Source organism: Thalassophryne amazonica, chromosome 9 (genome assembly GCF_902500255.1).
Source record: "Thalassophryne amazonica chromosome 9, fThaAma1.1, whole genome shotgun sequence".
NCBI lineage: Eukaryota > Metazoa > Chordata > Actinopteri > Batrachoidiformes > Batrachoididae > Thalassophryne > Thalassophryne amazonica.
The window spans coordinates 83,977,772-84,049,860 of NC_047111.1; the positions used below are offsets into that span (position 1 = coordinate 83,977,772).

At 40.5% G+C, this 72,089-nt stretch overlaps 1 long non-coding RNA gene across 1 annotated transcript; it reads right to left on the reverse strand.

The window, feature by feature from the left end:
* Positions 1-33,180: 33,180 nt before the first annotated feature.
* LOC117517542 lies at positions 33,181-46,369 on the reverse strand. The gene is made up of 3 exons (XR_004562754.1): positions 45,435-46,369; positions 35,473-35,483; positions 33,181-33,191 (listed from the first exon to the last, which is right to left on the reverse strand). It is a non-coding gene; the product is annotated as an uncharacterized LOC117517542 (long non-coding RNA).
* Between the last annotated feature and the right edge of the window lie 25,720 nt (positions 46,370-72,089).

Here is a 72,089-nt window from a genome sequence, read left to right on the forward strand (position 1 = left end):
GTGTTTCCCTTTGCTGTGCATCAATAATGTTTAGCACACACAAGCACCATGAGTACTAGTTCTGTGCACCCCTGTGTGTGTGTGTGTGTGTGTGTGTGTGTGTGTGTGTGTGTGTGTGTATACCACCGACAGCTGTCTGAACGCCATCTCAAAGCCGTCCTGTGAGACCAAAACGGAGGTGTTCCTTTGTCTCGCTCCATCAGGAAATCGGTCGTGACGCATGAAGCCTCTGCTTGGCTTTCCATGACAAAATCTCTTGTTAAAAGTGAAATCTGCTGGAAAATGGTTGATGTCCAGCTCTTGTGATAACCAGAGAAAGTGTACACGATGGTCCCAGCTCCACAGAGCCATCCATTTAGAAATGATCCGGTGGTTTGTGGCTCTCGATGGCGGCACGGTGCGCGCCGCGCCGAGTGTCCTTAAAGCCGTCCTTAAAGCTGTAGTAACAATCCTTATTCTCTGTGAAGCCCGTAAAATTTTCACCAAAAGCCAGATAAATTTTTCGAATGGTTTCCAGCTGCCAGTCTCTAACAGTTTCTGAAAAAATTCTGATGGAAAAAAAGCCCAAATCATTCCGCCATTTCCTGACAATGAAAATCCGCCGAGGGGGCTGGACCACTCCTCACTCAAAGCCTTCTCACAGGCGAATGACGCACCCGACAGGCGTGGAAAAACTCATGCATGTGCACGAGGGTTCAAGCTTGTCTGACGCAATCACACGATTCAAATCCATATGGTTTTTGAAAAAAAATAAGGTCAGATACTTTTCTAATAGACCTCATATATATATATATATATATATATATATATATATATATATATATATATATATATATATATATATCATGTTCAATGTTAATAAAAAGAACAAAATTCATACCAGATTATATAGTAGGTACAACCCCAATTCCAATGAAGATGGGACATTGTGTGAGATAAATTTTCCTTTTTTCCTTACCACTGTTGCTCTGGGGGTTGGTAAGGTTAGACCTTACCTGTGTGAAGCGCCTTGAGGCAACTCTGTTGTGATTTGGCACTATATAAAGGAAATAAAATTGATAAATAAAATACATAAATAAAAACAGAATACAATGAATTGCAAATCCTCTTCAACCTATATTCAATTGAATACACCACAAAGACAAGATATTTTTTGTTTAAACTGATGAACTTTGTTTTTGTGCAAATATTTGCTCATTTTTAAATGGATGCCTGCAACATGTTTCAAAAAAGCTGGGACAGTGGTAAGTTTACCACTGTGTTACATCACCTTTCCTTCTAACAACACTCTATAAGCGTTTGGGAACTGAGGGCACTAATTGTTGAAGCTTTGTAGGTGGAATTCTTTCCCATTCTTGCTTGATGTATGACTTCAGTTGTTCAACAGTCCGGGGTCTCCGTTGTCGTATTTTGTGCTTCATAATGCGCCACACATTTTTAGTGGGCAACAGGTCTGGACTGCAGGCAGGCCAGTGTAGTACCCGCACTCGTTTACTATGAACCCACGCTGTTGTAACACATGCAGAATGTGGCTTGGCATTGTCTTGCTGGTATAAGCAGGGACGTCCCCTGAAAAATACATTGATAGGATGGCAGCATGTGTTGCTCCAACACCTGGATGTACCTTTCAGCATTGATGTGCCATCACAGATGTGTAAGTTGCCCATGCCGTGGGCACTAACACACCCCCATACCATCACAGATGATGGCTTTTGAACTTTGCGCTGGTAACAATCTGGATGGTCTTTTCCTTTTTTGTCCAGAGGACACGACGTCCATGAGTTCCAAAAACAGTTTGAAATGTGGACTCATCAGACCACAGCACACTTTTCCACTTTGTGTCTGTCCATTTCAAATGAGCTCGGGCCCAGAGAAGGCAGCAGCATTTCTGGATGTTGCTGATGTATTGCTTTTGCTTTGCATGGTAGAGTTTTAACTTGCACTTGATATGTAGCAACGAACTGTGTTAATTGACAATGGTTTTCTGAAGTGTTCCTGAGCCAACGCGGTAAGATCCTTTACACAATGATGCCAGCTTTTAATGCAGTGCCGCCTGAGGGATCGAAGGTCACGGGCATTCAGTGTTGGTTTTCGGCCTTGCCGCTTACGTGTAGAAAGTTCTCCAAATTATCTGAAACTTCTGATTATATTATGGACTGTAGATGATGGAATCCCTAAATTCCTTGCAATTGAACGTTGAGAAACATTGTTCTTAAACTGTTGGATTATTTTTCGCACAGGTTATATGATAAGTATTGAACATGTCACCATTTTTATCAAAAAACATATTTCCAAAGGTGTTATTGACTTGAGATTTTTACCAGATGTTGGTAACAACCTACGTAATCCACACATACAAAGAAATCAAACCATACATGTCCACAAATTAAGTTATGTGTAATAATCTGAAATGACACAGTAACAAAATGACAAAAGTATTGAATATCTGATGAAAGGGTGGTGCCGGAATCTAAAACATCAGCTAAAATCTAATCTAGTCAGTAATTAGAAAGCAATCCTGTCCCTTGTCAGTGCAAATTAATATCAGATGTTTCAATCCCAACTGATGGCCTATTAAAAGGTGGCTTATTACCAAGGTGTCATACAAGAAACATCTCATGATGGGTAAAACCAAAGCGCTCTCTCAAGACCTTTGCAACCTTATTCTTGCAAAACAAACTGATGACATTGATTACAGAAGGATTTCTAAACTTCTGAATGTTCCAGTGAGTACCTGAAGAAGAAAAAAATTTGATGCAAAGATGCACTCGCATCGTGCACGTTTGTATCTAGATACTAATTCATATCAATTAATCTCCACATACCTAGCATATATGTACAAATCATTCTTATTTAATGCTTTCAGATGTGCTTCTTTTTTTTTTTTATAAAGATTTGGATTTGGTTCAATTGTATTGGTCAGATTTCATAGCCTTGGTGAAGGCATGCACTCTCCAACTGTCCTCATATAGTTTCTTCTTGTTTGATTATGTCATACACTGATAAACCATAAGTCATCATAAATTTCAGAAGTACACACACACCCATGCAGAGCCCAGCTAGCATACTAACTGTGCACTAATGTTGATGTTTTCTGACACTACAGTGATAGGTGACATGATGAAAAGCTTCAGCACAGCTTTTGTCGATTCAGCCCAAACAGTTATGGTGCTGTTGCTTACTGTGAACTAGTGCGACAGCGCATTAACAGCCACCGTGCATTCTGTCTGTGTCCCCTGAGACGCCAGAGAGGGCATATTAACATTCTCCACACAAGGGCCACAGGATCTGCCTTCAATGCCGTCTGACTCCAAACAAAAGACTGTGTGTGTGTTTGTGTGTGTGTGACAAAGAGAGAGAGAGAGAGAGAGAGAGAGAGAGAGAGAGAGAGAGAGAGAGAGAGAGGAATGGTGTGTAAGATGAGGAGGAAAAAGTTATTCCCTGTGCTGAGAACAGTGTCGGGCTTGGACACTGTAAAAATTATCTGCGTGATTCAATTTAAAATTTAAGTTCCATTGCTCCAGTAGAAGGTGAGTTGTATAAGTTGCCAACGTATAGCTTATGCCGATATCGGACTTGATCTTCCCCTTCTGACAAACTTAAGGACGCCCCTATTATTGTGATGACGCTAAAGATAATCTTATCAGGTATTCCTGTCATGTGTGGTGTGTTAAGAGCACTCTCGTCTGCACAGAAGGATGTTGGGACCGCTCAGACCTCAAATCGGGGATATTCAACATGTTGATTGTCTTGGCCCAATATCGCAGTGTGGGGTGTGTTACAGTTAGGGGTCCAGAAGGGATCGGACTGGTACTTGGCGATGGACAGAATATGAGCGAAAGGAGATTTAACACTAAACAATGACATAACGGTGGCCTGCTGAGGTGACAGTCAGCCCGCTCATAGCGGTGGAAATCTGGGTGCCGCAGTAATCCGAGCCAGTCTTGAAGGAGAATGTCAACTAATGGTTCAAGGACCAGGACCAGGTGGAACGCTCGCCTCCAAAACCAGGAACTATGGGGAATAAAAACACACAGGGTGAGTGAATGCACTCGTAATGCTGGAGCCTCAAAACAGTCACAGTTCATAAAAGGGTTAACACAGGTTATTTCAGAGTTCATGAAATAAAGTTGTCTTCTTAAGAAAAACAGTTCACTGTTCAGCAATTGTTCATAGTCCATAAGCTGTATCTAAAGGTCAAAGGTCAAGTGCTGCGCGTTGAAGCGCAGCGCCAGTTAAGCAGGACGTGATACAGCTGGGCTGGGTTCTTCAGTTGTTTGATATCAGAGTTCATGCAGTTCTTAAACAGAGTTCTTGGAATAGTTCTTTATCATAGCACAGTCACAAACGGGGACAAGTGAGAACGGGATCCCACTGAGACGAAGGAGAACTTAACTAGCGTTTACTCGAGATGCATTCCACGCCGGGAGCCGAGGAGTTCCCAAAGTGACGTTGCGGTGCAGGTAGTTAGTACCAGGGTCCAGCGTGCTTGGGAACCATACGGGAATCATCTGGAACATCAGGAAAAGACAGTTCGCTCTAATGTGGGAATTAGAGGAGGAGGCCAGCATTACCTGAGCTAAACTGCGGAAAGCTTCGGCATCTTGAGCGCACAGCTGGAAGACGCGGTCAAGGTCACAAGACAATCAGGTTTGGTCCTCCTGATATCTGTCTGGATCATAGATGAGGCTTTGGAAGCTGGCGAGGTAAAAGAGGAAAGCACAGCAACAGACAGCAAAAGTCATGCAACATGCAAGTATCTGGCTTGGCTCCTGGAAGAATCCGGCAATTAAAGAACAGAAAGTCTGGGTTTAAATAGTTAAATAAATCAGTCACTCATCTGATCCAGGTGTGAAACAAACCTGAGGGCGCCATCTGGTGAAGTAACTAACATGACACTGGTAAAAACAAACAGTTAAAACCAGGATCTGGGGAAAATCCTGACAGGGTGTCCCCTGACAAACGAGCACGCAGCCTGCTGAATGTGACGTGTAGCCAATCAGGAAGCGAGGTGACGGACACATGGAGCGGAATCTAAAATCAAAACGGCTGTTATGGCTTACCAGAAAGTCTGGTGGTCTCACTGTCTCCACTCCTTTAACCCACGCCTTTACTTTTTCTTTTTGTATCATTTTTTCTCCATTAGAAATAGTCCACAAACTTATCTCCATTGCGTCTTCCTCATCCACCATGTTTGTTTACTCTGAAGTCACGTTTAATCTTGAGAGATTTTGCGAGATTTCCCTTCTGACCTGGGAATGTTTGTGTGTGAAATCTGTTTGCGAGTGGTGTGTTGTTTTTACCGTGTGGCTGCAAACCACCCACTGTACAACCAAAACTGTTAGATCTATGATTTTTTTTTATCTCCATGTGTGTGGTCTCTCAGGTATTGGAAACCTAAAGACAATTTGAAAATCTAGCTGTGTGAACCAGGCTTAACCTTTCTGAGCTGAATAAATGTTTTTCTTGAAGTTGAGTTTACTTATGTTTCTAAGGCAGCAATTGCACTTAAGTTCTTAAGCTGAATCACCCTGATAATTTTTACAGTGCAGCAAAAATATAGATTAGTGAGTTAGTCCGTCCCAGCTAATTTGCGAAGACAATCAATAAAAAAAAAAAAAACATGCTATCATTTTAATTACTTCATTTTGATTACTTAATTGAAAGTAGTACACAATGAGGATGAACTGATTAATTTGTTGTGAAATTTCATGCACCAGATCAATCCCAAAAGTAAATTCTGTATGACTACATAATATCTCAATAACATGTTTTCTCTGACTCTAACAGCAGCAGCATCTTATGACCATAGTTAACCCAGCAACCAGTACATGGGCATACAGTAGTGTTCAGAATAATAGTGCTATGTGACTAAAAAGATTAATCCAGGTTTTGAGTATATTTCTTATTGTTACATGGGAAACAAGGTACCAGTAGATTCAGTAGATTCTCACAAATCCAACAAGACCAAGCATTCATGATATGTGCACTCTTAAGGCTATGAAATTGGGCTATTAGTAAAAAAAAAGTAAAAAAGGGGGTGTTCACAATAATAGTAGCATCTGCTGTTGACGCTACAAACTCAAAACTATTATGTTCAAACTGCTTTTTTAGCAATCCTGTGAATCACTAAACTAGTATTTAATTGTATAACCACAGTTTTTTATGATTTCTTCACATCTGTGAGGCATTAATTTTGTTGGTTTGAAACCAAGATTTTGCTGGTTTACTAGTGTGCTTGGGTTCATTGTCTTCTTGAAACACCCATTTCAAAGGCATGTCCTCTTCAGCATAAGGCAACATGACCTCTTCAAGTATTTTGACATGTCCAAACTGATCCGTGATACCTGGTATGCGATATATAGGCCCAACACCATAGTAGGAGAAACATGCCCATATCATGATGCTTGCACCACCATGCTTCACTGTCTTCACTGTGAACTGTGGCTTGAATTCAGAGTTTGGGTGTCGTCTCACAAACTGTCTGTGGCCCTTGGACCCAAAAAGAACAATTTTACTCTTATCAGTCCACAAAATATTCCTCCATTTCTCTTTAGGCCAGTTGATGTGTTCTTTGGCAAATTGTAACCTCTTCTGCATGTCTTTTATTTAACAGAGGGACCTTGCGGGGGATTCTTGCAAATTAATTAGCTTCACACAGGCGTCTTCTAACTGTCACAGCACTTACAGGTAACTCCAGACTGTCTTTGATCATCCTGGAGCTGATCAATGAGTGAACCTTTGCCATTCTGGTTATTCTTCTATCCATTTTGATGGTTGCTTTCTGTTTTCTTTCACGCATCTCTGGTTTTTTGTCCATTTTAAAGCAGTGGAGATCATTGTAGATGAACAGCCTATAATTTTTTGAACCTGCGTATAAGTTTTCCCCTCTCCAATCAACTTTTTAATCAAACTACGCTGTTCTTCTGAACAATGTCTTGAACGTCCCATTTTCCTCAGGCTTTCAAAGAGAAAAGCATGTTCAACAGGTGCTGGCTTCATCCTTAAAGTGGATATGACACCTAAAAAATTAGGTTAAACTGATATAAATATCAAAATATACATACAGTATGGTAAGTTGAAAGTGGTTTTAATTATTATCACTGAGAAATAAAGTTTGTAAAGTTTCTCAAAAGTGTGTTTCTTGGAAAGCGCGATGGTAGCGTTCCATCAGCGGTCGTGTGATGCCGTGATGTCACAGCGTGTAGAGTCCCGTCTTTGTCTGTTAGATTAACAACAGGAACAGATAGACCTCAGCATGGACAGTGACGAGCTCAAGAACTTTTCTGATTACTCTTCAAGTGTGGATTATTTCTGACTCAGATCCTGAGGATGTTACAGCAGTGATTAGACTCTACAGATTGGAGCCGTATCTTTCAGACGAACATTCAAACCAGGAGCATTATGGCAGAGAAAATAATGCCGGTGGTGCTTATGGCGGAGCCAAAGCAGAGGCAAGAGATGTGCCAATTCCGATGGATTTTGAAAGGCTGCAGAATATGGAATGGTAAGGGAGGCTTTGATTTTTGTTGCTGCTGTTTATAACACTCTAATTACTGTATAGCATTTTCGATTCGAGCGTCTGTTTACTGCCTTTGTTATTGTTCCGGAGCCGCCACAGTGTAGCTATTACTTGCGGACCACTGTCATTACCTTCGGGTTTTTGCCATGTTCGAGTGCCTGGCATTGCATTCATCCATGTTTAGTTACATTATTTTCACGAACGAATAGGAAATAAACGGCGAAAGTTTCGAAAAAGATCGCCGAAAACAATAGTGAACATGCCGCCGGCGTGTTTACGTGCCGCCGCCGTGTTTACTACGTAAGTTCCTTGACCATTTCAAGATTATTGTGAACATATTATTTGGGGTTGACATTTTATGTGTTCCTGTGAGCAGTGAGAACATGGAGACGGTAAAGTGTCTGCTGTTAGGAGCAAATGCGTGTGTGCGAGCGGAGGGAGCAGCAGCCTGACATTTCGTGCATCGCACAACAGCGCGGCTTTTGATCAATCTGCCTGGACTTGAAAAGGCTAAAACCTTTCACCTTGTGTTTGTGCAATATGCTGCGACACATTGGTCAGGCATATCGACAAACAAGTCTCCGAGAGCTGTGTTTAATCAAAGTTTCTGCCACTAAACAAAGTGTAAACAACGGCCGCCAGGCGCGCAAGCCGATACGGTCTACACGTAGTGACGTATTTTAGGCTTGGTGCTCAGCAGGAAGCTGATCACGGGGCGTGCACATTTTTCAGTGGCAGGACGTTCAAATGTTATATATAACGGGAGAACCGCGTCCATTTTCCCAAAACGCTTAGGTTGACCGAATTATATAACCTTTGTTATATGTAATAAGACTATGTTGTCTTTAAGTGTCGTATCCACTTTAAATAGTGGATTCACTATTCACCTGATTCACACCTGTTTGTTCCACAAAATTGACAAACTCACTGACTGAATGTCACACTACTATTATTGTGAACACCCCCTTTTCTACTTTTTTTTTACTAATAGCCCAATTTCATAGCCTTAAGAGTGTGCATATCATGAATGCTTGGTCTTGTTGGATTTGTGAGAATCTACTGAATCTACTGGTACCTTGTTTCCCATGTAACAATAAGAAATATACTCAATCAATCAATCAACTTTTTTCTTATATAGCGCCAATTCACAACAAACAGTTGCCCCAAGGCGCTCCACATTGCAAGGCAAGGCCATACAATAATTATGAAAAACCCAACGGTCAAAACGACCCCCTATGAGCAAGCACTTGGCCACAGTGGGAAGGAAAAAACTCCCTTTTAACAGGAAGAAACCTCCAGCAGAACCAGGCTCAGGGAGGGGCAGTCTTCTGCTGAGACTGGTTGGGGCTGAGGGAAAGAACCAGGAAAAAGAGATCGATCACTAATGATTAAATGCAGAGTGATGCATACGGAGCAAAAAGAGAAAGAAACAGTGCATCATGGGAACCCCCTCACAGTCTACGTCTAAAGCAACATAACCAAGGGATGGTCCAGGGTCACCCGATCCAGCCCTAACTATAAGCCTTAGCGAAAAGGAAAGTTTTAAGCCTAATCTTAAAAGTAGAGAGGGTATCTGTCTCCCTGATCTGAATTGGGAGCTGGTTCCACAGGAGAGGAGCCTGAAAGCTGAAGGCTCTGCCTCCCATTCTACTCTTACAAACCCTAGGAACTACAAGTAAGCCCGCAGTCTGAGAGCGAAGCGCTCTAATGGGGTAATATGGTACTACGAGGTCCCTAAGATTATCAGTATCAAAAGCAGCACTGAGGTCCAACAGAACAAGCACAGAGATAAGTCCACTGTCCGAAGCCATAAGAAGATCATTTGTAACCTTCACTAATGCTGTTTCTGTACTATGATGAATTCTAAAACCTGACTGAAACTCTTCAAATAGACCATTCCTCTGCAGGTGATCAGTTAGCTGTTTTACAACTACCCTCTCAAGAATCTTTGAGAGAAAAGGAAGGTTGGAGATTGGCCTATAATTATACTCAACAAAAATATAAACGCAACACTTTTGGTTTTGCTCCCATTTTGTATGCGATGAACTCAAAGATCTAAAACTTTTTCCACATACACAATATCACCATTTCTCTCAAATAATGTTCACAAACCAGTCTAAATCTGTGATAGTGAGCACTTCTCCTTTGCTGAGATAATCCATCCCACCTCACAGGTGTGCCATATCAAGATGCTGATTAGACACCATGATTAGTGCACAGGTGTGCCTTAGACTGCCCACAATAAAAGGCCACTCTGAAAGGTGCAGTTTTGTTTCATGAGGGGGGGATACCAGTCAGTATCTGGTGTGACCACCATTTGCCTCATGCAGTGCAACACATCTCCTTCGCATCATCCGTGAAGAGAACACCTCTCCAACGTGCCAAACACCAGCGAATGTGAGCATTTGCCCACTCAAGTCGGTTACGACGATGAACTGGAGTCAGGTCGAGACCCCGATGAGGACGACGAGCATGCAGATGAGCTTCCCTGAGACAGTTTCTGACAGTTTGTGCAGAAATTCTTTGGTTATCCAAACCGATTGTTTCAGCAGCTGTCCGAGTGGCTGGTCTCAGATGATCTTGGAGGTGAACATGCTGGATGTGGAGGTCCTGGGCTGGTGTGGTTACACGTGGTCTGCGTTTGTGAGGCTGGTTGGATGTACTGCCAAATTCTCTGAAACGCCTTTGGAGACGGCTTATGGTAGAGAAATGAACATTCAATACACGAGCAACAGCTCTGGTTGACATTCCTGCTGTCAGCATGCCAATTGCACGCTCCCTCAAATCTTGCGACATCTGTGGCATTGTGCTGTGTGATAAAACTGCAGCTTTCAGAGTGGCCTTTTATTGTGGGCAGTCTAAGGCACACCTGTGCACTAATCATGGTGTCTAATCAGCATCTTGGTATGGCACACCTGTGAGGTGGGATGGATTATCTCAGCAAAGGAGAAGTGCTCACTATCACAGATTTAGACTGGTTTGTGCACAATATTTAAGGGAAATGGTGATATTGTGTATGTGGAAAAAGTTTTAGATCTTTGAGTTCATCTCATCCAAAATGGGAGCAAAACCAAAAGTGTTGCGTTTATATTTTTGTTGAGTATAGCTAAGATAGCTGGGTCAAGTGATGGCTTTTTAAGTAATGGTTTAATTACTGCCACCTTAAAGGCCTGTGGTACATAACCAACTAACAAAGATAGATTGATCATATTTAAGATTGAAGCATTAAATAATGGTAGGACTTCCTTGAGCAGCCTGGCAGGAATGGGGTCTAATAAGCATGTTGATGGTTTGGATGAAGTAACTAATGAAAATAACTCAGACAGAACAATCGGAGAGAAAGAGTCTAACCAAATACCGGCATCACTGAAAGCAGCCAAAGATAACGATACATCTTTGGGATGGTTACGAGTAATTTTTTCTCTAATAGTCAAAATTTTGTTAGCAAAGAAAGTCATGAAGTCATTACTAGTTAAAGTTAATGGAATACTCAGCTCAATAGAGCTCTGACTCTTTGTCAGCCTGGCTACAGTGCTGAAAAGAAACCTGGGGTTGTTCTTATTTTCTTCAATTAGTGATGAGTAGAAAGATGCCCTAGCTTCACGAAGGGCTTTCTTATAGAGCAACAAACTCTTTTTCCAGGCTAAGTGAAGATCTTCTAAATTAGTGAGACGCCATTTCCTCTCCAATTTACGGGTTATCTGCTTTAAGCTACGAGTTTGTGAGTTATACCACGGAGTCAGACACTTCTGATTTAAAGCTCTCTTTTTCAGAGGAGCTACAGCATCCAAAGTTGTCTTCAATGAGGATGTAAAACTATTGACAAGATACTCTAACTCCCTTACAGAGTTTAGGTAGCTACTCTGCTCTGTGTTGGTATATGACATTAGAGAACATAAAGAAGGAATCATATCCTTAAACCTAGTTACAGCGCTTTCTGAAAGACTTCTAGTGTAATGAAACTTATTCCCCACTGCAGGGTAGTCCATCAGGGTAAATGTAAATGTTATTAAAAAATGATCAGACAAAAGGGAGTTTTCAGGGAATACTGTTAAGTCTTCTATTTCCATACCATAAGTCAGAACAAGATCTAAAATATGATTAAAGTGGTGGGTGGACTCATTTACTTTTTGAGCAAAGCCGATAGAGTCTAATAATAGATTAAATGCAGTGTTGAGGCTGTCATTCTCAGCATCTGTGTGGATGTTAAAATCGCCCACTATAATTATCTTATCTGAGCTAAGCACTAAGTCAGACAAAAGGTCTGAAAATTCACAGAGAAACTCACAGTAACGACCAGGTGGACGATAGATAATAACAAATAAAACTGGTTTTTGGGACTTCCAATTTGGATGGACAAGACTAAGAGACAAGCTTTCAAATGAATTAAAGCTCTGTCTAGGTTTTTGATTAATTAATAAGCTGGAATGGAAGATTGCTGCTAATCCTCCGCCCCGGCCCGTGCTACGAGCATTCTGACAGTTAGTGTGACTCGGGGGTGTTGACTCATTTAAACTAACATATTCATCCTGCTGTAACCAAGTTTCTGTTAGGCAGAATAAATCAATACGTTGATCAATTATTATATCATTTACCAACAGGGACTTAGAAGAAAGAGACCTAATGTTTAATAGACCACATTTAACTGTTTTAGTCTGTGGTGCAATTGAAGGTGCTATATTATTTTTTCTTTTTGAATTTTTATGCTTAAATAGATTTTTGCTAGTTATTGGTGGTCTGGGAGCAGGCACCGTCTCTACGGGGATGGGGTAATAAGGGGATGGCAGGGGGAGAGAAGCTGCAGAGAGGTGTGTAAGACCACAGCTCTGCCTCCTGGTCCCAACGCTAGACAGTCACAGTTTGGAGGATCCCAAAAAATTGGCCAGATTTCTAGAAATGAGAGCTGCTCCCTCTAAAGTGGGATGGATGCCGTCTCTCCTAACAAGACCAGGTTTTCCCCAGAAGCTTTGCCAATTATCAATGAAGCCCACCTCATTTTTTGGACACCACTCAGACAGCCAGCAATTCAAGGAGAACATGCGGCTAAACATGTCACTCCCGGTCTGATTGGGGAGGGGCCCAGAGAAAACTACAGAGTCCGACATTGTTTTTGCAAAGTTACACACCGATTCAATGTTAATTTTAGTGACCTCCGATTGGCATAACCGAGTGTCATTACTGCCGACGTGAATTACAATCTTACCAAATTTACGCTTAGCCTTAGCCAGCAATTTCAAATGTCCTTCGATGTCGCCTGCTCTGGCCCCTGGAAGACAATTGACAATGGTTGCTGGTGTCGCTAACTTCACATTTCTCAAAACAGAGTCGCCAATAACTAGAGTTTGATCCTCGGCGAGTGTATCGTCGAGTGGGGAAAAACGGTTAGAGATGTGAACGGGTTGACGGTGTACACGGGGCTTCTGTTTAGGGCTACGCTTCCTCCTCACAGTCACCCAGTCAGCCTGCCTTCCCGACTGCACGGGGTCTGCCAGGGGGGAACTAACGGCGGCTAAGCTACCTTGGTCCGCACCGACTACAGGGGCCTGGCTAGCTGTAGAATTTTCCACGGTGCGGAGCCGAGCCTCCAATACCAAATACTCAAAACCTGGATTAATCTTTTTAGTCACATAGCACTACTATTATTTTGAACACTACTGTATATACGAGGTCTGTCAAAGTGTAGGTCCTTTTTATTTTTTCAAAAACTATATGGATTTCATTCATATGTTTTTACATCAGACATGCTTGAACCCTCATGCGCATGCGTGAGTTTTTCCACGCCTGTCGGTGACGTCATTCGCCTGTGAGCACTCCTTGTGGGAGGAGTCGTCCAGCCCCTCGTCAGAATTCCTTTGTCTGAGAAGTTGCTGAGAGACTGGCGCTTTGTTTGATCAAACTTTTCTAAACCTGTGAGACACATCGAAGTGGACACGGTTCGAAAAATTAAGCTGGTTTTCGGTGAAAATTTTAACAGCTGATGAGAGATTTTGAGGTGATACTGTCGCTTTAAGGACTTCCCACGGAGCGAGACGTCGTGCAGCGGTCCCAGGCGCCGTCGTCAGCCTGTTTCAAGCTGAAAACCTCCACATTTCAGGCTCTATTGATCCAGGATGTCGTGAGAGAACAGAGAAGTTTCAGAAGAAGTCGGTTTCAGCATTTTATCCGGATATTCCACTGTTAAAGGAGATTTTTTTAATGAAAGACGTGCGGGCGGATTGCAGCGTCGGCTCGCAGCCGCCGCGACGCTCTGCCACAGGAAAAACACCTCCGTTGGAAGCCTTAAGGACAAGTTGGAACATGTCCAGCTGTTAAACAATTTCTCATATACTCACTCCACTGAAAGCCATCAAAAGCCGCCTGGATTTTACAAATGGTTATCAACACGGAGGTGTTTTTCCTGTGCCGCCGCACCGTGCCGGCTGCGTCCCGACGCGCGGACCCATCCGCACGTCTTTCATTAAAAAAATCTCCTTTAACAGTGGAATATCCGGATAAAATGCTGAAACCGACTTCTTCTGAAACTTCTGTTCTCTCACGACGTCCTGGATCAATAGAGCCTGAAATGTGGAGGTTTTCAGCTTGAAACAGGCTGACGACGGCGCCTGAGAGCGCTGCGTGACGTCTCGCACCGTGGGAAGTCCTTAAAGCGACAGTATCACCTCAAAATCTCTCATCAGCCGTTAAAATTTTCACTTAAAACCAGCTTAATTTTTCGAACCGTGTCCACTTCGATGTGTCTCACAGGTTTAGAAAAAATTTTGATCAAACAAAGCGCCAGTCTCTCAGCAACTTCTCAGACAAAGGAATTCTGATGAGGGGCTGGACGACTCCTCCCACAAGGAGTGCTCACAGGCGAATGACGTCACTGACAGGCGTGGAAAAACTCACGCATGCGCACGAGGGTTCAAGCATGTCTGACGTAAAAACATATGAATGAAATCCATATAGTTTTTGAAAAAAATAAAAAGGACCTATACTTTATTGACAGCCCTCGTATGAAACAAAAAGTCAACAGAATGTGAAAGTAAAACTGGAATTACATACGAGACAGTGGGATGTGTGGATGAGAATGGTGCCAAATCCTTTCTTCGGCACTACAAACTACTCATGGCTAACTCGAAACACTGCTTCAAAACTTGTGAAAACCTACAAAAGACCCATTGTTCTGAAGTCTGCGTGAAAATCAGTACATCATATTATGAACCAAAACATAAAAGTATGTTTATGATCGATTTAACATCTTGTGATAATTGCAGTGGTGTCAAAAGTACACACATTTGTTACTTAAGTAGAAGTATAGATACTGCAGTTTAAAAACACTCTGGTAAAAGTTGAAGTATCAACTTGACCTCTTTACTCAAGTAAAAGTGAAAAAGTATGTGCTCGAAAACCTACTTAAAGTATAAAAGTATAAAGTAACCTTAAAAAAAAAAAAAAAAAAAAAAAGGTAGATGCCACTATATGAATTGAAAGCTTAATTTAAAAACTGATTCGTTCTACATGCGGCCCAAGACCCCAAACCCAAAATTACCCCCCACCACCACCTGCACGAAAATGTTTCAATTCTAGAAGCTCTGAAATGCAATCTGGGACTATTCCAGACAATAAACTGCAGTGAGTGCAGCATCCATTTAGTGAAGGAAAAAAAACTTTCGTTATTCAGATTCATTCCAGCAGTATTCTGCTGTTACTAGGATGCAGCAGTTTTCTAGTTTGGCAGAAAGTTCTGGAGGAAATCACTGAAGAAATTAACACATTGACAATATGGTTTGACTGAAACAAACTGTCATTAAACTTAAATAAAACAGGGATGAAATGGAGGTGTAAGAGTCACTAGGTGTTCACAGGAAACACTTATTTCTGTATGTATGTATGTTCATTGTTAGTTGCTTTTATATTTTATTTTCTGTTGTGTTTCTATTCAGGTTCTTTTTGTCTCTTTCTCTGAAATTGTATATAATAATTATCATTAGATTATTAATATATAAACAAAAATAAATTTAAGAAATATTACAATTTGAAAACAAATGCAACCGAACGTGAAGACAGCTGGAACTGCTTCATGCTAACTTTTAACATTGAAAATGCCATAGACATGCTAACGCGTTAGCGTCGCTCCCGTTTTTAAGTTATAAAATACATCTATCAACTGTTTCAGAAGACCATAACAGGTCGGTTTAACATAGAAAAGGTAAATAATACTCACAGAAGTATGCTCTTTAGGGTTTTAGCGGGGGAAAATTAAGCGAAAGAAAGAAAGAATAAACGAAACAATAGGTCGAAGCATTGCTTCAATCTGCGAACCACTGCTTCGATTGGTTCAAAATCCATTCCTTTATCTTCATTGATCCATGTTTTTGATATAACAATTATGTTAATTTTTTTTTAAATTGACTTAAATATTCTTTAATGTTGTTAAAGTTTGCATACAGACTTCTGCTGTTGAAATGGATTATTGATAATTTGTTATCCGTTTTAATGATCCGATTAAACTGTTCATCTGTATAATAGCAACAACTGTCATTAATATTTGAGAAGAAATTATTGTCCGGGTCTATATCGTGCTCCAAGTCCAGTACATTGTGGTCTGTGTATTTAAATGTTCTCAGTTCTAGTTTTCCATGATCAGCAATCCTGTGAGTTATATCCTTCTTGTCTCCAGATGTAGATGATGTAGTAGATGAATAGGTTCCTCTGGTCTGTGTCATGGTGTTGTGATGTGTTTGTGTCCTCATACCTTATTGGTCGTATTTGTCCAGTTCCTCGATGTTCCTGATTACCATAACCTTCGCTTGTTCTGGTGTTCTGTTCAGTTTGATGAATGTTTTGCAGTTGGATGTCCATGTCTGTTGAATTTTTTTATGTGCTAATAGCCTCAATTTTCCATGGTGCTGTTTTTCAAAAATACTTCGAGTCTGGTGCTGTGGTTTAAACTGTGCAAAAAAAGTGTCCACAAACACATTATTTACAGACCAATTCAGTGGCATCAAAATAAAAAAAATGATCAAAGTGTGATTAATCAACATTCAAAAAATGAATGCATTATAAGTGCTGTAATTAATCTAAATTAATGCATTATTTTGACAGCCCACATTCAGTTCACTTTAGATTGAGGTACTATTTTATTCCATTTTAGAGTCGGCTGACTTAAGATTCATTGATCATAAATTAAGTTAGGGATAGATTAGATTCAGTTATAAAGAATGTACTAGTGTTTGATTTTTTTTTTTTTTTTTTTTTGCATACTGTATTCTCACAGTTCGCTACTTGCTAAATGCAATCTGTGCTTTTAAAATAGCTGACAAAAGGAAGGATTCCAAAGTCAGTGAATGCCCAAGTCATAATTCGATGGGAGCCACTGGTTTCTTCTCAGACCACACATGTATTTGTATCATTTGTATACCAGATAGTGTGTTAGATGACATACAGTAGATACCAATGGTGGTACCAGGCTGAATCACTTTAATGCCCGTGAGCAACTGTAGACAGACTTCCTATGCTTAATTCAAGCATCTGTTCTTCATCACCATGCCCAAGAAATCTTTGTACATTCCAGGCAAACTACACCATGTCATGCAATCTACTGTATGTCCAATCTGCTGCTGTACAAATCATTTATGTAACTGTTTTTTCTCCCGATTGGTGCCTGCAGTAGCATACAACTCAAAATAAAAAAAATTGTGATTGTATGGAAAATGCAAATTAAAAACAAGAACACCAGAAAAACCCTGAAGTGATTTTTACATTGAGTTCTACGTTATTATAAACAATATGAATCCAAGAAGTTTCATGTTTTGTGTGGTCAACTTGATTTTATTTAATATACATCCATTACTGCATTTCAGGACTGCAGCACATTCCAGTGTAAGGCTAGTAATGAAGTAAAAATAAACAGAATTTTTTTAAAACAGGTGATGTCAACAGGTGAGTGTAATTATGATTAGATACGAAAGCAGTACCCAAGAAATGCTGACTCTGAGGAGCAAAGATGAGCAAAGGTTTTCCAGTTTGTCAAGAAATATGAAAGTTCTTGAAATATTTAAAATCAATATTCCTCAAAGAAAGATAGCAAGGAATTTGTGTATTTCCTCCTTACACAGCATAATATCATTAAATGATTGAAGTAATCTGAAGGAGTTCTTTTTCCAGGAACATTTCAATAAGACACAGTAAAACCACATTCTGTGCACATTTTGAAGGCATTGCTGCAGAAGAGGAGGACATGGGTACTGGGCTGGCCTTACCTGACCCCAACAGAGAATGTGTGGAGAATTTTGAAACAAACAAATGGCACAATGATGACCCTTTACTGTTGCACACCTTAAGACATGTTTGAAGGAAGAAATGGACAAAATAACACTTGAAGCACTTCAATGCTTTGTATCTTCAATGCCAAAACTTCATTTAAGTGCTGTAAGAAAGAATGGCAACATTAAACAATCGTAAACACTTTAGTGTCACATTTATTTATTTAATTTTTTTGGAATTACAATGTGTTGTATGTCTTAAATGCAAGAATGAATGTATATTAACAAATTAACCCTGATTAGTACACCTGGGGTCTGTGTGGACCCCAGAAGTCAGCTTGGGACTCCGGCGAGGGCGGTCGCATCTCCTCCTCTCTCCTCTCCCTCTGTGCTTTTCTATCTCTGCTCCAACCTTCAAAAGTCCCAACTTCACCAGACTGAATACTTTGAATAATATGAGGTCTATTAGAAAAGTATCCGACCTTATTATTTTTTTCAAAAACCATATGGATTTGAATCACGTGTGATTGCGTCAGACAAGCTTGAACCCTCGTGCGCATGCATGAGTTTTTCCACGCCTGTCGGTTGCGTCATTCGCCTGTGAGCAGGCTTTGAGTGAGGAGTGGTCCAGCCCCCTCGGTGGATTTTCATTGTCAGGAAATGGCGGAATGATTTGGGCTTTTTTTCCATCAGAATCTTTTTAGAAACTGTTAGAGACTGGCAGCTGGAAACCATTCGAAAAATGTATCTGGCTTTCGGTGAAAATTTTACGGGCTTCACAGAGAATAAGGACTGTTACTACAGCTTTACGGATGGCTTTAAGGACGCTCGGCGCGCCGCGCTCCGTGCCACCATCGAGAGCCACAAACCACCGGATCATTTCTAAACGGATGGCTCTGTGGGGCCGGGACCGTCGTGTGCACTTTCTCTGGTTATCACAAGAGCTGGACATCAACCATTTTCCGGCAGATTTCACTTTTAACAAGAGATTTTGTCATGGAAAGCCGAGCGGAGGCTTCACGCGTCACGACCGATTTGATGATGGAGCGAGACAAAGGAACACCTCCATTTTGGTCTCACAGGACGGCTTTGAGATGGCGTTCAGACAGCTGTCGATGGTTTTTCCATCGAGTGATTATCCAAGAAATTGTGGATGTGCCTGGACATGCCAGAACATGTCCCGTGAGGCTTCATCACGGTGTTGCTGTGCGCCATGCGGCACCGCCGCGACGCACGAAGCCTCCGCTCCTCTTTCCATTACAAAAACTCCTGTAACAGTGGAATGTGCCATTCATTTCCAAACTGGACACAGTCTTTTATCCGGGACGTCGTCTGACTAGCACAGGAATTGTGAAAAGACGTGGACATCAGCACTTTTTCGGCACATTGAGACAGACGTGCGGAGGAATTCCGCGCGTCACGGCGGTGCCGCATGGCACAAAGCAACACCGTGATGAAGCCTCATGGGACATGTTCTGGCAAGTCCAGGCATGATTAATGAGTTGGCAGTACAGTTTCAGACTGCGTTAACCCTTGAACTCAGATGTAAGTTGGATAACATCTCGGAGCAAATGTATGCCTTGCAAAGGAAGATGTCGGAGACCAGGGAATACTCATAAATTGGATTTGGTCAGTCAGAGGAGCTGCAAATGTGTTTCTCTGCTCAGTCCTAAACATGGCAGGCTTATCAGTCTCCGAAGGTCAAAACGCACCACTGTTTTCTTCCAGAAGAATGTCTACCACCTTGGTGAACCATTTGGCTGCCCTTCTTATCTTCTGCCCTCCCCTGCAGGCTAATGTTGTCAAGGCAACTCCAGATATTATGCACACACTGACAAACTGATACAAACTCATCTGACTGATGCAAACTCATCTCATCTGCTCACATGATGCACACCCACCGCACCCTTCTGCCTGCGCTCTGCCAGTCCTCCCCCCTCCGGAGGCCGCATGGCTCTGACCTGCAGCTGCCTTCACCTCTCCGAGCTTGGCTGTAGCCACTTATAACCTCATTGCCTCAATTCGGATGACTGACTGTTTCAAAGTTTACCGTACATAAACAATCAAATGTATATGTGAGGTGTTTTAATTCTGATGTGTGCCATTATTATGTTCAACTAGTAATAATTGCAGATTAATTGCTGTATTTTTGTCTAAGGTAATCTGAAGTGAAGAATGAATTGCCCTTTTAGGCATCAATAAAGTTGTTTGAATTTAATTGAATTGAGGGGTAAAATGCTATTCAAAATGCCAAATTCTTTATGTATTCCTCATACTATATGTCTATTTAATAAATCCATTATGTTTTTGGAAAAATATCAATGAATATTTTTGAAAATTTAATTTTCCTTTTGGGGTCCACACAGACCCCAGGATTATTTGATACTTGACCATAAGTAAACATGTGTTTTGAAGCCGTGTATGATGTTCCATGTAAGTATTTTACCTTTGCAACATTCAAACATTGTGTTATTCCTCAGCTATATTCACTGGTTAGAGTGAAAATATTGCAAGAGCAAATAAAAATGGCAAGATACACAGCTGCAGAAGCTTTAAACTGAATTCTCGAATCCTCAAGGGATGACAGTGACGATGGACATAGTGAAAATGATTGTTTGGTAAAGAATGAGTTTCTGAAGCGGAGGATCACCTCTCAGAGGCTGCCTCTTGTGTGTCCAAGAGAAACTGACAAGAAAAGACACCAAACATGCAGTGCATGTGGAAGTCAGGTGTGCAAAACCCACTCAACACCGAGCATCATGTGTGATGCGTGCAGGTTGAGAGAGACAAGGTGAATCATTCTTACAGTAGAACATTTCTTGTACATGTGGTACATGTGTGCTATAAGGTCAGTTTTAATTAGCATTACCCAGATGTAATTACATTATTACATGAGCTTCTATTCATGAACATGAAAGTAAAGTTCACACTTTTGTAATCAGGTTGCATGTGTGCTGTGAGGGCATTTTAATGAACATGTTTCAGTTGTAATACGCTCTAAAAAAAAAAGATGCTGTTTCAACGAGAAAAACTGATGTAACAATTTGCATAGATTTTTTTCAAAAGTTATTTCACATGTCAACTGGGTTGATGCCACAAGACCTCTCTAGTTAAGTTGAAATAACTTTAGTTAAGTGGAATTTGACCACACAAAACATAAAATATACTGTCTGCAATGAAATAAAAGCCAAATATAAGAATCATTGCACTTTTTCTGCATTTCCTATACTGCTTAAAATTTTCTGATTTGGGGCTGTTACATTGCAGCAACCTATGGTGGGATTTAGCATAGCAATAACTACTAACAGAACAGACTTCATGACATTTACAAACACTTCTACAATCCAGGCAACATATGTTATTGCCTTTACTTTGTCTTTATTTTTCACAATTTTTAATTAATATGTTTGTTGTTGATAATTTCATTAAATCCCCTGTGTTGAAGATGAGTGATATGCAGTACTACCTTCAGTAAATGTACTGGGATTTTGATGTGGGCACAGTTTGTACCATTAGAAAATGTGACTTTTTGTTTCTTAACATGAACTACGATTTTTCAACCTAAGCCCTATTTTACGTTTGTGCACAGTAAAATCACCAGTGTTAAATTAACACTGAGTAAGACCATACACTGGCAGTGTAAAACTAACACTGTCAGTGTTAGTTTTACAAACTGCCAGTAAATCACCAGTAAAACTGGTGATTTTACTGTCTGCTATTCAACATTTCCACTCAGGACTAGAGATGGGTATTGATAGGATTTTATCGATATCGATGCAATTATCGATTCTGCTTATCAATCCGATTCCTTATCAATTTGAATTTGTGAATGTGAATTTTCTGTGTACTGAAAATATGCTTTATAAGTTTTCTATGTCAACAACATTTTATTGAGTCTTAAAGTAAATAAATATGAAATTGGTCACTGGATCCTTGATCTCTGGACATAAAGAAAAATAAATAAAATCTGTAGTTTTTGTCAAAAGCATTTCCTTTCAGACATTTTGGCATGAATGTCTCTCTATATCTCTGAGCTGAGCTCAGCCAGCTGCTGCATGTCAGTGTAGGATGTCTCATGTTGGGAGGAAAAAAAAATGTTTTGATCGATTGATTGCAGTTTGTTTGTATTACAACATTTGGACAGAGGTGTCATTTGATTTAAACAGCATTTCGTTTTGAATTTATTAATTCCGACTGGACTCTATCGTTCTAACTTGACTCGGCAGAGAGCCGCGCAGTGTTTGGAGCGGTGTGAACAGAACGGAGGACGATTCTCGTTTCTTTCTCGCAACAAGACAGGAGTCCCAGTTAGCAACTTAAATCTGCACAAAAGTGACTCACGATTGACACATTCAGGGATGAAAGTGGTGAAAAACAAAAAAAGCTGTAACCTAAAATTACCCCCCAACACCACCTGCATGAAAAAGTTTGAATTCTAGATGCTCTGAAATGCAATCTGGGACTATTCCAGACAAACTGCAGTGAGTGCAGCATCCATTTTACTGAGAAAAAACCCTCCCAACTTTCCTTATTCAAATTCATTCCAGTAGTATTCTGCTCTTACTAGGATGCAGCAGTTTCTAGCTTGGCAGATAGTTCTGGAGGAAATCACTGAAGAAATTAACAAATTGAAAATATGGTTTGACCGAAACAAACTGTCATTAAACATAAATAAATCAGGGATGAAGTGGAAGTTTCCAACAGGAAACATTTATCTATTTCTATATCTATCGATTTATTTATTTATGTTCATTGTTAGTTGGTTTTATATTTTCTGTTGTGATTTTAATCAGGTTCTTTTTGTCTCTTTCTCTAAAATTGTATTGTAGCATTATTAGTTATTATTACTATTATTGTTGTTGCTGCTATTAATATTATTATTATTATTAACATATAAATAAAAATAAATAAATCACAATTTGTAATTCATTTGACTCTTTTATGACAACAAACGCTGAGCCATTAATTATTATACAGAAAACAAATGCACACCAACATGCTGAGATGCAAACAGCTTAATGCTAACTTTAACATTGAAAATGCTATAGACATGCTAATGCGTTAGCATCGGCCCCGTTTTAAGTTATAAAATACATCTATCAACTGTTTCAGAAGACCATAACAGGTCGGTTTAACATAAAAAGGGTAAATATTACTCACAGACATATGCTCTTTAGGATTTTAGCGGGGAAAAATTAAGATAAAGCGAAATAAAAGAAAGAATCAATGAAGCAGTGGGTCAGATCAATGCTTCATTGCTTCAAGCTTCAAAGAAGAGCCGCACTGCAGAAACGGTTGATTATAGACCCTGCAGGGGTTCTGTAATCAATGTAGAGACATGATCATTTTCCCGACAAACACCCCCAAAAACTATGGCTGCTCTGAAGGACCGATAAGGTAATCGTTAAGCAAAAAGGCTATTAATGTCGGTGGATTGAATCATTTCTTAGCAATACCCGAAAAGAACCGGTTCTCGATACCCAGGACTAGGGATCGGTATTGATAAGATTTTATCGATATCAATGTCATTATCGATTCCGCTTATCGATCCGATTCCTTATCGATTCCCTTATCGATACCTCTTCTGAATTTTCTGTGTACTGAAAGTAGGCTTTACAGGTTTTCAATGCCAACAACATTTTAAATTGGTCACTGGATCCTTGATCTCTGGACATAAATAAAAATAAATAAAATCTGTAGTTTTTGTCAAAAGCATTTCCTTTCAGACATTTTGGCATGAATGTCTCTCCATACCGTTGAGCTGAGCTCAGCCAGCTGCTGCACGTCAGCGCAGGACGTCTCATTTAATCATTTAATCGATTGCAGTTTGTTTGTATTACATTTGGAAAGAGGTGTCATTTGATTTAAACAGCGTTTTGCTTTGAAGTTATTAATTCCGACTGGACTCTATCATTCTAACTTCACTCAGCAGAAAGCCGTGCAGTGTTTGGAGCTGTGTGAACAGAACGGAGGACAATTCTCGTTTCTTTCTCCCAACAAGACAGGAGTCTCAGTTAGTGACTTTAATCCACACAAAAGTGACTCATGATTGACATATTCATGAAAAAAAAAAGCAGTAACCCAAAATTACCACCTCAACACCACCTGCATGAAAATGTTTGAATTCTAGAAGCTCTGAAATTCAATCTGGGACTATTCCAGACAATAAGGGAATCATTAAGCAAAAAGGCTATTGATGTTGGTGGATCGAACCATTTCTTAACGATGCCTGAAAGGAACCGGTTCTCGATACCCATCCCTACTCAGGACTAAAATGATGAAAATCTGTCCTGTACTGAGTTTGAATGCTAACATTGTTACAAGCCAAAGAGCTATACAATGTAAGGTAGTTGAAAATGCAATCAGAAGTGCCTAACAGCATGGAGAGGATCAATGCACATACCTTAGTGAATGTAGAGAAACTTTTTAAAATTCAGATTTAGATTATAGAGGCAGCAACTTACCTATACCTTGCACCCATTTGGCAACACCACTCTCCACTAACTCCAAATAAATTTGGTTTTCTGCAGACAACAGCAATGAGTGCCTTGAAGAAAAGACTTTTCATCTTACTCTGGAAAGAAAAGGGAGATTGTGGGGTTGTTGGATTGCAACAATTACAGTGATATTCCACTGCTCTCTGTCCCAGGAAAGGTCCTTGCAAGGATCATTCTTACGAGGATGCAGTTGTGGTTACTTGCCACCAGTGGTGGGCACAGCTAACAAAAAGTTAGGTTTGATAACCACTAGTCAGCTAACTGAAAAGTTATCTTTTAAACTGATAACTTTCAGTATTGTCTCTGGTACACTCTCAGCAACTGATAAATCAATTTTTAGTTTAAACACCACCAACGCTTCTCAAAGAATCAAAGGCGATCCAAAACCAAACACAGCCAATGAGTAAGAGCTATGTCTTTGTGCAGCCTGCCCACTGCTGTAGGAAAGCATCATTTACCTTGACAGCATACAGTGGTCCAGCTCTGAGGCAGACGTCTTGAAAAGGAATGCAGGTTTGACTTATGGTTTTGATTTATAAACCAAATTAATCCGGACAGTTTAACTATATTAATGTCAAGTTTGTCATTTGTATAAAGTAAAAATATAACCCATATCTTTTAATTTTAAAATAATGCACTAATTCTGAAGTTTTGAACATATTATCACACACAGGTGCCAAACTGCATTATGGGTAAACTGAGCCTCAATAATTCAATTTATTCACTTTATATAGCACCAAATCAAAACAGTGTCACCTCAAGGTGCTTCACAAACAATTCAGAAAACAAAATAAAATGAATTCAAAGATTACAAAGCATAGTAAAACAGCAAAAAAGTAAAAACATAGTAACATAATATGCCAGTCTGTAATATGCCATCCAGTAGATGAGTCAAAATGCATAGAAGTGCTATCCAATAGATGGCAGTGTGAATGATGCCTGATTATATCACACGGTTGTTGCTGCCTAGCTGAATCACAACTTAACCAACAGAAATTTCAGTTTTGCAAATGCCTTCGTTTTTAAAAATGAAAAAAAAGACATTTTACAAATACACATTTATTTGTAAAAAAAAAAACAACATACGTTAATTTTTGTGTTGGTTGAATGAATCAGCTGGCTCAGTTAATATAATAATAATGCAATTGGCATCTGTGCATGTGTTAATATACTCAACAAAAATATAAACGCAACACTTTTGGTTTTGCTCCCATTTTGTATGAGATGAACTCAAAGATCTAAAACTTTTTCCACATACACAATATCACCATTTCCCTCAAATATTGTTCACAAACCAGTCTAAATCTGTGATAGTGAGCACTTCTCCTTTGCTGAGATAATCCATCCCACCTCACAGGTGTGCCATACCAAGATGCTGATTAGACACCATGATTAGTGCACAGGTGTGCCTTAGACTGTCCACAATAAAAGGCCACTCTGAAAGGTGCAGTTTTATCACACAGCACAATGCCACAGATGTCGCCAGATTTGAGGGAGTGTGCAATTGGCATGCTGACAGCAGGAATGTCAACCAGAGCTGTTGCTCGTGTATTGAATGTTCATTTCTCTACCATAGGCCGTCTCCAAAGGCGTTTCAGAGAATTTGGCAGTACATCCAACCAGCCTCACAACCGCAGACCACGTGTAACCACACTAGCCCAGGACCTCCACATCCAGCATGAACAGTGTGAACCGGGATTCATCCGTGAAGAGAACACCTCTCCAACGTGCCAAACGCCAGTGAATGTGAGCATTTGCCCACTCAAGTTGGTTACGACGATATGTTCAAAACTTTAGAATTAGTGCATTATTTTAAAATTAAAAGATGTGTTATATTTTAACTTGGTACAAATGACAGAGTTGACATTAATGTCAAACTATCTGGATTCATTTGGTTTATAAAACAAAACATAAGTCAAACTTGCTTTCCTTTTGAGTACTTCAGCCTCACGGATGGATCGCTGTATGCTGTAAAGGGTAATGAGTTTTTTTTTGTGGCAGCCTGGCGACTAGGCCCCTTCCACTGTGGAAGAGTTGAGCTCAGCTCCTCTTAGCTGCCTCACTGCTGCAAAATACATAGCAGACAGGAGCCAACAGGATTTCTAAATGTTTTTCGCAGTTACTAACTATCAGGGCTTAATTTGAGGGGGAGCAAGCTGGAGTGCGCTCCGGAACCTCGGACGCGCGCTCTGGAACCATGGACGTTGGCTCCGCCAGCTATTTATCCCTTTATCTACGGCGATGGCGCCCACGCCATATTTTCCATATGTATCAAAGTGCATTGTTAAGCTAACACCAAGGGCTTTCCAATGATATATGGTGTATTACGGTAAACGTAAGCCTGTGATGTCATAACGCAGAGGAAAGACACGGAAGTTTCACACTAGTGCGCCACTGATTCTCATTACCGTAAGTTCTCATGTAAGCCCTCACTCTGAAAAATTTCAACACTGACAGCAAGCCAAGAACCCGTGCTTTCCAACAGTATGCTATATGTTGCATATATTACGGTAAAGTGCGTTCGGTGACTTTTGAAACAAGGGATAAGTATGAAAAGTATATAAAATAATATATAAAAGTTATTGGAAATAAATTTATTGAAAGCTAACTGGTCTGCTGATGGTTTTTGAAGTTAGCTGAAAAGCCAATCTGCTAACAAAAAAGTTAGCTTTGATAATTAGCAGTTAGTGGATTAGCGGAACTGTGCCCACCACTGCTTGCAACTGAGTGGCTGGAGAAGTCTGGCTTCACACTGAAAAAGTCAACTATCAAATCAAGCATCCTAGTTTCTACGCAACTAATTGAATGTATACATAAATAGTTGCAGTGCTTCTTTGAAGCCAGTGCTGATTTCATAAAGTGTTTGACTCTGTTGATTGGGCTGCTTGGGGATATCCTGAGAATTTGTGGCATCCTACACAAGATGCTTGACATCCTAGCTCCCCTGTACTGTACACAGGTAGTGTCAGTGTTGTGAGGAGCAGGGCCAGAGTCTCTGACTTCTTGTCACTGAATTGAGGCATTCATCAGGGATCTGTACTGGCACCTACTATGTTCAATACATGCATGGGCTGGGTGTTAGGGTTGTGGAGAACTCATCCAAAGCATAATGTGGAGAAAAAAAAAACATATCTTCAGCTTTATGAATTCAAAGGAAAGTGTTTTATTTTTCATTCTTTTAACATTTCAAAAATGTTCAAAGTATGTTTGTTAATATGTTAAAAGTAGGTTTCTTCTTAACTGAGTATGTGAAAGAATAAAACACCTTCTGAACTCACCACTGTATTTTGCTAACCTCCACCTAATCAGATCCACTCACTTTTTACCCAAAGCAACAACACAAAACAGCAAGAAATCTGAAAGTAACTCTGTGGCTTTGTATTTTTTTTTTTTTTTTTTTACAATGGAAACTCACATATTTCCAACACAAAATGACTGTTTATCTCATATGACTAAAGGAAATGAAAATCATACTGTAATAAATAATGCAATGGGTCCTACCTATATGCAATGTGTGGAGGGCTTAAAATTTGTTTCAAAGAACTCAAATTTAATATCCTACTGCATACGTTATTAGGTTCCAGCCATTTTAAATTTAACATATTCCTTTGTGCTTTTTTGAAATCTCTTGACAGAATCTCGTCTGCTCAGTTTCTTCCTAGTAATAGTTGTTTTTTCTTTCTTTTTATCATTTTGTTGTTGTTGGGCTTTTTTTGCTTGTTTGCTCCTGTGGTGGATAAGGTCTAGGGTCCCTATCTTCCACGTGAAGCAAAGCAGCACACAGAACGCTGGTGTCATCACTCATGTACAAACAACACAGTTGTGCTGTAGACTTTACGCAGTGCACCATAGACGGTCAAGAATGAGCCTTTTAACTTTCTGTGAAAAATAATGAAGTCCTTCTTTTGCTGCCGTTTTTGGTTTGAGTTGTCCTGAAGGTTTCACTTTTGGGTTCACTTCATTGACATTCAAGTGTTTCTGCTGATGATGAAAGCTTCAATCCAGCCTTTTGTCCAAATCTGTACTTTGTCTGTGGACAAGGCATCTCTAAAAACCAGACGGGGTGATCACCTGACCACCACCATCCTCCCTCATTTTGCAGAGGAAACACAACTAGGCTGCACTTTCATTTTTTCTGATGTAAATTAGTAAAATTTTCTAACACACTCATTGATTTAACATGTGAAATGTAGTGAAATTATAAATTGATAAATTGTTTCCTTTCAGATTAGAGATTCTGCAAGAGATTTTGTTGCTAGTGCAGCGATAGGGTACATGGCCATCAGTGTGTCCATGCACCTGTCCGTGTGTGTGTGTGTGTGTGTGTGTGTGTGTGTGTGTGCCCGAACAGACTACTCACAATAGCTTTCCACGTGATGAGTGCAGGGACACCAAATTTGCACCATATATGTAGCTCTTGAGGATATTTGTTGAGCTCAGTGATGAGTGACCTTGATATAATTTTCAAGGTCATAGCAAAAATAAGTATTTAAAAAAACTGGGGGTGGGGGGGTAGAAATTCTGTACCTGCAATACCTTTCCATAGGTTGGGTGCAGAGCCACCAAATCTGACATTTATGGACCCTTGGAGGTCATGGATGAGTTCAATGATGAGTGACCTTGACCGGGGTTTCAAGGTCACACAGAAAAAAACAAAGTACTCATAATAACACAATAACAATAAGTAAATTTGCCTTGTATATGCATCCCATGTAAGTCTGAGGTGAGTTTGATGTTGACTGACCTTGACCTACTTTCCAAGATCACAGAAGAGGAAAAACATGAAATAACATACTCACAATAATTTTCCACAGGTTGAGTCCAGGTCTACCAAATATGTACCATATGCAGCCCATGGAGGACATAGGCATGTTCGATGATGAGTTACCTTCACCTCCAAGGTCGCAGCAACCAATCAAAATGGGAAAACACAGTACATGAAAACTTTCCACAGGTCGAGAGCAGAGCCAACACATTTGCTCAGCGTATGCATGACATGAAAGTCTTATTCTTGGAGGTGACTCCAACTTATCAACAGCATGGATGCTTAGGAGAAAAAAAAAGACAGCAATGTGATTCATCTATAATATTTAAGACAGCAAAGGTTACCCCGAATGCTATAGGCGTTTGGAAAGCTAAGAAGAAAATTTAGAGAATACATGTGCCCTGTGGTGCATTCTGGTGCATTCTTTGGACTAAATTTGGACCTGAAACAGCTGTTAAATTTCTCTTGTGATCTCGTGCAGTATGGCACAACATGTGGCTTTTGAACGCATGTTGTGCATCCTGTAGAAGTATGTACAGAATATAACAACACAACAGTTTACAAATATAGCTAAATCTTCATGAAAACTTTATTTAGTTTGTTTGTGATTGGGCTCAAAGACTCGGCAATTAAAAATAATAACTCAACTAAAATGTTATAAATAACTTCATAACTGCTTTCAGACTAGGTAAAGAGACATAATATCATACCATAATACTGAAGCCATTCGATTACTATTATCCATTTAATAATGCACAACAATAAAATGTTAAATTTGTTTATATTATCCATCTCAGTCTGAGCCCAAACACCTCTAAGAGTCTGAACCTGAATTTATTTATTTTTTATTTTATACAGAAATTTATTTATTTATTTATACCTTGATTAACATACCTTATAGTAAAAAGCCACATATCCTTGTGTAAATTCCTGTAAATCCACTCAAAGCCACTGTCTTTTTCCCATGAAAAACATCTACATTAATAAAAACTCATTTACATTCTTGTGTAAATTCATGTAAAAAGCCACAGTCTTTTTTCCCAATGAAAGAAAGTCTAGATTAATGAAAAAAGTCACATAAACTGTGTTTCCTGAGGGCACAGTTCACTTTTCCTGTTTCTTTTATCTTTCAGGTGTTGATGAAGCCAATGACAATTCCATAGATTCTTGTCCTTATCAGACTTTTTCAAACAATCTTCCTCATCATCTTCTCTCTGTCCGACATCGGTCCGTGACACAGACGGGCTGCACAAGTCTTCTTTTAAAAACTTTAGAGCTCTAAAGGTTTGCGATGTCCACATGCTACCTTTAGCTTAAGCTTTGTGCAGGAGACCCACAGCGTCGCCGCAGCAACCAACCAGTTTTACTTTACAACTGTCGCAACAGCCAGGCTTTTTTTCTCCGAGGACACTGATTTGTATCAGTGTCTGCGGACTGCCGCGGCCTTATAAAACTTGCAAGATGTCATAAAAAAGAACACTGTGCGATAAACATTTTAAAAACTCAATGACGATCACGATTACAGAGTAAAACACTAACACATCCCCCCCCCCCCCCCCCATATGATGAAATCCGCGGAATTTTTCACAACCCTGCATTTCTTTCAGACGGCAAGAATTTACAAAAAGACAGAAAACCGTCCAAAGACGGCGAATAAGCATCCCTGCAACAGACAATTTTGTTAATGCATTTTGTAACAGGTGGTACCCTTCAAGCAGGGTACCACAAAGTCAGCTTACCATTGTGGCAGTATCGCAACCTTATACTCACCTTGTTGCCCCTCATCTGCTGTCTTCTGCCTGCCAAGACCCCTTCCCTGTGCCTCACACAGACCACTTTTTCACATGGATCAGCACCCAATAGCACAGATAACCAGTGGTGGGCAAACCAAAAAGTTAGCTTTGATAACCATTAAACCGCTAACTGAAAAGTTAACTTTTATAACGCTAAACCGATTTTAAAAAATTGAGCAGAAGTTACAGCTAACCGCTAACTTTTAATATTGACTCAGTCACGGACACATCAGATTACACTGTCAGCTACTGATGACAAAGTTTCCAGTATGAGCGCCACAGGGGCTGTGGGTAAATTCAAAGGTGATCACAAACACAAAACAAATGCATGAAAAAAATAAATAACTTTAAAATAAAACCCCAAACACTGTCATCATCTTGATCAAAAGCAGTAAATCGCAGTATTAGAAGTCACAGTTTATCTCTATATTATATATTTATAAACCGTTAATGGAGCTACGGCTCACCCGAATCGTGTTCAGAAACAGAAAGCAAATGCATGAAAAATAAATAAATAAAAAATGCTGACTTTTGAGCTGTTTACATACCGTTTTTGTCTACAACGCTTGTGTGCTTTGAGCTGTGAATCAGAAGTGGTAGCTAGCGCTCTGCTTTCATAAACATTTTAGGGTTTAGAATCATTTTTAACCATTAAATTTACTCACTTTACCAGCAAAAAAAAAAAAAAAAAAAAAACATGTTAGCAGACTGAAAATTTGTGGAACTAAATGTAGTGGAAGCTAATTGGTTCACTGATGTTTTCAAAGTTAGCTGAAAAGCTAATCTGCTAACAAAAACATTATCTTTGCTAATTAGCATTTAGCAGATTAGCAGAACTGTGCCCACCACTGCAGATAAGGTACAATAAGCAGTGTTTGTCATGATGAACAAACTAAACTAACTGCCCATGATGTGCCCATGCACTTGGTCATTCAAGCACACATTCATCATGGTAACCCATTGGATGCATTCACCCTTTTCAGGTTTCAAATCCCGCAAAACCTCGGAGAGGTCGCCACGCTGCGAGATCTCAGTAACACTGAGAACTGCATTGAGACGCTCTGATCATGCTGCACTTTAACCGCTGCACACAGACAACACCATTAACATCGCAACATAAAACTATTTTTATATTGTGCCTAAAACTGTCATGAATATATTCTCTGGGTTTATAGACATTGTTATTGCGTTTGTTTTATGTAAACATGCGAGAATCACAGGCTGTCTCTCCGTTATTTTCAATGGGAGCTGCTGTGAGCTACGCTCGCTTCCTGATCATGTCGTTCTGGGGGAAAGTGAAGTTTGCTCTTTAACGTCTTGATTATTGTTCTTTACAACACTGTTTGTCCTCTTTGTTCCAGACTAATATATAATATGTCTGAAATTCGGTTTCCGTTTATTAAATTCCATGCAGATTAAACGTAGCAGACACGGATTATTTGTTATAATTGTTTTAGCAAGTTTTCAGGGTATCATGCAGCAGTTTCTAATTAATATGATGAAAAGCATAAAAAAATTACATTTTTGTAGTATAATATTCATTTACAATTGTCATCCTGTGGATTCTCTCTATTGTTTTGACTGCAGCAACTCTGACGCGCAAGGGATTATGGGATACATGAAAACCCTGGATATGTGGATGTTCTTCGAAAGAAGGACATCTCAAACACTGAGCAACAAAGGACACAAGAACTTGGGTCAATATCCTTTCCATCACAAATAATTAATAAAATTGTTATGAGCTGTTTCTCGATGGTAATACCTGCAGTAGATACCGTGCACAGGTTTATGTGTCGCTAGGGAATGAGAAAATGTGAACATGAGCTCAGCACAGAGGGGCACTGAGACACCGCTCTACTAAGACATGACTGGCATTGAATAAAAAAACATCAGTGCCAGCAGAGAGAAGCTGGCAAAGACTTGAGTTTGGGTTAGATGAATGTGGATTGCAGTAGGGGCGGCGGGGTGGAGGGGGAGAGGCATTCAGCACAAGCACAAACAAGATGGTGGCTGTCTGCAGCCGAGATTTTGAAACTCTGACCAGGGAGAGAAGAGACTGAAAGCTGTAATTGTAACCTGCACAGGGCGCCCAGGTGCCAAGTATTTAAGTGATCTGGGGCCAGTGCGTTTGGTGGGGCGAGCAGAGCGGCGCCAGCACCAACAGGAGCATCGATAGGTGAAGGGGCCACGAGAACAATGGAATGGCTGCCTCCCAGAAAAAGCTGCCTTACTGCAGTGATAAGGGAACAGGAAGGGGGGCGGCACAGGAGGTAGACACACCTGCTCCTGCCGCTGGAGCACAAGCACCTACCGAATGTCTGAGTGGAAACCAGACAAAAAAAAACAAAAAAAAAAACAACTGAGCTACTCTTGCACACGAAAGGGCATCTCAGGACTCAGACTGGGCACAGCAAAGACCACACAAGAAAAGGCTCAGTGTTTAGCAGGCACACACATAAACAAACAGATTAAAGAGTATCTGAGCACAAGAACAACATGTGGAATTTAGCACTTTTCGTTAAAGGGCACGGTGGCATTTCAAACCCCAGTCATCATATCTGCAACCACTGTGCAAACATTCAGTATGATCCTGCTCCTGTCGCCTCTTCCTGATCTCTGTCTTTGTCTATGTGTATAGGTAATGTCTCTCAGTCTGCATGTGTTTGCTGAACAAGACACATGCTGACATCATGACCTACTGCTGCAAACCTGCTGCTCCAAGCAGGAAACTCCACTGAGCTAAGAAGACATGACATCCCTGCATTTACATGCTGCAGTAACAAACACCAAAACTGTTATGCATTTATCCCCTAGAAAATAGTGAAGAATCAGCACAGTTTAAGGCCCTATCATACACCCAGTGCAAAGCAGCACAAATCTCAGTGCAAGCACCACTGCTAACTTCAACTCGATCCTCTAAGTCAGTGGTTCCCAACCCTTGTCTTCAGGAACCCTCTAACCTCCACATTTCCATCACTCCCTGCGACCCTACAAGCTGATTATCTTATTTAGGTGTGCTTGGCCAATCAAGAGCTAACAGACACCTAAAATAACACTGAAAAGTGCCTTAGATAAGAAGTGTCACAACACGTGTAACGGAGGCCAGCAGGTGTCGCTGTGCAGATGTAGTTAGTAAACCTCACTCCCAACAGCTCAAAAGGATTCTCTGGTGACAAGGCCAGAGCCCTGGGTTTTAGCCTTCTGGTCAGAGAGTCTGACTCCCATGCTGGAGATCATGAGTTTGCGTCCCGAGGGGAGCAAATGGGCAGAATCATAACAACACAACGCAGAGTGCAGCCGCTACAGTGGTGCCGTGAACCGGATGGGAGGGAGTTTAGGAGGATGAGTGTAACGGAGGCCAGCAGGTGTCGCTGTGCGGATGTAGTTAGTAAACCTCACTCCCATCAGCTCAAAGGATTCTCTGGTCACAAGGCCAGAGCCCTGGGTTTTAGTCTTCTGGTTAGAGAGTCTGACTCCAGTGCCGGAGATCGTGAGTTCGCATCCCGAGGGGAGCGAATGGGCGGAGTCATAACAACACAGAGTGCAGGCGCTACACATGTACACTCTGCCTGCACATATCTCTTTCTCACCACCCCCCCCCCCACCCCCTCCCCCAACACATTCTGTGTTATTCATTAATGCATGAAAGAACAGAACATTGGTCTCTAGAAAGTTGGCAATACTTTATCAAATGTATTGGGGACATTTCCAAGTAAAATAATGTAACTAATATGATATCAAACTCCACACTCAGGAGTGATTAACCTCAATTGTGACTGAATGAAATGATAAATTATGATAAATTATGTATGAAGTAACCGGTTTGTACTCTCTCTCACGAACTGTATCCACAATAAAACTTGAGCTATAACAGATTATGAAATGAAACATTTCTCAAAGAAATGAAGAAGATTGTGGTCCATATTAATGTTGAGATGACTTCTTGCACTTTAATCATCCACCTACCTGAAAAAACTACATTCTCTGATATCAGAACAGAAATCAGCTGTTTAATTATTTATTGAGTGCTGTATTGATTTCTGGGTGTTTTCTCTTATAGTTTACTTTTCATGTTTACAGAATATGCTGTGCTCACCTGGGGAGGGTGGCGAGTTTGAGGGTTCGGCACAATATATTAGCTGTTCGTAGGACTGCACTCTCCTGGACAGAGACCTCTGATGCTATGCCTGGAATCTGCTTGAGCCACTCTTCCAATTTGGGGTTTACAGCTCCTAATTCTGCCATAACCACTGGGACCACTTTGAGTTTTACCTTCCACATTTGCTCCACTTGCTCCTTCAGCCTTCGGTACTTCTTGATTTTCCTCATGCTCCTTCTGTTGCTGTCAGCTGGGATTGCCACATCGATCACAACTGTCATCTTTTCCCCCTTGTCATTCACCACTATGTCTGGTTGGTTGGCCAGCAGCTGCTTGTCTGTCTGGAATTTCAAGTCCCACAGGACCTTAGCCCTGTCGTTCTCAACCTCCTTTGGCCGTGTCTCCCATCGGGACTTGGGGAATTCTAATCCATATGCAGCACAGATGTTCTTGTACAAGATTCCCGACACTTTGTTGTGCCTCACAGTGTACACTGTATGAGATGCACCTCCTATCCTGCTACTATGTGCTGGATTGTCTCTGGGGCACATTTGAACAGCCTGCAATTTGGGTCCTGTTGGCTGTGGTAGACTGCTGCCTCTATGGATCTGGTGCTTAGGACTTATTCTTGTGTTGCCATGATCAGAGCCTCATTTAGGCCAGCCTATTCTAGCCATTGGTAGGTCTTCTTGATGTCAGTCACTTCCTGCTTGTGTCGATGGCACATCCCATGGAGGGGCTTGGTCTTCCACGATGTCTCCTTCTCTTGTTCCTTATCACCGTCTGTCTTCAGCTGCCCGATGCGTTCTTGTAGCAGCTGATCTCGGGGGCATCTTTCTGATATATTCATGGATGCTCCTCATCTCATCCAGTATTGCTGAGTCTCAGTTCTGGTTGGGTCTGTTCTTGTGTCACTATTTTCCCCTTTCAGGTGGGAGTACACTCTGGATGGATCACTGGAGAACAGGCCATTTATTTTCTTGGCCCCTGCTTCTTTTCCCGAATAGCCACAGCTGTGACACTTTGTTTGGCGGTTGCCAGGGCTCAGTTATGGACATCTTGAAACACACACCGACACTGGCACGCTACAGAGCAGACACTCTGTCATGCCACATGTGCAACTTCACAGTTGTGGGGCTCTTAGATAAATTTCACATCCAGCTCGACAATGATTGTCTGCTGACTGTTTTCGTGCTAATAGCGTGAATGACCATACATTTTCTAAGTGCCATGCAGGCGGTGTTAGATGTTCCTGTGTGTCAGCTGGAATTTGGCGAACACCTGCCGCGAGAGGGATCGATGGGTTCGCCCAGTGCACACTCTGTCTTTCAGCCGCTGGTGTGTGCAAATAGTTGTAGCAACAGGTGTACGAAGCAGCTACGATTTTACACGTTTTGCACACGATTCCTGCTTCATGTGCACTTTACGGGCAATTGACCAAATTCACACTATGTGTGAAGGGGCCCTAAGTAAAAGCATACATCTTCTATCCAGAAGTCTCTATCTCCACATAAACAGAATATGAATTGTTATGTTCTGCAATTTAAACTAGGTTTTTTTGGGGGGGTGGGGGGGAGGGTCACTCAATCATAGCAAAAGAAAGCAACCCCTCACCTTGCTACAGGGTTTGACATCCTACAGTTTGGAGTTATCTTATAACAAGCTACTAATCCTTTTATTTATTTGCTTCCTTAATACCATAGCGGTGTGTGCCTGGCTCACTCCAGTATAAAGGGAAGGGCAGGTGCCACTCTGATTTGCAAAACACTCACGAATAATAATGGGCAAGGTAAACCCAATGCTTTTATGCACTGTGTCAAACTGTGCTGTATTTCCCACCATTTAAATAGCAAAGAGGTCAGGGACATGCCCCAAATGGGCTTTGACCCTCAGCACGAGCTCATTTGCCATGAAAATAGGCGCTTTACTTTTAAAGGTTAATTTTCTGTTTGGTTACATACTTCTGGTGTCATTTTGAGGAAAACATGCTGCTGAAGCATCAAATAGGATACTGAAAAGAAGCTTTGTAAGAAAAAAAAATATGTGTGAGCAGGCCAGCCCAGGTCCAGGTTGTCTTTTTTAATGATACCATCACAAAATGGATCAAAATTTAGTTGCAGTCAAATGTAGTTGACGATTTTTAACCCTAACCTTAACCCCAGCACCCTAGACATTTGCTAAAGATGTTTTCACCTCATCAGGGAGTTAACAGTAAAATAAATTTGAAACATTCCGGTGCTAATAAAAATCAAATGGAATATTCTGGTTTATATTACATTAAAATTAAATCAGTTATCCAATTAAAATATTTATGTCCAAATAACGCATGTGCAGGTACACACGCATGTACAGATACACAAAAATTGATTTCTCTATAGTTCTGCAGGCCAGGGGCAGCATGGTGGCTTTGTGGTTAGCACTGTTGCCTCACAGCAAGAAGGTCATGGGATCAATTCCCACCTGTGACCTTTCTGTGTGAAGTTTGCATGTTCTCCCTGTGTTTGTTTGGGTTCTCTCCGGGTGCTCCGACTTCCTCCCACATCCAAAGACGTTCAGGTTAGGTGGATTGGAAACTAAAAAAAAAAAAGCTGTCCGTAGGTGTGCCTGTGGGTTTAAATGTGTTTGTTTGTCTCTGTGTTGCTCTGCGACAGACTGGCATCATGTCCAGCTTGTACGTCACCTCATGCCTTATGACTGCTGGGAAATTCTCCAGCCCACCCATGACCCTTAATTGGAGTAAGCAGTTGAAGATGAGTGAGTGTACAGCCTAGTACAAAACAAAGGCAGTTGCAGGTGGTCAAATAACTAAATCATTAAATACAACCCAATTGTCCTTTGAATTGCAGAAGAACACCTAAAAGAAATTGTGTATTTTTAAAGGTGAAAAAGATACTTGCCAGCTTTCCATTATTTTCAAATGTTTTAACAAAATTAAACAGGAGATTTGTTTTACAACCTTGGCTCTATTTTTCAATGTTTTTGGGGGTCATCTTATCATTTGGAACAATTTCAATTTTTTAAAATTTATTTTCATTTATATATAGTAGCGGCAAATGAAGGCGCTTCACACAAGTAAGGTCTAACCTTACTAACCCCCAGAGCAATAGTGGTAAGGAAAAACTCCTTCAGAGGAAGAAACCTCAAGCAGACCAGATTCAAAGGGGTGACCCTCTGCTTGAGCCATGCTACAGACATTAATTACAGAACAATTCACAAAACTAATATATAGGAAATGCTGTTGGTGCACAGGACAGGAGGGTCTCCAGCACAAATACAACTCCTATCTCTGGATGGAGCTGCACCTTAAACAGAGAAAAAAAAAACAGAATCAGGCATCAGAAAGACAAGAAATACAGTATAATTTGTCAGCATTAAACAACAAGAAAAACAGGAAATACTAAGGTGATTGCCGGCCACTAGCCCTAAGTTTCACTAAAAGACCCAGAATTTAGCTGAAGTTGAGGCTGCGGCCCGCTCTGTTTCCTAATAAAATGAATTAAAAAAGTAAAAAGCATAAAACAGAACTATACCAGTATGCTAGCCATAAGAAAGGGAAAATAAGTGTGTCTTAAGCCTGGACTTGAAAGTCTCCACAGAATCTGACTGTTTTACTGATGCATGGAGATCATTCCACAGAACAGGGGCACGATCAGAGAAAGCTCTATGACCTGCAGTCTTCTTATTCACATTAGGGACACAAAGTAGTCCTGCATCCTGAGAACGTAAAGCCTGGGCAGGTATATGAGGTTTAATTAGGTCAGCTAGGTAGGAAGGTGCCAGTCCGTGAACAGTTTTATAGACTAGTAGTAGAACCTTAAATCTGATCTCCCTGGGACAGGAAGCCAGTGAAGAGACGCCAAAATTGGTGTAATATGGTTGAACTTTCTGCTTCGTGTCAAAAGTCTGGCTGCAAAATTTTGAACCAATTGGAGACCCCTAATGCTAGACTGCGGTAAACCAGAAAATAGAACATTGCAGTTGTCCAATCTAGAAAAGATAAATGCATGGATCATGGTTTCAGCATCAGCTATAGACAGGATGGGATGTATCTTTGCTATATTTTGCAGGTGGAAGAAAGCAGTCCTAGTAATATTTCTAATGTGGAGGTCAAAGGACAATGTAGGATCAAAAATTACCCCAAGGTTCCTCACTTTGTCAGTGTGATGTATGACACACAAGCCGAGGCTGAGCACTAACTGGTGAAATTGATGCTGATGTCTCACTGGACCAAGAACCATCATTTCAGTCTTATCAGAGTTTAAAAGTAAGAAGTTCTAGACATCCAACTTCTCACTGATGCAAGGCAATCTTCTAAGGATTTTATGTGAACAAGATTACTAGAAGTTATCGGCATGTATAATTAAGTATCATCACCATAGCAGTGAAAGGTAATCCCAAAACACCGCAATATGTGCCCAACGGGTGCTATATAAAGGGAGAAAAGCAGGGGGCCTATGGAACCCCAAATTTCATGTCACTAAGGTTAGAGGTAGTGTTACTGTACAAAACACAGTGAGAACAACTGCCAGCACTGTCAGCCATGCAAGGGCACTCCCAGTAATCCCAAAATGATTTTCCAGTCTATCAAGTAAAATATGATGATCCACGGTATCAAATGCAGCACTGAGATCTAACAGCACATCAGAACATTAATTGTAAGCAGAAGATCATTCACCACTTTAGTGAGTGCCGTCTCTGTGGAATGATATTTTCTAAAAGCAGACTGCAGTGGTTCAAAAAGATTATTCTCAGTAAGATAGTCCATGAGCTGCCGTGACACCATTTTTTCCAGAATTTTAGAGCAAAATGATAGATTTGATATGGGTCAATAGTTTTTCAATACATTAGGGTCAAGATTAGGTTTCGGAAGTAATGGTTTAATCACTGCAGATTTGAAACAACAACAAAACTGAATCAATCCTGTACTGATTTGGAACAGAAACACCATCATTTCAGAGTTTTTGGTAGCACTGGACAGGTTCCCTACTGCGATAAATGCAGCACATTTACACATTTACAAGCCTTTTTTTTTTTAAAGGCTGATCATACAGTTAGACACCTACCTCAGCTTCCTAGCTATCCGGTAACACTGCTCTCCACTGAGGCATTGCAAGTTGATTGCCATTCACCTTGATTGTCAAGTATTCTGATTTTACAAAACTTGTTGATTTACATTTACTTCAATTCAATTTCAGTTCAATTTATTTATACATGGCCAATCACAACATCTGTTGGTCTCATCTTACCGTCCCTTACTTGGTCAGGAAAAGCTCCTTCAGGCATTTGTGAGGAAGAAACCTCAAGCAGACCAGATTTGGAGGGGTGACCTACCGCTTAGGCAATACTACCAATAAGTAAAATTTTTGATCTCTTTCAATCTCAGCAGCGAAGCAGAGTAGGTCATGATTAGTAATTGGTTGGGAGACAGCATGGGAATTTTATGAGCATGTTTCACCCGATACACTTGTCGACGCATGAGGAAGGGCATCCTGTATAAAATGTGTCAAATCCCAATACAGATCCGGACAGAGTTGCATTTACCACAGGTAGTTGAAAGAACCTATTTATTTTTTGAACACATTTAAAACATTTATTTATCAGGACTGCCAGTAATTCTTAACAGGACAGTGGAGTTCAAAGCAAGGATATGAGAGTGCTGTCTTGTGCTTGAATGATAATGATGTTATTTGCTTTGGAATTCAAAATGGTAAAAACACTGACTGATAATAGTTTTTACCCAAGGCCAAAATATGGCCATCAGGTATTGTGAAGGTCGTCCATCCGTCCAGTCCTACTACTGCCAGGGTCTTCAAAATCACAGAGAACATTCTTGGGACACAGACCTTGGACAAGTTCAAAGATGGCTAACCTTGACCTATTTTTAAGGTCAAAAAGGTCACATTCTCTTTCCTATTTTATGCTCATATGGCAGAGGGTATTTTACCATTACATTATATTTCTATTTGCCAAACAATGTGAAATGTAATGCCACTTTAACAAATCTCATATCTTTTGCTATTGTTTGTGCTTTTGCTATTGTTTCATTCTTGTTTATTCATGGTGCATTTAATACTGCACAACTTCATTGTAAATTAATTTATAAAATTAATAACAATGTAAATTTGGACAGCACTGTGGTACAAATTATTAATACAGTTGTGTCAAAGGTCAACTGTGTTTATTGTTCGTAAGTCTATATCCATATTGAAGCAACTTGTGTCAAAAATATACTGTATTATCATCTATGGCCACAGGTTGGAAGCATCTGCACACGTGACAACTGAACAGTGCTCCTGTACATTGATCTGAATGAGGAGGACCTACATTTCGGACAATGAAGCCCTTCTTGGCACTCCATTTGTTTCCATTGTGGGACAGCTGCAACGACAATGGAGAAGAGAGGCTAATGTAAGGCTGATTGTATAATTTTTAAGGAGTTTATTTACATATTATTTACTTTATTTATGAGCGTGCACATGTTTAGCTCTGCATTGACACAGCCTGTGTAAGGCACTAATGATGTTTTTGTCTTTTCGGTGGCAAGAAGATGCAGTTTACTCTGAGCTCGTTTTGCCCTGTACATTAATCTTAATTGTTAGCTTCTGCTTGTTAATGCAGGGTTTGTGTTATAAATAAATAAAGCCCCGATTAAATAAATTCTTGTCCTGAGTGAAAACACAATCCAAAAACATTTTAAAATGCAGCCTACATTGTAATTTGTTTGTATTTCTTCTTTATCAACAGTGCAATTACATTTCAATGCCCAGGAAATTGCCAAGGAGATGATATATAGGATTGTGCTGGCGGGCCATCTTGTTGCATGAAGATGTAGCACCGTGTTTCAAAATAAATGTGACTTATTGTATTGACTGATGCTTTTGGGGTTTTTTTTGGGGGGGGGGGGGGGGGCGGGGTGGTGACAGATGCAACTACTGCTGTGGTGCGACATATACTCCCGAAAAATATAGTGTTAACTTTTTATTGTTGTTTTGTTCTCTTTTTTGGTTGGTTTTGTTTTTTGTTTGGGGGTTTGTTTGTTTTATTTTTTTTTAAATACAAATTAAATGAACCCCCAAAATGTTTAATCATGGGAGAAAATGTTCTGAAAATGGCATCTGCTTCTTTAACTGTTCACCTGATATGGCTAAAAATGCCCAGAGATCTAAAAATAGAAACATTTTTTTAAATAGAACCACTGCTCAAAGCTTTATCCCATCCAAAGCAATGAAAGAATGAGGATGAGGCATCAAAAACATCACTGTTCAAATGGTGCTGAAGCTTATTGAAAGACTGAACATGTTCAGAGAGAAAGGAGAACAACAAAAAGATGGAATGTAAAGGGTTACAAATTGGAGGTAAGGAAAAAGGGAGAGAAGAGTTGCAAATAAAGCTGTTACTGTGATCACAGATCACTGGCTAATTATAGAATCAGACGACTTCCTCCTGACACATTTCGACATACTTCACCAGAACTGAAAGCATGAAGCACGACACAGTCTGGGTATCAGCTCCGGACCTGCAGAGTCCTCACCAAAACACACATTCAGTTCAGTACCATCTCAATGATCTGTGACTCCTTATCTCATAGTTCCCTCACGTGGCACCTGCAAAAGTGTCAGACTGCTTCATATATGCACAAGAATCCCTTAAAATATTCCGTGTAGTCTAGTCACATGTAAGAAAGGCACACATAAAGAATGATGCAACAATCTTTATGATGGCAGAGGAAGGATGAGTACTTCCATGAGGTCAAACACAAGTGTACTGAGCTTTCAGTGTCACGCTCTCACCAGTACTTTGTGCTGCTCTCAAGATAAAGAAGAGTCGTAGAAAAGTCGAGTACCAAAAATAATGACTGATAATGAACTGAGTGTTTTCCTTTTAAATCTCATGAACATGACCAACACTGGAGAGTAACAGAAAAATTGTTTAAACTATAGGGCATCAAACAGTACTTTTTTTGTGAATCTTCTATGTTTTACACATTGTACAGCCACTGTATTCATTTGTACAATTGGTGTGACTTAAACAAAGAGCACTGATTTGACTTTTAATCAAAGCGGCAGCTTAGGGCTGGATTATTTATAGGTCTGGTCCTTTAATGGAGACACTCTAGGGAACTCTTGCAAATATAGACGAGAAGTTTGAAGATGTTTGAAGAATAGAGAAAATTAAAAGGTAGTTTTTTTTTTAAATCAACCTATCACAGTCTTGAACTCTGTGCACTCCATGTGTCAGTGTAGACCTTTACTACCCCAGAAAGATCAGTGTAGCTGTACATTTCTGCTGCTTTGCTTCCATTGCTACCACTAGCAACTCTATTAGCTTGACTACATTAGCTGCACAAATTTTGGACTTCTGATTTTTTTTTTTTTTTTTTTTTTAAAGAGTGGAGAGTTGGCAATTCAAACCCCCAACCCCCCACTTCCTGGTCTTGAGCAGAAACTAATTTGTTGTTGCACAATTCTAGAAACTCACCCACGTGTGTTATTTATTAGCACTGGCCTCCTCTATACAAAAAGATGTACAGCTGAAGTCAGACATCTACATACACTGAGGCTCAAAACCTTTTTACTTTATTTTCTTATCTATCTATCTATATAATGGATTTAATTTTATAGGCTTCTGAATGACTACTTGACATACGTAGAGGACAACTGGGAACTGTACAGTGCATCCGGAAAGTATTCATAGTGCTTCACTTTTTCCACATTTTCTTATGTTACAGCCTTACTACAAAACTGATGAAATCCATTTTTTTTTTTACATCAAAAAATTCTACACAAAATACCCCATAATGGCAATATGAAGAAACTTTTTTTTTTTTTTTTTTTTTTTAGATTTTGGCTATTTATTAAAAACTAAGAAATCACATGTACATAAGTATTCACAGCCTTTGTCATGAAGGTCAAAATTGAGCTCAGGTGCATCCTGTTTCCAGTGATCATCCCTGAGATGCTTCTACAGCTTAATTGGAGTCCACCTGGGGTAAATTCAGTTGGTTGGACATGACTGTCTCAAGGCACAAATCTGGAGTAGGGTACAGAAACATTTCTACTGCTTTAAAGGTCCCAATCTGTAAATGGAAGTCGTTTGAATGCACCAGGACTCTTTCTAGAGCTGGTCAACCGTCTAAACTGAGTGATCGGGGGGGGAGATTTGTAAGGTTTGAAAGTTTGGCGTGAAGGAAACCAGGCACCATCCCTACAGTGAAGCGTGGTGGCAGCATCATGCTGTGGTTCCTGCTGTTTTTCAGCAGCAGGAACTGGGAGACTAGTCAGGATTGAGGGAAAGATGAATGCAGCAATATACAGAGACATCCTGGATGAAAACCTGCTCCAGAGCGCTCTTGACCTCAGACTTGGGCAACGATTCATCTTTCAGCAGGACAATGACACTAACCACACAGCCAAGATATCAAAGGAGTGGCTTCAGGACAACTCTGTGAATGTCCTTGAGTGGTCCAGCCACAGCCCAGACCTGAATCCGATTGAACATCTCTAGAGAGATCTGAAAATGGTTGTGCACCGACGCTCCCCACCCAACCTGATGGAGCTTGAGAGGTGCTGCAAAGAGGAATGAGCAAAACTACCCAAAGATAGGTGCACCAAGCTTGTGGCATCATATTCAAGAAGACTTGAGGGTGAAATTGCTGCCAAAGGTGCATCAACAAAGTATTGAGCAAAGGGTGTGAATACTTATGTACACGTGATTTCTTTTATTTTTAATAAATTTGCAAAAATTAAAAAATAAATCATGTCATTATGGGGTATCGTGCACAGAATTTTGAAGTTAAAAAAATGAATTTACTCCATTTTGGAATGAGGCTGTTAGTATTGAATAAAGGACGTGAATACGTAAATACATATTTATGTTTTTAATATATCTTCAAAAAAAAATTCATGTTATTATGGGGTGTTGTGACTAAAATTTTGAGGGGGAAAATTAATTTCCTCCATTTTGGATGCAATGTAGATACATTGCATTATTGCATATAAGAGCAGGGGAACTAAAATGAAGGCAAGGCATCTGGAGCAAGAGTTTACTTTTCCACAAACTCAGCTCTTCTTTATAAGATTTGGGGCACCCCAACCAACTGTACGATATATAGTACAAAATATAAGAAGCTCGAAGCCACACAGTATTTACATCATTCAGGAAGGAGTCCCAAATTTACATAGATATCAATAAAACTTTGTATCAAAACTGCAATAGAATGTCAGGATTCCAACTAATAACTGATGGAGTTGGAGGCATCACATAAAAATGTGAAATCATCTACCCTTCATACCTAACTATCAATGAACAAGGAAGCCATTGATCCAGAACTGACATAAATAAAGGACTGGTCTTTGTCTTGATGGATGATCATCTGTAAACATTTGTCTAGCTTGTTTTAAAACTAATTATGCTAACTGTCCATTAATAAGCTTTTAAGAATAATTTCATCACTTCTTCTGGAATATTCCTTGCTGTTTAAAGAAGCACATATCTTGGTGTAAGTACACTACTGACCCACTGAAAATCCAACATTGTGAATAAAAACTGAAATAAATCTATCTTGTAACTATTATTTTTTATACACACACAAAATTAAGTTGCCTTCATAAATTGCTTAATGTATTGTTTGGAAGCATAAAATGTGTGTAGTTGGAGAAAAGTGAGTTCCAGAGTTTTTAGCCATGATGGATATTAACTTATGGCTTTAAGTGTATACAGCTGGAGGGTGGGGTAGGGGGGTACTGGTTCTGTTCCTTGTGTTAGTAATTGCAAGATTAGTCACCGTGGGTGCAACCTTTGTCAAAGATAAATTATTCATACATCATACCTGATTTGGACTCCACTCCATTTGCCCATGCTGGTCACATATCCTTCCTGCCCACATTCCACTGTTATCCTCTCTCACACTCCCTCACATAACTCCTTCTAAGCCAAAACATCCAAATGACACAAAATGTGCTCTGTGTTCCTTCCCTTTAATCTTCAATGCCACCACGTGGAAGCCTAAATTGGCCATGGCGTAGTTAATGGTAGTGTTTCAGCCGTGACCCAATCTACCACATCACAGTTGCCAGTAAATACATTATGACCGTTCCCTGTCAACATGCCTTCAGTGACCAAAGCTGGGCTGTCCTGACAATCCCTTTCTTTTTTTTTCTTTTTTTTTTTTATTGAGATGTGTGAGTGCCCCTCGCAGCTCCCAAGAACCCAACCCGTGCACATCACAGCAAAACGTCACAAGTTAGGGTCTCAGGGAATGAGAGAGGTACAGGTTGCTTTTTCTCCTGGTCTTTCGTGTGCAACGTAGAGTAGATGAAGCATCAGTTTTACCCGAGACTGGAGCAGAATATGGAACCTTCCTCCCACTGGCTTTGTGATTTACTCTCACTTATACTACACACAGTTAAATCCAGTCTACACACAATTTGGGAGGAACGGGGAGCGGCGAGGCTGTCCTCACATCACCAGCTGACATTCATCAACGCATACATTAGTCAAAAATATACCCGTGTAAGAAAACATGCCATAAACCACCTGCACGCCAGATTAAAGCTGAAAACACACACACAGACTGCAGCATCTTTTCCTCCCAGTCGTCACCAGCCGGTGAGCGTACACACCCAGTCAGACAACACTCTATACTCGTGCATGTAATGATGGCTCACCCTCAGCACGTTTCGGCCTCCCTGATGCTGCCACAGCCGGAGTCAACTGAAGAAGCAAATGATGACTGATATCAGATTTTTGGCCAAAATCCACACAGGCGCAGCAGCACTGAGCCAATGAAACGCCATCATCTCACTCACACAAAAATCCTTCCCTGTCAGGAAGAAAAGAAAAAAAAATGGCAAAACTCTACCAACTTACATGCCCACTCAGCACATCGGGTGGTTCAGTTCTCTGAAACAACCACAAGTCTCACTTTGTGTGGCAGCCTGTCGTCTCCTCGTCAGGTGGACAGGACGAGGTGGAGATGCTCACGCAGCTGACCACGGAGACGGAGGATGCCGCAGTCCTCGCTGTACGTCTGCGCCGCCGGCTCCCTAGCAGAAGCACAGACAGAAGATGTGTCGAGACACAATAGAAGAGAGCGAGAGAGACACACAGAGAGAAAGAGAGAGAGCCTGGCGTAAGGAATGGAGAGATTTTAGCAGTGCTATCTTAGGCTTTTGGTGAACGGCTAATTCAGACTAGCACATGAGGCTGCTCAAGCAGATTGCTGCCGTCTGGCCGTCTGCAGCTCAGACATGCACGACTTCACCACGTGCACCCGGAGAGAGAGACGCAACAGCACGGGGAGAGGAAGAGAGAGAGAGAGATGAAAGGGAGAGTAGGTAAGGGGTGAAGGGTTAACGGAGGTGAATATTATGAAGTGAAGGGTTTGGAGAGGCAACGTGTCATGGAGATACAAAGGAGGGACGGCGCCATCGGATGACAGGACGCAGCAGGAAAATGTATGATCTGCTTTAAGAAGCTTTGGGTATCACTTTAAAGATAAATAAGATTCAAGGAGCAACAGATCAAAGGCCTGCTGTTGTATTTGGAGGCTTAATATCAGGAGAGCATACAGACAGTGTGTCCAAAAAAAACAACAACAATGCAACACAACATACAAACAGTCCAATAAAATATGAATGAACCCACAAGCTGCCAAAACAGGTGAATAACAGGGAGAAACGTGAAGCGCCTGTTGCTGTAGCACCCCCCCCCCCAAAAAAAAACACTACTCACCCCTCTTCTTCCAAGTGACACACCAACCCATCTTCTCCTTCCTTGTCTGCCTGTCTGTACGTCTGTGTGTCCATCTGTTTCGTTTTTGTTCTGTTCTCTTTCTGCGATTTCGTCTGGCTCTGTCACACCTCTCTGTGTTATTTCCTTGTCTGGCTGCACGCTCGCACAGACTGCAGGCTGAAGTCTCTGCAGAGCCTCCGCCTGCTGCACACAGCTCGAAAACAGCAGCACGGCCAAAGACAAATAAAGATCATCCGTTCATTTCCTCCCCATAGCTGAAATCCCTCCGACTCCAAAGGCCTGCTATGTGCAGAGAAGGAGAGATAAGGAAAAGTAGAGAGGGAGAGAGGGAGGGAGGAGGAAACAGGTGAGGGAACGCAACTGCAGTCAAGCAGAGGTTAGAAAGAATGCAAAGAAAGCCGGTGACGTTGTACGTTTCTTACAGCGGTGACTCCTTTTCAGATCAGATGAGAAAATAAATCAGTATCCTTCTCCGGTTGGCAAGTCCAGTATTCTGTTCCTGTGTCTTTCTCACTCTGTGTGTGTGTGTGTGTGTGTGTGTGTGTGTGTGTGTGTGTGTGTGTGTGTGTGTGTGTGTGTGTGTGTGTGTGTGTGTGTGTGTGTGTGTGTTGAGGATTACAGCATGTGTTCATGCAGAAGGAGGGTGGGAACAAGCGAATGAAAGAAAAAAGGAGGGAGCAAGGGGAGAAAATGCACAAGTTCAGGGAGCGGTAAAGGGAAATGGAATCTTGGAGCTGTGGCCGTCTTATATTTTACTACTAATAGCTGCTCGGAAGCTTCAAAAAAAAAAAAAAAATAAAATTTAAAAAAAAGAAAAAATGGCCTGCCAAAAAGGACGGGAGACAAGATGGTAGGAAAGCGAGACAAACGGGGAGGAGAGGGAATTGTGGGGTTCTTGTGACGGACAACACACAGCAAGCTGAGATCAGTGACAGGAAGGGAGACGAATCCCACTCTGCTGCTTTACAAATGGATTTCAGCCAGAGTGCTTTAATTTCAAGGTTAATTACAAAATTGACAAATGGAGCTCGGGGTTTTTTCTGTCTTCAGCAGAGCACTTTATGACAGCACATACATCTCAGTGACATCACGTTCCTTTGTGTCATCACGTGCTCTGTTTAAATCAGCCACATGCAGAGCGAACATTAGAACAACTAAACATGGTTAATTATAGATATTTTCAACAAAGACAAAAACCTACAACTTGGGGGTGAGGGGGCTCGTCTGTGCCTCCTGATGCATGCATACTGTACAAAAAAAAAAAAAAGAAGACCCTCCAGCCATTACAAACATCTCAGCCAGCAAGCATGAATCTCAAACACTTTGCCTTTAATGTGGCTAATTAAACTCTGAAACATCAGAAGAGATTCACGTTGTCTAATGTAACTGTTTGTTCTTTTCCCCGTAACCAGGGCCCCTGCCTAACTCGGGCCTACGGAGCTGCTTACTCCACCTCCACTGAACCCGGTGGCCTTGGGACAGAAGACTTTAAGTGAAAACAGCGTTTCATCATCGCAGCACTCCCTGCTCTGCACAACTGCAGATAGCAGCACGCCGACGCTGGAGAGACAGAACGCCATCTGTCCACAGCGAGGCTGCACACACACTGCTGTATTTTATTTATTGGACGGGTTGTCCAAACAATGTGGAAAACGACTACATTGTCGTAACCGGTTGGAATATAGTACATTAAATTAATTTTCACAGCTGCTTTGTGTTCACAGAAATCAAGAAAATTCCTGCAAGTATCCATATTGATCTAAATTATTTAAAAACCACAAACAAAAATGGTTACTTTATAAATTACATTTGCAGGTTCCATTCTGCAGCATATGTAAAATTCCATCAGCTTTAAGGGTGCTGTTAAGTCTTATTTTCATCATCAAAAAACTGGCCAATGCTTGTTAATTACGCAAAAGAAAAAAATATATGGGATTACTTTGATGGAAAAAAAAAAAATCTGTATTTGCAGTTTAAATACTCAAATAACAAGCCATTCATTTCATCCTGTGCTGCTTAAATAAATGTTGATATAACAATAAATAAATTACATATATTTTAAATAAAGCTGAACTGAATATTTAGACTATTTCTCACGATGAACATAAAAGCTGTTAACATGCATAGTGTACTAAGTGTGATGTTATCACTGCACGGTTTGCTTTATTATATTCAGCCATTTCTAAAGGCTTGTTTTCACATTAATATGAGAGTGAATCTGTGTCATAATGTAGAACATTGTTTTCTTTAATAATGTTCAGAGACACAGCTGTTTTCATGAGAATGACATTTCTTGCAACATTACCACACCAAAAGAAAAGAAAAAAAAAAACTCAACAATCACCCAGTTAATGTCATGTTGACTAAAGAAAGAAAGTGTTGCAAGCTGTGGATATTGAAGAAAGTGGTGCAATGTGGGCTCTTAGTCACTGTAAGATTAGCTGGATGTGATATTCACAATTAGGCTACAGGTACCTGCTAACATGCTACAGCTACAAGCTAACATGCTACAGCTACAAGCTAACATGCTACAGCTACAAGCTAACATCCTCATCCCTCTCGATTAGGTTGTCAACCTTTTCACTAGTTGTTTGACTAAAGTATCTGAGGACAGTGGCACAATTTTTTTTTTTTTTTTTTGTTTGTTTGTTTGTTTCTTTTTGATGCTGCTTGTACTGTAGTCTTTCGGTTTTAATTCAAGCGGTTGGACAAAAATCACTAATCTTTTTGGAATTACAATAATTTTTTATACACTGTCTCAATTTTTAGAAGGCATAAGTAACCAGACCCTAAACATCAGAATTACTGTTAATGCAAATCATCACCTTTACAGCCTCATTGTCATTAGACAAATCACAGAGGGATACCTGTCAGAGAGTAATCTTGGGCTTCATTTACATTAGTGTTTAAGAAATAAAAGGGATCAAATCCAGATTTTACTCTAACATGTGCCTTTTGGCAAACTGTAGCTGCATGAAATTTGACATCTTTTAAAGAAAATCCTTTTTGTTCCACTTCACCATGAAGCTGTAGAACTGGTAAATAAATGATAAAATAGAAAAAATTTTTGGACTGTGCATAGTTTCTCTCCTCACAGCTACAGAAGCCTGGAACTCTGTCATAGGGTGTCTTGGTGGCTTCCCTCACCAGCTTCCTTCTTCCTTTCTTGTCGCTCAGTTTTTAAGAACTGCCAACTCCAAACACATTTACCATACAGTACCATACTGTTTGTATTTGTTAATGACTAATGTAAATGGAGTCCAATAATAAAAAATATATTTTGTGAAATCAATTTCAGCAATTACTTTCTACAGAACTCGTATTAACGTTAAATGAAAAGCATACAAAATAACTTAGAGGAATTTCTTGTACCCTCCAAGAGATCAATAATAATAAAGAAAAAAAAAGGTTTCTAAAAATAAATTCAAAGCGAAGTGGCCTCTGTGTACATTTATGCATGTGGGCGTGCGTGTGTGTACCTTCGATCACAGGGAACTAGAGAGAGATGACATTTGGCATTTGGTGTGCTATGTACTTTGGGTCAAGGATGGACGTTGTGAAAACAAAGTTGATAGGGCTAACATTTTTGGAGAAATTAGCGATATTAGATAAAAAAAAAAAAACTGTGATTGATGGACATTGATATCACTACTAATCAGTCCCTGGTAACCAGACAATTTTTATTTCCTGCATTTTAACTTTAAATCATTATAGAAACTTTGCATAATTTATTACCACCCTTCAAAAATATCACCTATTTTACAAACACCACCCAAACTAGAACCTGCGGATCCTCACGGGTAACATGCTAATAAGCAAGTCCCTTCAGCTGCTCCCTTGTTTTTACTCGGGGTCACCACAGATCCAAGGTGGATCTGCATGTTGATTTGGCACAAGTTTTACGCCGGACGCCCTTTCTGATGCAACTCCACATTGCATGGAGAAATGTGGCAGGGGTGGGGTTTGAACCGGGAACCTTCCACGCTGAAACCAAGCACACTAACCACTTGGCCACAACCCCTGTAGAACTCAGTAACATCCACATAAAATCTCTCTCTCTACTGGGCTTTATCCATTATTATAATAATTAGTTTATCAATTATAGTTTGAAGTAAATAATGAACCCTTTAGAAAATAGTAAAATTACTCAAATAAAATATTCAACTTCCAAGACTACAAATTAACATCCGTAACCCACGAATATTTCAGTTGCATTAATACAAAAAGGAGAACACAAACAAATCCACACATAATTAAGATATGGTCCCAACGATCATCAATTACCAGCATAAGTGACAATCGGTTTTCTAAATCAATATTGTTTCAGCACTAGAGTGATCAGAATATGCCTGAAATATTGCAGTAAATTAAAGTATTATTAGTTGCTGTTGGGGACCAAAGTCCTGTCAGTGATCTGGGACTGTCTTGATTTGAAATTGTAAAAATAGTTACTGACTGATTTGATTGAAGCAGTGACTTTACCACAAAGTTACAAAGAGGAAATATGTCTTTTTGGTTAAGTGAAACTGAACTTTGTACATAATTGGCTGCCAAGTCCAAGTTTTCCCCCTGCGGCTGTCTGATGTTTCCCTCCAGGGGCATCTCTTTCATTAAAACGCCGCACAGTCCTCGCTGCTGCAGTATGTTCTTTCTCCCCAACACCAACACGTTTTCCTCTCTGACACGGTCTGTTTTTCACCATTCATGTGTAGACATTGTTAGTTTATGTATTATCACTTTTGTTTTTTGTTCAGCTTTTACCTGTGTCCCTGGTAAAATGTTAAAGCACTTGGTGGAACAACACAAATGTAGACAACACAAATTTAAATGATAAAAAAAACCGTGTAATTAAAAAATAATTTGCTGCTCATTTATTTATTTATTTAAATTGTTAAATGATCAGTGTCCAGAGTGTGTGTTGTTTCCTCAGGGAAAGCTAGGAGGCTGTACAGTTATCTCCTGTGGTGCCACTCTGAACTATACAACCTACTACCTCAACCCGTGGAACACAGCATGGAGGCTTAAAGAAAGGCATTATGGGAAAAATCTGTCACATTATGTTATTTTGAATAATGTTGTTGACATACGTTGTGACACAAAAATTTTAGTAAGTACTTTACATTTTCTGGATATATATTTGAGAAAGTGTTGCGAGATAATATAAATGGCTAGGACTAGTAAATTCAGAGCCTGATAATTTTCCTGTTAATCTATTAAAACCAGCCCTATTTATTGATTTACAACATTTCCCACAACAGCTTCCAGCTGTAGACATTAAAGAAAATGGTCAACCGATATTTGTCACTCTATAGTTTGGTTTATCGCCCAATCCTGTGGATTGTTTAAATATGTAAATATAACACATTACGGTTCCCATACCTTTTTTATTCAGATAAATATGGATTTGTACAGGAGTGGGTACAGAACATCCTGTATCCTCCAAGTCAGGGTCATTCAAGGTCAATGCTGTTAACTGTTGGCACACCAATCACATCAGATCGTATTAAAAATAACAATTTGCGTTGATGCTGTAATGGATTTAACAATTGCCTTATTTTATTACCATCTAGTTCAGACGTGTTACTGAGATAATTATCCTGAGCGGGTCATTTTTCTCACAGAGGAAAAAGGGTAGGTGCTGCATTTGCCAGGAAGACACATACCTATAGATACGAGCTTGTGCAGCCAGTCACCACAAGTTCGGATCTACGGGTTTGTGGCAGCTGACGTTACCGTTTCAGGAGGAAATTAAGATGAACACCCCGCCACCACCCTCCTAATCCCCAAATATGGCAACAAACAAGTAATTCTTCCATCTGCACTCATTCAGAACACCAAATATTTCCAATGAGGTGGGTAGTCATCCCATAACCACAAACAATACAGTATGTGTCAATGTAGTCAAGTTGTTCCTAATATCTTCCAAGCTACCAAACGAAGGACAGAAATATAATAAAATTGATCAACTTTGAGTCAGATTAATCAACAACACATTATATTTAAGGAATAATTTCTTATTTAAAAACAGTGAATTCAGAGATGATGGTAAGATTTCTTTACTGCTACATGGATAAATGATAATACACATTTTTCACATGTAACATGAAACTGAACATGTCAGTTTTTCTATTAATTGTATATCTTGTAGCATGAGAGACTAATTTAGTGCTAAACATATCAATAGATGTTTTTATGTCTTTATATAAAACTAAAAGATGAGAAATCTATTTTGGGGTGCATGAGTGTGGTTTTTAAAAATACAACTATGATTTACATGTCTCGTAACCATTTCAAAACATCTTGCTTTTGTGTCATTATTCATGTATATACTATATACGGTAAATAAATACGCTAAGTGAAGATTTCTTATAATGCAATCAGCTCATAAATTATGCTTTGACAAATTTTAAAATACCCCTAAGTACAAACTCTGAACTATTTGGTTTTGTCACAAAAAGGGTGGACATGAAAAGCCCATGCAGTTTAAACAGACTATCAGGTATTGTTGACATGATGCACGTAAGAAACTATATTTTCATCAAGGTGACAAAGAATAAATTATAAAATGGTAACATACCAGACATCCTCAGGCATCAGCCGGACTCAGGTTTAAGTGGAGTGAAGGCCGAAGCTTCACCATAAAGAAGTAGCCTATGAAAAAAAAAAAAATCAAATAAAATGTACAAATCGCTAACAACTGTGAACAGAGCAGATACCTGTGCGCACACACACACACACACACACACACACCCAAAAGTACACTCTCAGGACCACGTGCAAATCCACACAAAACGTAAAAAAAGCATAAACGATTAAAAATCACAGGCACAAAAAAAAATACAATTATAGAAACATAAAAAAAAGCTAAATAACAAGCAAAAAAAAAAAAAAAGATTTTAAAAAGTCTCCTTGTTGGTTCTCTGTTACGCCCTCCTAACCAGTTTGTCCACTCCCCATTTTCAGGCTATGAAAACCTCAAAAAGCTTTTTTTAAAAAAAAAAAAAAAAAGTACGGCAAGAGAGAAATGGCAAAAGGTTGAATGTGGTAAGATGTGGGTGAGGAGGAATTTTTGACCAAGCAAAGGAAAGGGTGTTTTTTTTTTTTTTGTCCTGGTGCTTCATTCGCTTGGCTTTTTTGGATCCCAGCAGGATCCTTGGCTGCAGCTCTGTCTCTTCTCAGTGCTGCCAAAATTTGGACATATCTCTTTGTCTTTAACTCTGTCGCACAAAATCCAAATGAGAGCTGTGGAACGGAACAAGGGCGAAGAAGCAGCGAGCAAAAGTAGAGCGCAAGTTGTGAAAGAAAAGGACAGCATGGGCAGAGCAAAGAGAGAGGCTTAGCAGCTTAATGCACGAGCAGCACAATGAAAAGTCAAGATGGAAGGAGGCTGTTGGCATCAGGATTTTTTTTTCTCTCTCTCTCTCACGAACATATGATCTCTTAAGTCAAGCTGCAAAGTGTGTCTTCTCTGTTGCTGCAACCGAAGCCTATCCCGAGCTATGCCACGTAGTGAGTGAGCGAGAGAGAAATCAGCTACTTTTTCCTCCTTCCAAAATGGCTGAGGGCCGGAGAAAAGCAGCGAAGGGCAGCGAGAAAGACTGATACACCCCGTCCTGCATACGGGGAGGGCCGGGCGAATCAGCAACCATCTCTCCCTCTTTTCCCTTCCTCACTTTATGCCTGTTGTCCCATTAGGTGGGTTTTCAGACCAGATAAAAGCACTACAGCTGTCTTACTGGTCCAAAAGGCTAAGAGTCGAATACTATAAACTGTTACGGCTGAAACAAGTTTATTTCAATCCCTGTTTCAGATACTTTAGGCTGCTGTTTCGTCCGAATTATCCACTTGATGATCTGTGATTTATTTATCTATTTAAGGTCTCCATCTATCAGATGCATCCTAGTATCACAAAGTGGTGTGTTCAGTTTAGTTTAAGCACATGTGCGCACAAACACACACACACACACACACACACACACACATGCACACAGTAGTTTTAAGCATGATAAGTATGTAAAAATCATTGCTTGATATCTCAGTTCTACCCTGCTTAATCAGCATATACAGCGGATGTGGAAAGTCGACACACACTTGGGCTGTCACACATTTTAATTTCTACACCATTTAGAAACAAAAATTCAAATTTCTCCAAGTTAAAATTCCAACAAAATAAATAAATAAATAAATAAATAGATAAATTCCTTTTAAGCTCTCACCAAAAAGTACATCTCTACAACGTCATATGAATTAAATAAGTATATTAAAGCCAAAATACTAGGTTGTAACTCTGTAGTATAATATCTAAATCAAAACTTCAATTAGGTTTTTGTTGTTGTTTTGGTCTATTTGGTTTGTTTAACCATGAATGAAGTTAGAGGAGGTTATGTTTGAATGGTTTTAATTGTATTGAATTAATTTTCAAAAATTCATAACTGATAAAAAAAAAGATCAAATTTCTTTCATATTTGAAAGCCTTGTGTAGGATGGTATCCTTTACTGAGGATAAGCTTGATCCAGATTACATATTTTGTGGCCATTTTTCTGTTATGGATTTACCTAAACTTCAAAAATTCTTTGGAGGTTCCAATTTTATGCCTGTTTTCTATCTTCCAGTTATCAGTCAGAAACCAAGTGCCAGTAAGCACTGACAAATTGTGCATAGCAGAGATAACCAAGGTTCTCTGAAATTATCTGAAAACGAATTTAGAAACCAAAAAAGTTGGGGAAAAAAAACTACAACAAAGAAAAATTAGATTCAAGTGTATGAACAAAATACATACACCTGATATTTGATCACATCTAATTTAGCTTATGAAAAGCCACTTAACATTTATTTGACCTGGAATTTTTTTTCCAAAGTCAAATTTTGTGGAATAGGAATCTAGTGCTGGCAGAGGTTTGCAAATGTGGTGCTCTAATTTTTTAGATTTATTAAATTTTTTGACATGTCAGACTATGGATACATGAACATTTCCAAGTCAGTGAATATGTCGGGCTTCATTCATGTTAATCACTAAAAAACACAAACAGAATAGTAAATCTGCGTGGAATAGGCAGTTCTCAAAAGGTGGATGACCAGTGAGGGAAGCCACAAAGACACCCACAACAATGCTGAATTTCAGTATATACAAATTGATGACAAATCTTTGAACCACATCTACAAAAACTAGAGACATTCATCAGGAAATGCCCCGCACCCAGTATTATTTTCCATGCAAAGTGCAGTAATATGTACTTGTATGGGGTGGGTATTTGGTTGAAGCCTTATGCGTTTGATGTAAACTGGGATAAACAATGAAAAAATTGGAGATTGGCATAATATTTATTTAGAGGATGTGACAAACAGTGACCATAAAAAGTCAGTCACAGTCGCCAGCCTTCAAAACAAATGCAACCACTGGTGACCTTTAAACAGAGGTCGAGGTCACTGGCCTTCAAACCCATGCAAAGTACTCCTTCAAGGCAAGTACCCACCAATATTAAGTTTCTGCGAGCAATAGGTGCGTAGCTACGTTGTGGTAAAGGATTTGACAGTTGTGACCACTGGTGACCTTGAAAAGTAGGTCAAGGTCACTGGCCTTTGAACCCATGCAAAGTACTCCTCCAAGGCATGTACCCACCAAATATGAAGTTTCTGTGAGCAATGGTCGAACGAACTGCGGCAAACGAATTGCGGCTGAACAGACGGACAGAGTGATGGACAGACAGACGAACTGATGGAAGGACGGACAGACAACCTGGATGCTATATACCCCACCTCACGGCGCAAGCACCGCGCGGGGCATAAAAACATCAGAACTGTAAAACCTGTAAATAAGTTCATTCCAAATATGTGTGGCACTAACTTTCAGTACAGAGTTTCGTAGCTCCATTGACATTTAAGAGTACAGCATCCTCATCAGCACTACTGGAGTACCTCAAGGCTCTGTTCTTGGACCACTTTTATTCACTCTTTTTGCTACAACACCTCCAGAGATGCCACGTGGTTCTAAAATCAGTCAATTTATTTGAAAGGGACGATGTACAATTGCACCAGAGTTAGCTGTAGGGTAAGACTGCATGCAGCCAACAAAGCAAAAATTAAGAAATTACAAAATGACACAGTTATGCAGACCTCAAAACACCTGGTGTGATTACACAGCTTTTCGTATAAAAACAAAGTGGATTGTGTAGTTTTTTTGCGGACCTCTGGCATCAAGCTTTAATCGGCTGAAAAACAATGGAATGGACAAGCCATTTACTGAAAACTCTCTGAGTCTACGTCATGAAGACATGAAGAAAGTGGCTAATATTATTTGATGTGAACTCATTCTGATTTTCCCCCTCAAAATGTGCGTTTTGTGCAGTGCACTGCTTTTTCCTGGTATACATACAGATACGTTTCCATCATTACAGAACAAACCATTATTGATTTACAAAACACTTCCATCCTACATTTGAATTTAACCAACCAACACAACAAGCACTATTTTGGATTATGAAGTAGCTGTACTATGCTCACCAACACTGACAGTAATCACTGAAGTCTCATATCAGCAGTCATCCACCCTGCCAAACTGCCCTTGAGCAAGAGAGGATCCCCACTGGTGGTGTGGTGCCATATAACAGCAACACAGAAGGGCAATAAGTAAATGCATGAGCAGTTTGTAAGTAGTTTTCCACAGAATGTGAAGTTACATTATGTATCATTAAAATACATGAAAGAACTCTGAACATCAAGTCGGATGGACCCGCTAAAGTTCTGAATAGGAGTACTGTTGTGTGTAGGATATTAACTACCCTGGATACCGTTTTACCACAGCATGCCTGACCAAAACAAAAACACTAACTGACATGATCAGAATCCCAAACCACTTAAAACCATGAGATAAAGTCTGAAAGGTTTGGCCATTGAGTATCAAAAGTTTAACTATTTCATTCATACAATAATGATGGAGGCATTTGCATTTTACTGTTTCTACTTGATTTCCATAATGTGTTTACTTAACACTTCATTTGACATTTCTTTTTAAGTGTCTTCAATAATATCACAAAATTTTACTAGGAAGAAAATTAATTAAAGGGCTTCATCCCTTTTGGGGAAGTGGATCCGTTCAGTATTTATAATAATTTAATGTGAACATATTGTATTCATCCCTGTGACCCTGAATTAGAGTAAGTGGGTATAGAAAATGGATGGATGGATAGATACTGTATTCATGAGAAATCATTAATGATATTCACAAATCTCTGAATTTTTCACAGTGAAAAGCTTTTGTCAGGGCTGTGTTCTGGCTGCTACCCTGTTCAGTGCTAACTGGGTGTTGGGTTGGTCAGCTTTGGCACCTCTTTTGGGGGATGAAATATTTATGATGATGATGCTGTGATCTTTGCAGAATTGAAGTATACCCTGACTGGAGCACTTGAGAAGCTGATCGAGGAGTCGCGTTTTATGGGTTTGCAATTGTCCTTGATCAAGACAAAGATCCAGGTCGTCAACAACTTCCTGGTTATGAGAGGAGCTTGGCCATGCTGACACCTTTGCAGGAGAACAAAATCCCAATCTTTTGCGTCCTGGTGCTTCCTGAATTAAGGTAGTATCTCACGGGGTTGCAACATGAGAATTAGCGACAATTTTTTTAGTTGGAATTCCACTGAATTGGTACTAACGGTATGTTAACGCATGACACCTGAATGTGGGCTAAATGCCACAAGAACTGGCAGAGAAAATAGGGCCAAAAATCACAAGCAGTCCTTGTATATAGCATGCGAGTGCTGCAGGAATGCCACACAGCACTCACGAATGTCAAGCACCACTCGCGTGGTCTTTGCAGGTGCAAGTATTTGCACGTGAACACCTCGCGGCACTCTCAGGATGGCTGTGGACTACTGTTTTATTGCTGTTACGTGAAAAGACTGACAATACCCCAGATTGTACCCATGGAAGGCACAGCACAGTAAATAATAATAATAACAATAAATAGTTTGCGTGGTGGAAACACACTCACTGATGGCAGAAACATCTAGCAGAGTGACCTCCCCTCACCGTCTCATCAATGTTGTCCCGGTAGTTCCACTCTCCTCTCCTCTGGCATTGAAGGAGGAGTAGATACAGATGTCCTTCTTGCTTCACAGGAATGACCAGTATATGATCCTCTACTGGACAGGTAGTGGGTTGTCACCTACTGGCTGTTAAGGTGGATGAAGGATGCAGAAGGCCCTCATGCCCCGATCATCTGTGATTTCCCAGCCATCGGACCAGGCTAACAAAGGACTGTGTGTTTGTCGGCATGCAATGGGATTCCCACATGAAACAAACCCATGTACAGGGTTCTCTGGATTGACCATGGATGTCGATTTTCTATGCTGCGCTGCACACTCAAGTCTTTCGATGATCCGCAAAGAATGACGGGGCAGGATTGTGAATCTGGAAGCCATTAGCTCTGACCCAGCACAGAAGCAGCAGATGTGTGATTCAGTCATCAGACTCTTGGAAGAAGCAGGAGGGTTTTCGGCAGCTGCATCTGTGACTGAGGAGCCCTATCTTAGGACATGGTGTCCTAACAGACTGCTGTTAGGACATCTACTTAAGATGAACAGGGAGGGGACTAGAAAAGGTGCCTTAAATATAGTCTGCTTCACCTTAACCTGTCTGGATTACTGCATCCAGAGGGTCACCAGCTCTGTGGTAGACAAACAAAAACACAAGTGATGAAATTTGCTACATGGAACACACAAACGTTGATAGACAAAAAAAATGTCAGGCCGACCGGAAAGACAACCAGCTCTCATGTCTCATGAACTCCAAAAACCTAACCTCCACATTGTCACGTTGAGTAAAACAAGAACAGAAGGCAAAGGCCAGCTATGTGACGAGCAAGGGGGCTTAACCTTCTTCTGAGAAGGGCTTCCTGAGTAGAAAAAATGACTCCACAGCATCAGTTTCACCATCAAGAACTTTCTCCCTCCAAAACTGACTGAACTCCCAGTGGGTGTTGGTGAAAAACTGATGACACTCCATCTCCAAGTTGCGAGTGAACACCATGCCACCATCATCAATCAATCAATCAATCAACTTTTTTCTTATATAGCGCCAAATCACAACAAACAGTTGCCCCAAGGCGCTCCACATTGTAACGCAAGGCCATACAATAATTATGAAAAACCCCAACGGTCAAAACGACCCCCTATGAGCAAGCACTTGGCCACAGTGGGAAGGAAAAACTCCCTTTTAACAGGAAGAAACCTCCAGCAGAACCAGGCTCAGGGAGGGGCAGTCTTCTGCTGAGACTGGTTGGGGCTGAGGGAAAGAACCAGGAAAAAGACATGTCGAGAAGGGGGGCAGAGATCGATCACTAATGATTAAATGCAGAGTGATGCATACGGAGCAAAAAGAGAAAGAAACAGTGCATCATGGGAACCCCCCCACAGTCTACGTCTAAAGCAACATAACCAAGGGATGGTCCAGGGTCACCCAATCCAGCCCTAACTATAAGCCTTAGCGAAAAGGAAAGTTTTAAGCCTAATCTTAAAAGTAGAGAGGGTATCATCAGTGCATATGCACCAACACTTGAAGCCGACCATAAAGAGAAGGAAACCGTCTATGCCAAGCTGGACTTCATTCTATCTGCAATCCCAGCATCTGACCATATCTCCTCATTGATTTCAATGCCTGGGTCATAAAGGACCACCAGCTCTGGAACAGAACCATCAGGAGAAACGGAATATGTTAGTGCAGTGTCAATGGTACCCTACTTCTCAAGAAGTGCACCAAACACGATCACCAATAGAATCTTCAGACAAAAGGAAAAGTTCAAAGTCTCCTGGCAATGCTCTCACTCAACACAATGGCACCTGCTTGAATACATATTCATCCAAAAGTGCGCCCAGAAAGATATATTGTCCATCAAGGCAATAACTGGTGCAGACAGCTGTTGGGCAGATAATCACCTGATTTGCCCCGTGATCCAGTTAAACATCCGCCACAACATGAGCCCAGCAAAACTGTCAAAAGATTCAGCATCGCCAAGCTCGAAGACCCAGAAACAAAAGCAGAGTTTCAATGGCGCTTGTTGAAAGAACCCCCCATGAAGTTCTGTGGCCTGGCTCCTAAGCACTGGGAGAAGTTCAAGACAGGCATAACAACAGCCTGCCAAGAAACACTCAGACATGCAGAAGAGGAAGCACCAGGCCTAGCACCAGGCCTGGTTTGATGAGAATGACCAGGTCCTCCAATGACTCATCAGCCAAAAACAAAAAGCTTTCCTCTACCTCCAGAAAGGTCTGGAATTGCAAGAGAAAAAGCCTTGACTACAACAAAGCAAAGTGATTCTGCAAAGTGAAACTTCCAAACTGAAAAATCAGTGGTGAATCAACAAGGCTGCTAAAATCCAAGCCCTGTATGGCAGAAATGACAGCAGGGGCTTTTTCAGTGCCACCAAAGCAATATATGGCTCCCAAGCACAACCACCTCTTTGAAGCAAGGACAACCTGAGCCTGCTGAAAACCAGAGGTGACATCAGTGCTTGATGGAAAGAACACTTTGAAGACATCTTGAACACCAACTCAATCGTGGAGGAGGAGGAAGTGCTCAGCTAATAGGGCAGCACTGTCTCGTTTGAATCCTGCATGATATCGCAGGATTTGACCACTTATGAGAACAGCCGGGGCTGTTGTGCAATATCCTAATGACTACAAGGACATACATACATACATACATACACACACACACACAATTTATATATATATATATATATATATATATATATATATATATATATATATATATATATATATATATATATATATAAATTGTCCTGAAGCCACTTCTTTGATATCTTGGTTGTGTGTTTAGGGTCACTGTCCTGCTGAAGGATGAACCTTTGCCCCAGTCTGAGGTCAAAAGCGCTCTGGAGCAGGTTTTCATCCAGGATGTCTCTGTACATTGCTGCATTCATCTTTACCTCAATCCTGACTAGTCTCCCAGTTCCCGTCACTGGAAAACATCCCCACAGCATGATGCTGCCACCACCATGCTTCACTGTAGGGATGGTGCCTGGTTTCCTCCAAACAAGACACCTGGCTTTCACACCAAAGAGTTTGATCTGTGTCTCATCAGACCAGAGAATTTTGTTTCTCATGGTCTGAGAGACCTTCAGGTGCCTTTTGGTAAACTCCAGGTGGGCTGCCTTGTGCCTTTTACTAAGGAGTGGCTTCTGTCTGGCCACTCTACCATACAGGCCTGATTGGTGGATTACGATACGATACGATACGGCTGCAGAGATGGTTGTCCTTCTCAAAGGTTCTCCTCTCTCCGCAGAGGAATGCTGGAGCTCTGACAGAGTGTCCATCGAGTTCTTCTCACCTGATCACTCAGTTAGATGGGCAGCCTGTTCTAGGAAGAATCCTGGTGGATCCAAACTGATGATGGAGGCCACTGTGCTCATTGGGACTTTCAAAGCAGCTAAAATGTTTCTGTACCCTTCCTCAGATTTGTGCTTCTAGATAATCCTGTCTCGTAGGTCTACAGACAATTCCTTTGACCTCATGCTTGGTTTGTGCTCTGACATGCGCTGTCAACTGTGGGACCTTTGTGCCTTTCCAAATCATGTCCAATAAACTGAATATACCCCATGTCAGTCCCGGAATCATGGACGGGCCTTAGGGTGCCTTGCCCACCCTCAGAATCAGTTGGGCCCACCCTGGACAGACTAGCCTGTCAGCCATGTGCCAACCACAAAATATAAATAAGTAAATAAATAAATGCATCATTGTATGCAGGGCATCTGAACCTGAAATTACATTATGATGAGATGCTAGCTATAATAAACATAATTTTACAGACACATTATCTATCTCATGAGAAGGAATGAAAATGTGACTGTTTTACCAATGCATTACAATATCTTATATATATATATATAAGGATTCGGACATGTTGGGTACACAGTAGGAACTTTTTTGTTGTTGTCTTTACTGATCTATCTTGTAATTGTTGTTGTTGTATCAAATGTTCGAAATAAACAGTTTTCATTCATTCATTCATATATATATATATATATATATATATATATATATATATATATATATATATATATATATATATTATAAATAATTACCTTTGAGACAGGATTCCAAATGCGTTTTCCACTGCACGACAACCACGAGAACCTGTAGCTGTAAATAATTTCTCTGTGATTCTCAGAGTGATGAGAGATGGGTTTCATCAACCAAGTTCTGATAGTAAATGCATAATCGGCTACAAAATTAGTATTTTAGCATGGCGTCCTGCGGGACAAAGCGAGGCGTATTGGCACAATGAATTGCGCAGCAGTGTGGGGATCAAGGTTGGGTAGGATTACTTTGAAAGAATACATGTGAATTACATGTATGTATGTACATACATTTGGATTACTTGTAATGTGATTACTTTTGGATTACATTTCAAAGTAATCCTACCCAACCCTGGTGGGGATTAAATTTGTACAACTGTCAAGGTGCACAGGACTATTTTCTTCGTCCCACAGCCACTCCTGCCCACCCCGCTCCTGCTGAATTTCAGACCATAACCGCCAGCAACCACAACGTGCATGAATGCAACATGCTTGGCTGAAGACTGCTGGAATCTGTTGGCCAGTTCCAGAAGCACAGTTCCTCTCTGATCATATAAATGGAACACTGTGTCAACAACCTCTCACAAGTTGTCTAACATGTTGCACACTTTCTGACTCATGAAAACTATATCAAGAAGGGTTTGAGATGCCCTCAAGGACTCTGACGATTTAGAGAAAGAATGTGTCATCTTTACATTTTTGAACAGTTCAAAATTCAACCGACATGGGAGTGACACCCTGCAACTCACACGAGGGGATAGCGATAACCTGCGAATGTTGTGCAAAATGCCGTGAAATCCCTCACAAATGCTTTCCATAAGCTGTCACAGACCAGTGAGCTACAACCTTTACTGTGTGGTTGTGAGACTTGGACACTAACCAGTGACCTATAAGGTCATTGGTACTAGGCATCATCAAAGGTCCCTTTGGTACCACTGGAATAACTTTGTGTCAAATAAGTGAGTACTTTGGAAGACTAAGATGAGAAGAATCACTTGCATTGTAAGAGAGCATCACACTGCAAAAACTGACCCTCTTAAAATAAGCCAAATAATCCAAAAATGTAATTAAATTGTCTTGCATTAAGGAAAACAATCTGCTAATGAGGTAAGAAAAATTTACTTGGTTACACTGTAAAAAAAAGTCTGTGAAATTAATGGTGAAATCCTGTGAATGCACAATATAAAGAAATTGTTAAATGAAAAACATTGGAGTGGTGTTTACTTTACAGCAATAATGTGTAAAATGTGGAACTAAACTGTACTGTGAATTTAACAGTACAAATATGTCAAGATAATCATATACCATTGTAGAATTTACAAATGACTGTAGTTTAAAAACAGAAAAACGGTAACACCAAAAACTGTATAAATCAGTTAGATTTTACAGACGAAAATGTTCACAAATACAGTAAAATACTGATAATTAAGGGTTTGAAACAAGAGGTGATGTGTCTGTTTAAACTACATTTAGAGGAAAATAAAACATGAGGTGGCCATTTTGCAGAGATTTTATCTTCTAAATAGACAAAATTATAACAGGTTTACTCTGTAAAATGTACATATTTTATGTAAAATAATTTACACATTTACCGTAATTTTTACAGAATTCTCCTGGTAACCACAACTGCCATGATTTTTCCTGTAAAAACAAGGGAATTTATTTTTATAGTGTAGAATTCTCAAAACTAGCAAAATGTCTAGGCACTGAATAATCAAAATGTGCCTTAAAACTAGACAGAATCCTTATTTTATGATTAGCCTCCATCTTAAAATAAGGAAAGCAATCTTGTTACTTTGCTCAGATGATTTGAAATCCATTGCCTTTCCTTGTTACTAGTTAAATACAGCTTGATATTAGCTGGAAAAACTGTGAATGAGACACATTTTCCCAAAAGAAGACATTTTTTTAATGTAAAAAAAAATGCTTGCTAAGATTATTTTTTTCTATTTAGACAAAAATTAAGTCAAATTTTCTTTAAACAAGTCTTTTTTACTGTCTTAGATATCAGTTTTTGCAGTGCAGCTCTGACAATTTGGTCATGTGGTGTGTCTGTTTGTTTGTGTTGAGGACCCCAGCAGCTGAAGAATGTCAAGAGGATGGCCACGTATCACCTGAATGCTGCATATACATGGTTATTTTTGAGAGGTAAGGGCATACCGGTTGTCTGCCTGGGTGGTTGCCATCCATGACCCAACTCGGTTGTGTTGTGTAGTGGATGCAGCAACACACAGCACCAGCACATGGTCCTGTTAATAAAGAGCTAAAACAGCAAGGAAGACTCAAGAAGTGTACATCTATGCTGTCAGAGTAACAATGGTCACTGCTGTCCACACCACAGTCAGAATTTAATCAACTCTTATCTACCCCAAGGACAATCTCTTTACAAAATCTCACCAAAATCTATCCCCCATCTTTTGATATATCTTGTACACAGACAGAAAAACAGACAGGACTGGTCAAATCATCTCCATCTCTCTTGTGATAGTGGAATGGCAGAGGTAATCATCTAATATAAAAACAGATTCAGATCTGCAGCGATATTTAATTGTGGAACCAATCATGTGTCTGTCCATCATAACCTACAAAAGTTACACATAGTACCACAATTTTTTTTCAGCTTCTGCCTACATTGTGATGTTTTAATAAATTGTGCAAGCTTCTTAGATAAAGTGACAAGGTGGAGTTTGGACAGCTGTATCCTGTTTGAAATATTTGCAACCAAAAGTCTGCAATTTCAGTAGCCAAACCTGGACTGGTAATTATTGGTCAAACCTACCTGATAATGATTTAAATGGCACAACAATGTAAATGTAATGAGTATGTATGAATGTAAGTTAATGACTTATATTCAGAAATCTGCAGATGTGATCAATGCAGTATGAATTTAGTAGCGATACATAAATGAGTCCACCCACAATTTTTTAATAATATGATCACAATAAATTTAAAAATAATACAGTCATTTTGGAACTTACCAGATAAAAAGAACGTATGGCGCATCCAGAAAGTGTTCACAGCGCTTCACTTTTTCAAAATTTTGTTATGTTACAGTCTTAATCCAGAACAGATGAAATTCATTTTTCCCCTCAAAATTCTACACACAATATCCCATAATGGCAATGGGAAAAAAAAGTTTGATTTTTTTTTTTTTTGAGAATTTTGCAAATTGATTAAAAAAAATAAAATCACTTGTACCAAATTATTCACAGCTTTTGCCATGAAGCTCAAAATTGAGCTAAGGTGCCTCTTGTTTCCACTGATCATCCTTGAGATGTTTCTACAGCTTAATAGGGCAGCACAGTCTCGTTTGAACCCCTGCATGACATCTTGGGATTTGACCACTTCCAGGGACAGCCTGCCAGGAAAATGGTGTATTGTTTTGTTATCGCTGCAATCACTGAAGCAGTCGCGAAAATTGCATTTTTTTTTTTCGGCTTCCAGTGGAGAAGAAAAGACGAGGCAAATGGGAGAGGTTGGGTTGGTAAGTTTTAGCCTACACACCTCGATAGAGTAGCTGTGTTCTCTCCCCTGCACAACCGCCTTGACACGTTTGAGCTCCAGCTCATAAACAAACCGAAACACATGCGCACTTTCCACCGCATCGTCACTTTTACTTTGCATTTTCACTTTGTTTGCAAGCAGTTTGCCCAAAAACTCAGAGAAAATGCCATATTTCTGATGAGGACATATGAGGGCTATCCCTGGACGTAGGATCATTGCGTCATATATTAACTCTAACACCTGCCTTCAAACAAGACTGCACTGTCCAATACCTGGGCTAAATTCAGTTGATTGGACATGATTTGGAAAGGTACAAACCTGTCTACATATAAGGTCCCACAGCTGACAGTGCTAGATCAATGTTAGTGCAATGTTAGATCACAAACCAAGCATGAAGTCAAAGGAATTGTCTGTCGACCTCCGAGACAAGATTGCCTCAATGCACAAATCTGGGGAAGGGAACAGAAACATTTCTGCTCCTTTGAAGGTCCCAACGAGCACAGTGGCCTCCATGATCAGTTAATGGAAGACATTTGGATCCACTAGGACTATTCCCAGTGCTGACCACCCATCTAAACTGAGCAATTGGGGGAGAATGACCATAGTCAGGGAGGTGACCACGAACCCGATGGTCACTCTGTCAAAGCTCCAGCATTCCTCTGTGGAGAGAGGAGAACCTTCCAGAAGGAAAAACATCTCTGCAGCAATCCACTAATCAGGCCTGTATGGTAGAGTGCCCAGACAGAAGTCACTCCTTAGTAAAAAGGCACATGGCAGCCTGCCTGGAGTTTACCAAATGGCACCTGAAGGACTCTCAGACCATGAGAAACAAAATTCTCTGGTCTGACGAGACAAAGACTGAACTCTTTGGCGTGAATGTCAGGTGTCATGTTTGGAGGAAACCAGGCAGCATCTCTACACTGATGCATGGTGGTGGCAGCATCATGCTGTTTCAGTGGCAAGACCTGGGAGACTGGGAGGATTGAGGGAAAGATGAATGCAGCAATGTACAGAGACATCCTGGATGAAAACCTGCTCCAGAGCACCTGGACCTCAGACTGGGGCAACGGTTCATCTTTCAGAAGAACAATGACCCAAAGCACACAGCCAAGATATCAAAGGAGTGGCTTCAGGACAACTCTGTGAATATCCATGAGTGGCCCAGCCAGAGCCCAGACCTGAATCTGAACATTTTTTTAATTTAACCTTTATTTAACCAGGTTAGTCCCACTGAAACTGAGATCTATTTTTTCAGTTCACCTAACCTGCATGTCTTTAATATCTTTGGAGAGATCTGAAAATGTCTGTGCACTGATGCTCCCCAACCAACCTGATGGAGCTTGAGTGGTGCTACAAAGAGGAATGGACAAAACTGCCCAAAGATACATGTGCCAAGCTTGTGGCATCATATTCAAGAAGATATGACACTGTAATTGCTGCCAAAGGTGCATCAACAAAGTATTGAATAAAGGATGTGTATACTTATATTCATGTGATTTCTTAGTTTTTATTTTTAATAAATTTGCAAAAAAAAAAAAAAAAAAATCATGTCATTGTGGGGCCTTGTGAGTAGAATTTTAAAGGAAAAAGTGACTTTCATCCATTTTGGAATAAGGCTGGAACAAAATGTAGAAAACATGAAGTGCTGTTTTTGCGGATGCACTATATAACGACAACAAACCCTTTCACAGAGGGTGGACCTTTATGCACCAGATCAATCAAAAAAGCTACTTTATTTTGCTCAAGAAATAATTCTCAAACAGCAGCTACCTTGGTAACCATCAAATCAGAGTGTTTCTGGGAACAAATTATCAGGCAAATAAACCATTACTTAAACCATTACATAACAGTGGTTACATTGTAAAACTCATAACACAGTCAAAAGACCAGAAAACCGTGTGGGACAGAGTTTATATTAATCTAGCCAAAGCAGACATTTTCCTTCTCTTGGTGTTTCTATCAAAAATATTTGTGGTTTTGAAGTTAAATGTAGCTTGTATTAAGTTGGCTTGCCAGTTGTTTGTTTTTTCCACTTCCAAAGATAACGTCGGGTGGATACTGCTGCTTGTTTAAATATTTGATCATTCCTATTTTCATACATTTATGAAACTACACTCTTATAATACATCAAATTTGGTTAAATTTGATCCTTACCCAAACCTGAGCATAAACACACAACCAAATTCAACTTGGTTTTATATATAAATTTGATCTTGGATGCAGTCACCTCCAAAAGTACTGGAGCAATTGGGACCATTTAAGTGTTTTTGCTGTACAATGAAGAGATGTGGATTTGAGATCAAACGTTATATATGACAAGAAAGGTTAGAATGTCAGCTTCTACTTCCAAGTCCATATTTCTAAATGTGTTAAATGATATACAAAGAAGAAGAAAGAAAAAAAATAGTTTGTAACAGTCTGCCAAATTTTTGTACACCAAAAATGTTGGCACCTGTGACTGATTTTTGAATAATAAAAAGCCCTGGATGTCTATTTTTGGTTTTGGCCTTGGGTTTCACCTGTAAAGATGGTCAGCTGTTGTTAAAAACCAACATATAGACATAAAGCTGTCTATGGGAGAAAAGAAAACCATGTGGAGCTGAGAAAATCAGTCAGAGGCATTGCAGAATCACTGGGTGTAACCAAACCAACAATTTGGACTTTGCTAAAGAAACTACTACACTGGTGTCGTAACTACAGTGAGCTACAGGCATCAAATGGGTCAACCAAGGAAAACACTAATCCAGATGGAAATCTTAATGCTCAGCGTTTGCTTTTCTACAACTTGAGAGACACAAGTGAGATTCTTATGTCAGCTTCATTTTAGTTTCTGAGTGAGAGATGGGAGTGATTAACATCACTTTGAGCAGGTGGGATGAGTTCATCAGTGAAATCACCTGCTGGAGTCAGTGGCTGCAAGGAAAACCTGCACCCTCTTGGCCCTTTCTGGAATAGTTTGGACACCACTGGAATAAGCCATACTGTAGTCTCATTTACATGTATGCCTCTTATTTGTCCAGGAGAAATAAACATTTATGATATTACATTTCTACAACTCCAAATCAGAAAAGGTTGGGATGATTTATCGAAAATGCAAATATAAATAAATAAATCATTTACATTACATTTACTTTACTTTCTATTTCACTGCAGACAGTATGAGACAGTTCAAGCTTGTATAGTCAAATTAATTGAATTTGTTCATATACATCCATTCCTGCATTCACAGCCTATCATGCATTCCAAAGAAAGCTGGGGCAGGGGCAATTTCTTCTAAGTATAATGATTAAATCATCATTTTTACAGCTTGTTTTCTTGATACAAGCCAGGGTGTTGGGAAAGTGTAGTGACACGGACCCACAACAGGGGGTGTAAATGAACGGACAATGGAAGGAGTCAAATTATAACACTTTACTGGTGTGAATGTCACAACCAAACACAGCAGAATCAGAATGTGCAACAGTCAATTAATAAAAGGTGTCGTGTGGGCAGGCTCGACGATAGGAGACGCCCGTCTGGAAACGAACCGGAACCACACGATTTCCACCGCCACCTGAACCCGAGGAATACTGGAGCCGCCAAGTCCCGGAGTCCCCAGGTGGCCACCTTCCCGGCGTGTCGGATCTGGTACTGCTGGCAGAAAGCAAAAGACAGTCAAAGGGTGGGTGTGTGAACACCCAGTAACAATGGTGGGAATGCCACCTCCACCTCTCACTCAGCGCGTTGCAGCGGTCTCAGCTGAAAAGGAGCGCCGTCTTGCACAGCCTCCTCAAAAACAACCGGTTCTCCTGCAAACACTCACAATAATAGATTTATCGATCTCACAAAAGGAGCTGAGAGTATTACCTCCAGATGAAGATGATATCTCGGCAGTTTGGTGGAGGTGTCTTCCTGCTTTTATACCAGATGTGTTGATTAGTGACAGCTGTCACGGATGATGGGTGACAGCTGTCACCACGGCTTGTTCCTGAGGCGGCAGCGCCCTCTCGTGCCTGAAGCCCGCACTTCAGGCAGGGCGCCTTCTGGTGGTGGGCCAGCAGTACCTCCTCTTCTGGCAGCCCACACAACAGGACCCCCCCTCAACGGGCGCCTCCTGGCGCCCGACCAGGCTTGTCCGGGTAGCGATGATAGAAATCGGCCAGGAGGGCCGGGTCCAGGATGAAGCTCCTCTTCACCCAGGAGCGTTCTTCGGGTCCATACCCCTCCCAGTCCACCAAATACTGGAAACCCCGGCCCATTCGACGGACGTCCAAAAGCCGGCGAACTGTCCAAGCCGGCTCCCCGTCGATAATACGGGCAGGAGGCGGCGCCGGACCGGGTGCACAGAGGGGTGAGGTGTGATGCGGTTTTACCCTGGAGACATGAAAGACCGGATGGATCCGCAGTGAGGCCGGGAGTTGGAGCCTCACTGCGGTAGGACTGAGGACCTTGAGGATGGGGAAGGGTCCAATGAAGCAGTCCTTCAATTTGGGGGACTTGACCTGGAGAGGAATGTCCTTGGTGGAAAGCCACACCTCCTGCCCGGGCTGGTAAGTAGGGGCCGGGGACCGTCGACGGTCTGCATGGGCTTTAGCCCTCGTCCGGGCCCTCAACAAGGCCGAACGGGCGGTGCGTCACACCCGACGGCATCTCCGCAGGTGGGCCTGGACCGAGGGCACACCGACCTCTCCCTCCACCACAGGAAACAAAGGGGGCTGGTACCCCAGACACACCTCGAATGGGGAGAGGCCGGTGGCAGAGGACACCTGGCTGTTATGAGCGCACTCAATCCAGGCCAGATGTTCACTCCAAGCCATCGGGTGTGCGGAGGTCGTGCAC